This window comes from Nicotiana sylvestris, chromosome 9 (assembly GCF_000393655.2).
Source record: "Nicotiana sylvestris chromosome 9, ASM39365v2, whole genome shotgun sequence".
In the NCBI taxonomy this organism is placed as follows: Eukaryota; Viridiplantae; Streptophyta; class Magnoliopsida; order Solanales; family Solanaceae; genus Nicotiana; species Nicotiana sylvestris.
This window is the reverse complement of record NC_091065.1, coordinates 115,756,584-115,828,672: the sequence shown is the minus strand read 5'-3', so window position 1 is coordinate 115,828,672 and position 72,089 is coordinate 115,756,584. Positions and strand designations below refer to the sequence as shown.

The 72,089-nt window shown below is 39.1% G+C and overlaps 4 protein-coding genes across 5 annotated transcripts in view; all 4 read left to right on the top strand.

Annotated features, from left to right (window-relative positions):
- Positions 1-30,064: 30,064 nt before the first annotated feature.
- Positions 30,065-30,469, top strand: LOC138878088 (uncharacterized). The gene has a single exon (XM_070157745.1). It carries the CDS (start codon positions 30,065-30,067, stop codon positions 30,467-30,469), a length of 405 nt encoding a protein of 134 aa, XP_070013846.1.
- Positions 30,470-41,980: 11,511 nt separating this feature from the next.
- LOC138878087 (uncharacterized) lies at positions 41,981-43,562 on the top strand. Its single transcript, XM_070157744.1, has 2 exons — positions 41,981-42,535; positions 43,233-43,562. The coding sequence occupies exons 1-2, from the start codon at positions 41,981-41,983 to the stop codon at positions 43,560-43,562; spliced, it is 885 nt and encodes a 294-aa protein (XP_070013845.1).
- A 3,480-nt stretch (positions 43,563-47,042) lies between these two features.
- LOC138878086 (uncharacterized) lies at positions 47,043-47,564 on the top strand. Its single transcript, XM_070157743.1, has one exon. It carries the CDS (start codon positions 47,043-47,045, stop codon positions 47,562-47,564), a length of 522 nt encoding a protein of 173 aa, XP_070013844.1.
- Positions 47,565-67,639: 20,075 nt separating this feature from the next.
- Positions 67,640-72,089, top strand: part of LOC104226130 (putative zinc transporter At3g08650) — a 7,284-nt gene continuing 2,834 nt past the window's right edge. Inside the window, exons 1-3 of one of the 2 annotated variants that reach the window (XM_009778021.2) lie at positions 67,640-67,773; positions 68,720-69,441; positions 71,581-71,865. In XM_009778021.2, coding sequence (XP_009776323.1) covers positions 68,971-69,441; positions 71,581-71,865 — 756 coding nt within the window. In that variant the 5' untranslated portion in view covers positions 67,640-67,773; positions 68,720-68,970. The remainder of the gene's footprint in view (positions 67,774-68,719; positions 69,442-71,580; positions 71,866-72,089) is intronic. The other variant, XM_009778020.2, reaches the window with a different exon arrangement.

Here is a 72,089-nt window from a genome sequence, read left to right as displayed (position 1 = left end):
ATTTTGGGGTTGAGAATTTGCTAGCTCGACAAAAAACCTCTTCCAAGTGAATAGGTGAAAGCTTCATATCTCATCATCCTTCCATTAATTTTTACCTTCCTTCTCCCCTATGAAATGATAATTGGTATACGTTGTATTTGATTTTCCAAATATATTATAGAATATGAGTTGTATAAGTTGTATCTGATTTTTGATGAGGAGTTTTCTGGAATTGAAGGTTTTAGAAGGGAGAGGTCGATTTTATGATCCATTACAAATAATTTTTTTAGGTATGACATTTTATATGGAACCAGACATGCAAAAGACATCAATTCTTTTTTTTTTTTTTTTTAAAAAAAATCAATTTGAATTTGTTAAGATAAAGATTCTCCTAGAGCGTGCCATGTAAATATTGAATAAGAAATGCCGAAGTATTATGCTATGTCGTTCTACCTTTCCAATTTATTCATTCCTACTACAAGGAATCGAAATCCAAGCTGGAGCCTCCCGTATCAAGACCCGAACAAAACACCTTTCCTCGGAGCCATCGAGATCATGCCCTCCGGACTCGGTTCGAGCTCCGAGACCTCGAAAAGCATTGCCAAACGACCGCACACGATTAACAAAGGGTAGTGATATCCGTGCCCAACCGGATATCACGATGTAGATCTCGACCTGTATCGGCAACAGATCAGTGATTAGCGAAGAAGAAGATTTTTACCTTTCTTAGAATTGTACTTAGGGTAAAATTCTTCTACTATATAAAGGGGAAATCTATTATTCAATAAACACACTGTAACACGCATATCAAGGCAATACAAAACTTGTTTTCTCTATTTCTAAGCTATTCAAAGGTTCTGATTCTTGTCCATAACTTTTCATATATATTTTGGCTACGAATCGAAGGCAGATAAATTATTAAGCCCACAACTGAGTTCGGATTCAATAATTGTGTTGGTTTGGCTATCTATTCTGTCTTTCATTTGCTTATCTAACATTATTAATCGCTCGTATTGGATTAATCCACATATCCTTAAAATCACGTATAAATTCAGTTGTTATCCATTTTAAGGGTAAACAGTTTGACGCCCACCGTAGGGCTAAGGATAATAATGACAGTTTGATACAAATTTCCATAACAAACTATATTTTACGCTTGTTCTTTGAGATTTTGATTTCAGATCTACCTAAGAATGTCAAACTCTCAGTCTACTCACTTGAACATCGATGCCGAGTTTGCCCATCATGGCGAAAACAACAATATAATACCTAGAAACGAGGTGCTCCATGTTGATCCCAACAGAGTCCCAGTTGTAGACCCAATCGATGCCAACTCATATGTGTCCATCAACGGCAACCTGCCGGTCGACCCTAATAACAGAGTTCGCAGAGGAGCCCGACCAACAACTCAAGGTACTCCCAAAGGTGAAGGTGACTGGATCAATCTACGAGTGATCTTCGAAAAGTTACAGGCCCAACAGGCGGCGATAGCATAGCTGCAGAATCAAAGTCATGCCCCCAGTAGATTTGAGCTCGAACCATCTTGGGAAAACACCCGAAGAAACGAGCAAATTACAAAACGACCAGGTAAAGCTGAGCCCGAGACCAACCCCGAAATAATAAAAATGCTTGAGGAACTAACAAAGCGGATGGAATCGGTGGAGAAGAAAATGGAGGCCAACGACAAAAAAGTGGAGACCTATAATTCTAGAGTTGATCAAATCCCAGGAGCGCCCCCGGTATTGAAAGGCATGGACTCCAAGAAATTTGTCCAAAAGTCTTTTCCTCCGAGCGCGGCACCGAAGCCAATCCGGAAGAAGTTTCATATGCCCGATATTCCAAAGTATAACGGAACCACGGATCCAAATAAGCACGTGACCTCGTACACGTGTGACATCAAGGGTAACAACTTAGAAGATGATGAGATCGAGTCGTTTCTATTAAAAAAGTTCGGAGAAACCCGGTCAAAGGGGGCAATGATATGGTATCACAACTTACCCCGAAATTCTATTGATTCGTTTCCTATGCTTGCAGATGCCTTTATGAAAGCACATGCCGGGGCCATCAAGGTCGAGACCAGAATGTCGGACCTCTTCAAGGTAAAGCAAAGAGATAACGAAATGCTCAGGAAATTTGTATCGAGGTTTCAAATGGAACGGATGGACTTGCCTCCATTTGCGGATGATTGGGCAATTCAGGCATTCACTCAAGGACTCAACCCCCGAAGCTCATTAGCTTCACAACAGTTGAAACACAATTTTATAGTGTACCCAATGGTAACTTGGGTCGATGTACATAACAGGTACCCTTCAAAAATCAAAGTCGAGGATGATCAGCTCGGGGCCTCCTCTGGGTCTGTTTATCCCATCAGAACTAATGACAGGTCTAAGAGAGTAGTCGATCATGAACCAAGATCAAACAGAGACTGGTATCAACCGTATAGAGGAGATCGAAGGGGTAATGAATCTGGGCGTAACTATGTGAGAAACGAAAAGAGGAACGATCAAGACCACAGTAGTCGGGGACTCATGAGCAAAAAATGGTTTCGACAGGCCACTCGAGGCCAGGGAGGCACCAAGGTTATCAGAATATAAATTCAACGTCGATGTTGCCAGTATCGTATCTGCCATCGGTCGCATTAAAGATACCAGGTGGCCTCGATCATTGTAGTCCGACTCTACCTAGAGAAACCCTAACTTGATGTGTAAGTATCATGGCACTCATGGTCATAGAACTGAGGACTGCCGACAGTTAAGGGAAGAAGTGGCCCAGTTATTCAATAACGGGCATCTTGGGGAATTTCAGAGTGATCGAGCAGAGAATCACTTCAGGAACAGGGACTTCAACAAACAGATCTTCAGCACGTCATCAACATGATCATTAGAGGCATCAATGTCCTCCAAGGACCAATGCTAAAGTGCACTAAGGTGTCCATCAAAAGGGAGAAACAAACCCGAGATTATATCCCGGAGGGAACCATTTCATTCAATGATGAGGACGCCGAAGGCATCGTACAACCACATAATGATGACCGGTAATACTTGTACTTATAAATAAATCTTGAGTTAAGCGTGTGTTGATTGATCTAGGTAGCTCGGTCAACATTAGCAGATCAAGGGTCGTAGACCAGTTGTGTCTACAAGACCAAATAGTGCCACCAGTCCGGGTTTTAAACAGATTCAACATGGCATGCGAAACTACCAAAGGAGAAATAACATTGGCCGTAAATACCGCCAGGAGAATTCAAGATACCAAATACGTGATGGGGGGACATGAGGTATAATGCCTTATTCGGAAGGCCTTGGGTTCACAATATGAGGGCAGTACCCTCGAAACTACACCAAGCACTAAAGTTTCCCACACCGGGAGGAATTAAGACGGTTTACGGAGAGTAGCCGACCGCAAAAGAAATGTTCGTAATCGATAAAGTGATGCCGATGTACGAACTCTCGACATCAAAGAACACGGAGCCGGTTAGGAGGAAAGAAACTAAATAGCAATCACCGATACAGGCGCCAACCGACTAGAAAGCAAGGTGCAGGCGAAAATGATGATTACAAAGTCCATAGGTCGTTCATCGCCCATGATGATTCCGATGCCACCAAGTCAATGGTCGAGGAGCTGGAGCAAGTCATATTGATCAAACACTTGCCTAATCAGAAGGTATACCTGGGCACGGGTTAACTCCCGAGCTAAAGAAAAAACTCATTAAATTCCTTATAGCTAAGATAGATTGTTTTGCTTGGTACCATCTTGATATGGCAGGGATCCTAACACTCATAAGTTGAGCTTGGATTCGAAGTTCCACTCGATTAAACAGAAGAGGAGACATCAGTCTGAAATCAAGCACATATTCGTCAAAGATGATGTATCCAAACTCCTTAAAATAGGTTACATTCGGGAAGTTATATACCCGGATTGGTTAGTTAACGTAGTGGTAGTGCCTAAAAAGGAAATAAATTAAGAATGTGCATAGATTACAAAGATTTGAACAAGGCATGCCCAAAGGACTCTTTTCCTTTGCCTAAACCTGATCGCATGATCGATGCGATGGTCGGGCACGAGATACTCAGCTTTCTCGACGCCTATTCTGGGTACAACCAAATCCAGATAGACCCGAGCGATCAAGAAAAAACTTCCTTTCACTAAATTCGGCACCTATTGTTATAACGTAATGTCGTTCGGACTAAAGCACGCCAGTGCCACTTATCAATGCCTAGTAAATTAGACGTTCGAAGAATAGATATAAAAATCATTAGAAGTTTATATTGACGACATTTTAGTTAAGTCCTTGCGAGCAAAGGACTATTTGAAACATTTTCAAGAAACCTTTGACATATTGAAAAGATACAATATGAAGCTGAACCCGGAAAAATGCGAATTTGGGGTTAGATCCGGAAAATTCATTGGGTTCCAATCGAGGGATTGAGATCACCCGATAAAATCAAAACTATAGAAGAAATCACCATGGTGGACAGTGTCAAGGCCCTTCAGAGGCTAACTGGGCGCATAGCCACCCCGGGCCGGTTCATATCGAGGTCTTCAGACAAAAGCCATCGATTCTTCTCATTATCGAAGAAGAAGAATAACTTTTCTTGAACCCCGGAGTGCCAACAAGCTTTGGAAGAACTCAAACGGTACCTTTCGAGTCCACCCTTGCTCCATACTCTGAAGGCGACGAGCAGTTGTACCTTTTCTTGGCGGTGTCCGAGGTAGCGGTAAGTGGATTTCTAGTCCGGGAAGAGGAAAGTACACAAATTCCTATTTGCTATGTTAGTAAAACTCTAGGCGAGGCTGAAACAAGCTATCTTCACCTGGAAAAATTGGCGCTCGCTTTGTTAAGCACCTCTAGGAAGTTAAAACTGTATTTTCAATGCCACCCCCCTCTTACCTACTAAGGAACTGTCACGACCCAAACCGATGGGCCGCGACAGGTGCCCGAGTCCTACTTGTCAAACACCCCTAAGCGTACGTCTAAGATATAAACCTGAATATCATCTGCTGAATAAGAGAATAATATACATGAAGGAAACCTGCCCAAAAAGGCATATGTACATATACTTGCAACATATGTAGAGCGAGCCGACAAGGCTGCTATAGACAACTATGTACATCAAAACTAGAAGTCGGCAAGGCCACATACTATCCAACTAGACATATTGTCTACAAACCTCTAATAGAAATATAACTGTACAAAAACGGGACTGAGCCACATCATACCCATATATATACAAACATATGGTACCAAAATCAAAAACAGCTCCGGATCAATTGGATCACACCAACTCTCGCTGATCAAGGAACCTAAGAAGGGGGACTGTCAGCTTGCCTACATGCACCTACAAGCATGAAATGCAGGCCCCGTAAAATAGGGTATCAGTACGAAAAATGTACTGAGTATGTAAGGCATGAAAATCGGTACGTCAGAGACATAGATGAAACATGGAATAAAGAAATCCATCTGTAAATCTGAATAACTTTGTAAATTCTGAAACATTTATAATATCATGCACATGCATATAAATGTCGTGTCATGCATGGGTATAGGTGTACATAATATCATCAAGCCTCTGAGGGCATCCTATCATATAGTCTCAGCCACTGTGGGCAACATCATCAACATATACCAACTGATTAGGTGGTGGTGAGCATATAACGCCGTAACCTTTTTCCCATATCCCATATACATAAATATATACATATAAATACGTGTATATAACGTCGTCTGGTCATGGGTCAATGTACATGCATAAATGAATAAAATGCATGAAAATATGTTAAAAATCTTAATATTCTTTTCAGATAAACTTTATCAACTGCGTATTATTTTGAGACCCATGAACAGAAGATATAATAATATGTCACATGGGGAATCAAGAACACAGAGACCCCTAATATTTCTATGAATAGAGTCATTTATGATAACTGTGCATTTGCTCATTTCTTCTGTATAACTTGGACCATGCCAAAAAGAAAGAATGGATGTCCTTAATATACCTGGAGCAGGGAAAACTCCGTATAATATTCTTGGCGAAGATTGCACCGTACTCTTTTAGAACCGCAAAATTTGGATGGAATTAAGCATCTGTTCTTTGAAGTATTTTGAACGAACTAAGCTTCTGTCCTTTGAAATATTTTGAACAAACTAAGCTTCTATTCTTGTAGTATTGAACTAGGAAAGATATATGTTCCTTGCTTTTAAGATTTTGGACATTTTTGGTTCTTTTGTATAAAATGAAATGGAACAAGATTGTAGTAAGCCTTTACTTATTAAATTCTCATTATTCTTAGTTATCCACCTAGGCATAGAATGACTAAGAGTCATTCTCTTAGTCTTGTGGCTTTGTGCCACGTTTCAGGTAGTATCACTCGACCCGTATTTTATCCCAAATTGGCCACTTTCAACGAAATTCATTTTTTTAAATTTGTGTACCCTTTATCGTTCATAACACTTATTTATCGCTTGTTATAAATAGTGTAAATACATTAACCTCAAGATAATTTTATCCCCGAGTCTACGTCGATTAACTGAAGACGAAACTTTTAACGTACGAAATGCGAGATGTAACATCCTTCCCCCTTAGAAACATTCGTCCTTGAATGTTTAACTCTCTGGGATCTATATAACCTTGGTAGAGTCGCCTATGTAATAACACTACTACAAATTCTCCATGTAGAAGCTTAATAACTCAACGCCACATAGGACTATAATCATCAATAACGACAATGACCTCACAAGACTAATGACAATAACCAACACAAGAATTTATACGCGTACCTTACGGTTGTGATGTCTTAGTCGGACCCTTCTCTGGAGGAGGAAATAAGTAAGGATATCTTGACTTCATGTCTTCTTCGACCTCCCAAGTCGTTTCTTCCACATTGTTGTTTCTCCAAAGTACTTTCACTGAGGCTACCTCCTTATTCTATAGCTTGCGGATTTGTCGGTCTAGGGAAGCAACCGGAATTTTCTCGTATGACAAGTCCTCTGTAATTTGTACATCATCCGTGGGCACCACTCAGGTAGGATCGCCAATGCACTTCCGTAACATAGATACGTGAAAAACCGGATGGACAGATTCTAATTTCGAGGGCAATTCTAACTCATATACTACCTGGCCTACCTTGCGTATGATCCTATATTGTCCAATGTACAAGTTTTCCCTTTTTTAGAACCTCATAATGCCTTTCATCGATGATACCTTTAGGAATACTCAATTGTCAACCTTATATTCCAAGTCTCACCGTCGATTATCCACATAAGACTTCTGACGGCTTTGAGCTGCTACTAGCCTTTCCTCTATAATCTTAATTTTCTCGATTGCCTGCTGTACCAATTTTGGTCCTACTAGCATCTCTTACCCAACATTGAACCACCCTATAGGCGATCTACACTTTCTTCCCTAAAGAACTTTGTATGGAGCCATCTGAATAATGGAATGGTAGCTATTATTATATGCGAACTCAATAAGCGGCAGATGATCATCCCAGCTACCTTTGAAGTCTATCACAAAAGCTCGTAACATATCCTCCAATGTCTGAATAGTACACTCATCCTGTCCATCTGTCTGGGGATGAGAATAGTGAGTTTCTCCCATAACTTGCCGACGCAGCCCTGCAACATTAGGGACACATAATTGTCCTCGATATCTGAGGACTCCATCTTCTGTAACCTCAAACGGTGTCTTCTCTTTCTGAGGGGTGGTATCTCTATAATGAACGAACACAAGATCCTCGTATTGGCATTCCTTTACTTCAGTTACTAAAGAGGATGTTTCCATATCCTAAATAGTAATTCCAATATCACCTGAGTCCAGTAATCAAACTCCAAGACTAGTTAGTTGGTGAACCTCATGGGCTATTCCCCTTTTTTCTGGTTGTAAGTATGACAGGCTACCCATAGATCTACGGCTGAGGGCATCGGCCACTATGTTTTCCTTCCCCGGATGGTGTAAAATATCAACATCATAGTCTTTATGTAGCTCCAACCATCTCCTTAGGCGTAAATTTAATTCCTTTTACTTGAAGATATACTAGAGGCTCTTATGATCCGTATAGATATCAACATGAATGCCATACAAGTAGTGCCTCCACATCTTTAGTTCATGAATCACCGCGGCTAACTCTAAATCATGGGTCAGATAGTTCTTCTCGTGCTTTCTTAGTTGTCTAGAAGCATAAACTACAACCTTACCATGCTGCATCAACACACAACCTAATCCAACGCCTGAAGCGTCACAATAGATCACATAACCATCGGTCCCTTCTGGGAGCATTAGAACCGGTGCTGAAGTTAATCTGTCCTTTAATGCCTGGAAACTCTATTCGCAAGCATCAGTCCATTGAAACTTTACTCCCTTCTGAGTCAACTTTGTCAAAGGTGCTGAAAGGAAAGAAAATCCCTCTACAAATCTCATGTAATAACCTACCAAATCGAGAAAGCTATGAACCTCCGTCAGTGTTGTGGGTCTAGGCCAAGTCTTCACTGCCTCAATCTTTTGTGTATCCACCCAGATGCCTTCACCCGAAATGATATGCCCAAGGAAAGCTACAGAGTTCAACTAGAATTCACATTTAGAGAATTTTGAATACAACTTCCCTTCTTGTAGAACTCTGAGCACAGTACGCAAGTGATATGCATGCTTAGCCTCTGAACGAGAATATACCAATATATCGTCGATAAATATTATTACAAACAGATCTAAAAAGGGCCTGAACACACGGTGATCAAATCCATGAATACTGATGGGGCATTGGTCAAACCGAACGACATAACACGAAACTCAAAGTGCCCATATCTGGTACTGAATGTTATTTTCGGAATATCTTCCTCCTTAACCCTTACCTGATGGTACCCGAACCTCAAGTCTATTTTTGAAAAATACTTGGTAGCTTAAAACTGATCAAATAAATTGTTAATCCTCAGGAGTGAGTACTTATTCTTAATCGTCACCTTATTCAACTGTCTATAATCAATACACATCCGTAATGAACCATCTTTCTTCCTCACAAATAACATAGGTGCTCCCCACGGTGATGTACTGGATCTAATAAAGCCTTTTTCAAGCAAGTCCTTTAGTTGTTCTTTTAACTCTTTTAGCTTTGAGAGGGCCATTCTATAGGAAGGAATAGATATTGGATGAGTATCTGGTAGTAGATCAATAGCAAACTCAATTTCTCACTCTGGCGGAAGGCCAGGAAGCTCATCGGGAAAAACATTAGAAAACTCATTAACCACAGGGATGGACTGAATGGTTGGTGACTCCATTTCCATATCCTGAACCCGAACTAAGTGATAAATACAGCCCTTTCTGATCAACTTCCTTGCCTTGAGATAGGAAATAAATCTACCTCTCAGCGACGCCGTATTACCTTTCCACTCCAAAACAGGCTCCCCTGGAAATTGAAATCGAACTATCTTTGATCTACAATCAACGTTGGCATGACAAGAAGCCAACCAATCCATACCTATTATAACATCAAATTCACCATATCTAACTCAATTAGGTCCGCTACGGTAGATTGATTATGAACTACTATTATATAGCCCCTATATACTTACTTAGCTATCACTGAGTCCCTAACATGTGTAGACACCTCAAAAGGTTTAACCTATTTAGGTTTTATTCCAAACTTACTAGCAACCAACAGAGTAACATATGATAAGGTGCAACCTGGGTCAATTAGTGCATATACATCATATGAGGAGACTGATAATATACCTGTAACAACATCAGGCGATGACTCCTGATCATGTCGCCCTGCCAACGCATAAATGCGGTTATGAGGACTGTTCAAGCTAGATGCTCCGCCTCTACCTCTACCATGACTCATTGGTGCTTGTGGACCTTGCTTAGGGGGGCATACTGATGATGACGAACCAGCTACAGATCCTGCTAGCTAAGCTATGCTTGCATCACCTCTTGTCGGACAGTCCCTCATAACTTGGCCCGAATAACCACATGTATAACAAACACCTAATCATATACGACACTGCCCGGTATGCTGCTTACCACATTGAGCACATCGTGGCAAGGGCGGCCTCATCTGACTTAACTCACCCCTATACTGAGAACCTGAGGCCTTGAAATTCTGACCAGACCCTAAATATGTAGAACTATCAAATTTCTTATCGCCAAACTGAGAGGGTGCGCTAGCCAATGGCTGGGCTGGATAACTCGGGTACTGTTGCCTCTGACCACCTCGAAACTCACTAGAAGGACCCGAAGACCTTGCTCTCTTATTCTGGGCCCTATCATACTCACGATCGGCCCTCTATTTCTGCTTACGCTCCTCTATACCCTAAGCGAATGCCTGAATACGAGAAATATCCATGTCTGGCTGAAGTGAGACCGACATACAATCATTAAGCAAGTGAGGCTCTAATCCCATCATGAATCGGTGAACCCGATCCTCTATCTTAGATACAATAGTGGGAGCATACCTAGCCAATGAATCAAACTGAAGATTGTACTCCCGAACACTCATGTTACCTTGCCGAAGGGTCAAGAACCTATTAACTCTAGCCCGTCTAAGCTCTGGTGGCAAATAATGATGAAGAAAAGCTTCTATAAACTCCTGCCATATTGTTGGAAGGGCATCCTCACCTCTGAACAATTCCCAAGACTCGTACTAATTAACTGCAACATCTCGGAGTCTATAGGAAACTAGCTCAACTGACTCAGTCGTAGTAGCCTTCACTACCCTTAACGTCCTCTACACTCTATCAATAAATACTTGAGGGTCCTCGTTTGGATCTCCTCTAGTGAATACCGAAGGGTCTAAATAATAAAGTCACGAACCCTCGCACTGACGGACCTATCTTCATAACCAATACCTACTTCCTGACGCTGAGCCTGCACGGCTACTAATCGGGTCAATAGCTGAATAACATCTTTTATCTTCTGACCCAGTGTATCTGGATAAGGTGTTGAATGTACAGGGGAAGGCACTGGAGCTGGTGCCCCTCGAAGCTCTTCTGGAAAGGGCGGGGTATGTGAAGTCTGAGATGGAATCTCACTATGACACTCTCCCTAAGCCGTGGTAACTCGTGGCGCTCGACTAGTAGTATCTCTAGCCACGGACTTTCCTTTTTGGGATGTTGTAGTCTTTGGATCCATCGCTGAAAATATAACCTATCATTAGGAACATGAATTCTTGTATTGCACGATCTAAGATAAAAAGAGAGGATAACATCATATATGTCCTGTAGCCTCCTGTCTATAAGTGTGGTGCACAACACACACATAAACAAAGACTCTACTAGACACGGTCTGTAGATAACCCTAGGACAGAACTGCTCCGAAACCACTTTTGTCACAACCCAAACCGATGGGCTGCGACGGGTGCTTGAGTCCTACTTGTCAAACACCCTTAAGCATGCATCTAATATATAAACCTGAATAACATCTGCTGAATTACTAGAATAATATACATGAAGGAAACCTGCCCAAAAAGGCATATGTACATATATGTGCAAGATATGTAGGGCGAGCCGACAAGGCTGCTATAGACAACTATGTACCTCAAAATTGGAAGTCGGCAAGGCCACATACTATCCAACTAGACATACTATCTATAGACCTCTAATAGAAATATAATTGTACAAATACGAGACTGAGCCACGTCATACCGATATATATATACAAACATATCGTACCAAAATCAAAAGCAGCTCCGGATCAAGTGGAGCACGTCAACTCTCACTGATTAATGATCCTAATAAGGGGGACCGTCAGCATGCCTACCTGCACCTGCGAGCATGAAACTCATGCCCCGTGAAATAGGGTGTCAGTACGAAAAATGTACTGAGTATGTAAGGCATGAAAATCAGTACGTAAAACACATAGATGAAACATGGAATAAAGAAATTCATCTGTAAATCTGAATAACTTTGTAAATTTTGAAAATTTATAATATCATGCACGTGCATATAAATGTCGTGTCATGCATGGGTATAGGTGTACATAATATCATCAAGCCTCTGAGGGCATCTCATCATATAGTCTCAACCACTGTGGGCAACATCATCAACATATACCAACTGATCAGGTGGTGGTGCGTATATAACGTCGTAACCTTTTTCACATATCCCATATACATAAATATATACATATAAATACGCGTATACAACGCTGTTTGGTCATGGGTCAATGTAAATGCATAAATAAATAAAATGCATGAAAATATGTTAAAAATCTCAATATTATTTTTGGATAAGCTTTATCAATTGTATATTATTTTGAGATCCATGAACAGAAGATGTAATAATATGTCATATGGGAATCAAGAACATAGAGACCCCCAATATTTCTATGAATAGAGCCATTTATAAAAACTGTCCATTTGCTCGTTTCTTTTGTATAACTTGAACCATGCCAAAAAGAAAGAAGGGATGTCTTTAACATATCTGGAGTAGGGAAAACTCCCTATAATATTCTTGGCGAAGATTACATCGTACTCTTTTAGAACCGCAAAAATTGGATGGAATTAAGCTTCTGTTCTTTGAAGTATTTTGAACGAACTAAGCTTATGTTCTTGTAGTATTGAACTAGGAAAGAATATGTTCCTTGCTTTTAGGATTTTGGACATTTTTGGTTCTTTTGTCTAAAATAAAATGGAACAAGATTGTAGTAAGCCTTTACTTGTTAAATTCTTATTATTCTTAGTTAGCCACCTAGGCATAGAATTACTAAGAGTCATTCTCTTAGTTTTGTGGCTTTGTGCCACGTTTGGGGGGGGGGGGTTTAATCTTATCCACTAATTTTATTAATTAACTAGGTAATGTCCTGTTACCCGGTAATTAATCAATTATCCGTATAATTAAGAATTATCTCAAATTACCTAAAATACTACGCATTTTTAATATACTTTATACATCATACTATCACGGCCATATGATACCTTGTATGGTACTAGTCCATAAATATCAGGTAGTATTGCTCGATCTATATTTTATCTCAAATTGGCCACTTTCAACGAAACTCATTTTCTTTAATTTGTGTACCCTTTATCCTTCATGACATTTATTTATCGCTTGTTATAAATAGCATAAATACATTGACCCCAAGATAATCTCATTCCCGAGTCTACGTCGATTAACTGAAGACGAAACTTTTAACATATGAAAACGCGAGATATAACAGAAACATTATGCACAAACCTGAGTTCTAGGGCCGGTTGGCTAAATGGGCCGTAGAGATTAGCGGGTACGATATCGAATATGGACCCCGAACCGCCATCAAATCACAAATTTTTGCAGACTTCGTTGCCGACTTTACACCGTCCTTACTACCCGAAGTCGAAATTGTTGTTAAACTTGGGGACTTTCTCAAGAATCTGGACCCTCTTTACGGACGTTGCCTCGAATGTAAAGGGATCCGGACTCGGCATCGTGTTGAAACCGCCTACGAGTAGTAACGTAGTTAGGCAGTCTATTAGAACTGTGAAATTGACTGACAATGAGGCCGAATATGAGGCCATGATTGTAGGTCTCAAATTAGCTAAAAGCCTTGGGGCCGACATGGTCAAAGCTAAGTGCGATTCCCTCCTTGTGGTAAATCAAGTCAATGGGACGTTCGAAGTAAAAGAGGAACGAATGAAAAGGTATTTAGACAAATTGCAGGTAACACTGCATCAATTCAAGGAATGGACCTTACAGCACATGACCAAAGATCAAAATAGCGAGGCCGATGCTCTGGCTAACTTGGGGTCATCGGTTGATAATGATGAATTCAGCTTAGGAACTGTCGCACAACTCATGAAATCGGGAGTAGAAGTAGGTCATGCCAAAATAAACTCAACAAGTTTAACTTGGGATTGGAGAAACAAGTGCATAGACTATTTGAAGACTGGGAAGTTGCCCTCGGATCTTAAAGAATCGAGAGTTCTACGCATGAAGGCGGCCAGGTTTAGCCTGTCCGAAGGGACTTTGTTCAGAAGAACATTCGACTGCCCGCTCGCCATACGTTTGGGGCTGGTAGATACCGAATATGTCTTGAGAGAAGTTCACGAAGACACCTATAAAAACCATTCGGGGCGGAATCTTTGGTTCGGAAGATGCGACGGTTGTCAAAGGCACGTATCGATGATCCATCAACCCGGAGAGCTACTCCATTCGGTCTTGTCCCCATGTCTATTCATGAAATGGGGAATGGACATCGTCAGTCCCCTACCATGGGCACCTAGTAAGGCTCAATTTGTATTGTTTATGACCAATTATTTTTCTAAATAAGTCGAAGCTCAAACGTTCGAAAAAGTCTGGGAAAAAGAAGTTATTGACTTCATTTGGGACCACATAATATGCCAGTTCGGGATATCGGCCGAGATCGTGTGTGATAACGGGAAGCAATCCATCACAGCAAGGTAAACAAGTTTTTCAAAGACCACGAGATTAGAAAGATACTATCCACACCCTATCACTTAGTGGGAATGGACAAGAGGAATCTACAAACAAGACATACTCCAAAACTTGAAAAAGAGGTTGACCGATGACAAAGGGAAGTGGAAGGAAATTTTGCCCGAAGTCTTGTGGGTATACCATACAACTTCGAAATCTAGTACCAAGGCCACCCTATTTTTATTGGTCTATGACTCCGAAGCACTAATACTGGTCGAAGTGGGAGAACCGGGCCTTAGGTTCTGATATGCGGCCGAAGAATCGAACGGTATGGTAATAAGCACGAGCCTGGAACTATTGGATGAAAGACGTGAGGCCTCCCTAGTCCGGTTGACCGCCCAAAAACAGTGGATAGAAAGGTATTACAACCGAAGAGCCAACCTCTGACACTTCAAGATTGGGGACTTGGTGTTAAGAAAAGTAACACTGCACACCCGAAACCCGAACGAGGGAAAGCCGGGGCTAAATTGGGAAGGACCATATCTAGTCATCAGAATTACGAGCAAAGGCTCGAACAAACTCAAATCAGGAAATGGTGCACAACTACTGAACAACGGGAACGTGATGCACTTAAAGTGGTACTACTGCTAAGGTACGATCTCATTTACCTCTTTATAATATTATTAATCGGGCTAACACTTGCAGACAACATCCAAAGGAGAATGTGACTATTAGGTCAGAAAGCACGCGTTGCACTCTTTTTCCCTTGAACCGTTTTTATCCCAAATGGGTTTTTCGGCAAGGTTTTTAACAAGGCAACAGTAAATTATGCTAACTTAGATTCGAAGACTGGTTTTAAATCGGAGTCAATGGTCGCATCAACAATATCCGAGCCCTCTCAAGATTGACCTCAAATACTAGGGGCCATCACCCTCGGCTTAAGGTTTCTTAGCAAAGAAAGAACGAAACTTTGTACTTGAACGGCTTTGGTTCGGTGGTTAGGATTCATTGTAAGGGCCAAACGGTCAAGCGAATCGTACCCGCATAGGCCACCTTAGCCATAATACAAGCTTCTACACGTTTTTGATCATGTACTTTACACACAAAAATGAAAGAAAGTTTTCACCTTGCTATTACGTATTTTTGCCTCTTAAAGCATCGAGCCTAAGGGCTATCCCCATTCGTGGACTATTGATCCTAAGGGATACCCCTATTTAGGGATTATCGAGCCCTACCCCTATTCGGGGATTATCGAGCCTAAGGGATATCCCTATTCGGAGACTATCGAGCCCAAGGCAACCCCTATTTAGGGATTATCGAGCCTAAGGGATATCCCTATTCGGGGACTATCGAGCGCATGGGCTACCCCTACTCGGGGACTGTCATCCAAAATAAGTTTGGACAACTCAGGATTCCAAATCCCGAAGGCACAAAACCTATTAGGTAGTGCCTAAACACAAAAGGTTGCAACCACCGTAAAAAATAGTTTGGAGACGTCCGAAGCCCGTAATCAAAACATAAGGCCTTCATAAAAATTCAAAACCTGCTAAAAGGTTACCCTTGGCAAAAACATCATCTAAAATCACTTAAACATCTTGGGAAAACTTCTGGTCACCTAGAGTTTTCAAAGCTTCGAGCAAATAAAGTTGCATCGAAGTCAGGCTCTGTTCGGACCTCCGAACAACAAGTGACTTAATACTACATTTGATTTTATCCTAAGGCATTAGAAATATTTACAAGAATAGAATTTATGAAAAGATGCTAAACAAGTAGAGACTCGAAATTGCCAAAAAAGAAAATTTTTATATATTCCGGAATGTATTAACAAAGGCCCAACAAAAACTGCCCCAAAATAAACAAAATAATATACACAATACAAAAACTAAAAAAGTTCTAAGGCATTCATGCCTAATCTTCACCGGGGCCCGATTTGTCATTGATAAGTTGGTATTTTACCAACTTATCTTGTCTTTAAGCCTATATTTTTGCTATGATTGATGTGATAAAATCACGTGTTTAATGTCATTTACTTCTATATTACAGGTTTTATGTGATTTAGAAGTGATGTTGAAGAAACCAAGTAAAACAAGTCAAAAAGAGGCTAAAAAGAGGAAAATATGGTCAATGCCCTCAGTGGTCGCAATTGCGACATAATCTTGAGAATTGTGAAGATTACAGACTTGGGTATTGCGAGAAAATTATGGAAATTGCGAAGGAATATGATCTAGCCAGTCATCGCAAATGCGAAAAAGACTTCGCAAATGCGAAGTCAACCAGGGGAATCAAACTTTGCAAATGCGAAGTCCTCTTCACAAATGCGAAAGTGCACAGTATAGCCATACTTCGCAATTGCAAACCTTTGTTCGCAAATGCGAAAATCGAGCTTCAGACCTGGGCAATTCTGGAATTTTACATTTTTGGCCCCAAACCATTTAATACCCGACTAGGCTCATTTGTAAAATATCTTTGGCATATTTCTAGTTCTTAGGGCTTGAGAGAACAAGGTTGGAAGCTAGGGCTTTGCACACACACTTTGGTCTTGAAGATTTGAAGCTTTTGGTTGAGAATTTCTTACCAATTTATGTTGCTTTCTTCATTTCCTTGCTTTGTATTGTATATCTAAGTGTGTAGTATTTTATTCAACACTTAAATCTTGTTTATGGAAATATTCATGTTTAAAGTGTGGATTAAATACCTTGTTGTGCTTATGTGTTGAATAATTTTTACGCTTTTATGAAGTAAGTTATCGTTACTTTAATTATTCTTGTTCATTAATATTTTCAAAGGGATTAGCTAACCCTAGGACTCGCCCAAAAACTCCGAATTAATTTTGGAAAAGATAATTTGGGGTTGGGAAAGATTAATTAACAAGAACTTGAGGTTTTAACCCTCATTTTATAGATTTTACCTAGGGATAGGATTGAACTACTTATAGCTATATTCGGTTGTGCTTATTCTCTTAATTGGGTTAGGAATAATTCAATTAGGAAGTTTGTTAGTCTTCGGAAGAAGCTAATTAAGAAATAATTATCCGTGGCTAATTAACATAAACTCGCTCATATTTGTAAAATCGTGAAATACATTGAATCGTTACTTGAGTGTAATTCCCGATGCATTCATCCTTGTAGCCATTGATCATTTTACTTGCTTTCTAGGTTAGTTTACATTTCGGTATTTAGATATAAAATATTTTCTCAAATCAATTCTTAGTGTTTGGCATTGCATGATAAGTGATAATTCTCTTACATTCCTAATCGCCTACATATTGTTTTCTGTGGGATTCGACCCCGACTTATAGTTGGGTAGATTATATTGCGTGTGACCATGTCCATTTACTTTTTAGTAGTGGATTTGGACGTCATCAAAATTGGCGCCGTTGCCGGGGAACAATTTGGCGTAATTGAAGTTATTTGAGAAATAAGTGTAAGTGCTTTGGTCCAAACTTGTGAATATTTGTGTAATTATTTTTCTTACCTTGGTCTATTTTTCTTGTTTGTTTCTTATTTATTTTCTTATTTTTTTGAAAAAATGGCATCATATAATGAAAATTGGTCAGATGGTAGTTGTTCATACTTTGATGACCCTTGTCCTTATTGTGGAGGACCACACTTGTGGCAAAATTGTTTAAATTCTCCAGGGGGTGGATTGTGCGCACAATCTCAAACCCATGAGTGGAGTATTTGTGATAAGTGTGGTTTTTAAAATGGTCATTGGGATGATTATGCTTATTTGTCCTTCCCTTCTTCAAGCCCCTGCTATGATGATTCTACTTTTTTGATGAAAATTATAGGGCTATGGAAGTGGAAGAAGTTGAGCATGGCCGAAATGGAGAGTTCAAGCTCATGTTGGAGTGCCTACTTGAAGGAGGAAACAAAGAACAAAGTGCCTTGGAGGAGCTTTTGGAGAATAGTCTCCAAAATGACTTGGCACTTGAAAGGTTGCACTCATAAATGGGAGAAATGCGTGAAGCTTTAGAGGTCCAAAAATCCTCAGAAGTTAATGATATACAAAAAATTTCCTTAGATGTGGAATACGGAAATCCTTCCTTGGCACTCGATCAAAACCAAGAAGAACTCTCAAATGCTCAAGATGAGAAGATGATGCTCATATTGGAGACCATTCTTGAAAATGAGGAGAAGCACAACTTTGCACTCGAGGACTTGAAACAAGGCTTGGCTTACAATGATGAACATATCCGCAATTTGGAAGATCAAATGAAAATATTGGTTGAGGCTCACTATGCCCACCAACTTGAAAGTGTGGAAGGAAGTCAAGAAGAGTCCGATTTCGAGGAAGAAAGTGAGCTCTACTTTGATGAATCAAGAATTGAACATCTGCCAACCGACTCCATGAGTGTTAATGATGCCAAGAAATATGGAATTAGAGTCAACCGGTATAAATGAAAATGTGGTTGAGATTGACTCTAATCCGAGGGAAAAAGAGGATGTCAAAATTCGAGAAAAATTGCAAGTTGGAGGTTTGAAGTCACATTCCAAGCATTTTTCAATATTGGAATTGTGTGGTGATATGGAAGTTGAACTACACGAATCAATGAAGGACTGCGAGGAGGAAAAACTCATACCATACATCCTACAATTTGAGGGAACAAGAAAGCAAAATGACATTCCTCACATGAGAGCCAAGAAGTGCAAAATGAAGAATTTAAGGCTTGGCTTGATCATCGACTTACCACCCCTCATCGTTTGTGGTCACAAGCTTGATTCCAAGCTAGGTGCCCAATTCATATCGTCCAAGTGGAGAGAAAAGTGGTAAAGCTGTTTTGCGTTGTGCCACAACATTAAAAGCAGCGCTTGGTGGGAGGCAACCCATCGTTTTTCAAAGTTTGTAGTCATTTTTGAAATTTTCTTTTGTATAATAGCTTATTATACTTTTACTAACTAATATGCCAAGTTTCATTATTTTTGGAGTTAATTTGAGTAGGTCGGAGAGGCGGAGAGCATGAAAGGCAGTAGCCATTGAAAAATGCAGGGGCAGTTTTCGCATTTGCGAAACTTTCCCATCGCAATTCCCCAAGTTTTGTCGCAATTGTGACAACAACATGTTTCATTGACCTTCGCAATTGTGAAGGCTACGTCGCAATTGCGACATCAGAGAGGTAAAAGCAGACACTCACTCATTTTGAACAAAAAATGAAGAAAAAAGACCCTAAGGCTCTCAAACTCTTGTCTTCCTCACCCTCACCACTGTAAAACTCCATCAACGCTCACTCCTAATTGCATGGATCCAAGTATGAAAGTTTAATCACTCTTTCTTCTTTTTCTTCATCTTCTTCTTCTTCTTTATTCTTCTTTGATTCTATGCCACCCTAAAGTCCAAATGGGTATCATTCTCTGCCTGGAATTGTTCAAATATTTGTCAAAACTTATATCAATTTCTGGGTGAGGTTGGTTGAGAGTGTGTGATTATGCTCTTTGCTAAAAATTTGGGGAAGTTTGAGTACCCAAAGCTTGTCTAATAGAAGTGAAGTTTTTGTGCTTTTTATGTGATCGATGAAAGGCCCGAATGAAATTCTTGGCCGAAACATCGATATTTTTTGATTCATGGTTGTCTATGAAGTTTAATGCATGATTTATGTTTAAACGATGATTGGATTCACTGAAAATGACTTTGATTCCAAAACATTAGGGCTTAAAAAAACTGTCCTCTGAAAAAGGTGAGGCTGGGGACGATGAAATTGCAATTTCGAAGGCCTTTTCGCATTTGCGAAAAAGTGGTCGCAATTGCGAAAAACCCAAGTCCCAGCAACCTTCGCAATTGCGAAACTTTCATCGCAAATGCGAGCTTATCAGAGGCCAGTGTTCTTCGCAATTGCGAAGAATATTTCGCAAATGCCACCTTTGATAACATCGCAATTGCGATGATTTCTTGGGAATTGCGATATCAGAGAGCAGACAATTGAAAATTTGAAAATCCTAAAAAAAATTCTAAGGCTGGGTTTCAACTGTCCGATCATTCCTTTGGCATATTTGATTCATTTTGCACTATTCTCCATAGCCATACCATGTTTTCACTCTTATCATTTGTTGACAGGCGCTATAATTGGAAAATGAGCTCCAACTCTGAAGGATCCGCAAGTGACAACCCCTTTGGAACTGAGCAGAACTTTGACCAACACTGGTTCTTGTCATTGGAATGTCAAGAACGGTAATTTGAAAACCTGATCTCGAAGAAAGTGCTCCCGGAAAGTGGTATACTGCTAGACAACGTCCAGGAACGTCTTCCCGAGTTCTATCAAAGGCTAATGGCCATGGGATGGAACTGTTTTGCCCCTCAACCTTGCCGAGCAAATGAGCAATGGGTGAGGGAATTTTTTGCCAACCTCCCAGCTATCAGGCTAAAAAAGCCCAAGATGAGAATTCGAGGCAAAATGGTGCACTTTGGGGCTAAAACTGTGAATCACTTCTATCATTTGCCAGACCACGACATGGCCCCATTCAGGGCAAAAGATTGTGCTTTAGGGGAGTGATTGGTGTCCAAATTATGCCCGGGGGCAGATGTTCCATGGGCAGCTGAGAAGAGAGGGATCACATCCAAAGAATTCACTGCCGAAGCAAAGATATGGTTGGCCATCATATGCAGTCGTATCTCCCCTGTGTCGAACATATGGAACATCCCGGTCACGAAAGCTTAGATGATAGCCTGCATCCTTGATTGTATTCAGCTGAATGTTGGTGAAATCTTCATCAATGAACTAAGAGAGTATCAGATGCAGAATAGTCCATCATTGATATTCCATCTCTTATCACTGAGCTGTGCCAGCTTGCTGGGGTGGAAGAGGCTCCGGGGGACAATTGGATAGAGCCGGGAAAGCCTCTAAATCCATTAAAGAAGAGAGGAGAGGGTGGCGTAGTGAAGAGAAAAAAAAGAAAGATGGGTTCTTCTTCTCAAGTTGATTCGAGTAGTCAGCCATCATCCTCTGCAGGAGGACCATTGTTGTGCTTAGTGAGGAGATGCGAGTGATTCGTGAGCTAGTAGCTGGCCTCCCACAGGGACCTAGGGAGACATCTGAGGGACCCGCTTACACTTCAAAGAAAGATTCCCAAAAATACCTTGGGGATCATAGGAAGCAGGGGGATCACCTTACGGCGCTAGAGAAGGCATACTCTGATCTGGCCAAGAAGCATGGTGAGTTGAGTAGTTCCCATGGCAATCTAGAAAAGGCACACACTCAAATGAAGAAAAGGGAGAAGAAAAGAGACAAATTCTTTACTCGCATGTGGAAGGGTGTAAAGGGGTTGTGGAAAGTCCTAAAGCCTCAAGACCCAATGCCATCGACCAGGCCGGTAGATGATGATAATGTTCCTGTTCATTGGTCCGAGGAAGAAGGTGAGGAGGATGATTCTGACTCAGACAACGAGGAGAGAACTTGATGCAGTATTCAGGGAGCACTTTCCACCATTTTACTCTATCATGTTTTGTTGCATTGGGGATATTGCAACATCTTTAGTTGGGGGGTGACTTCTTGTATAACTGTTGTTCTGGCGGATTGATACTATAGTTGCTTTCATTTTGTTGTTAGTATATTTTCATATGATGTGTGATATTATTATGTTTAGTAGCTTCTTAATTTCTTGTCGTTATATATATATATATATATATATATATATATATATATATATATTATGTTTTAGTCACTTGATGTTTATTAACTTCTTAATTTTGGTTATTAGCTTCTTAAATTTTTTTATATAGAATGTTTTATGTTAGTGGCGATATCCTTGGTTTTCTTTATACCACGGTTCTTTTTCTAAGGATGCCAATTTTCATTTTGAACCGGGTAAATGTTAGTAAATTTTTGTCGACTTTTCCCGATAATGGATGGATAGACAACTTTCTTAAGGGATTTAGCCTTGTAGCTTAGATATAGCTATGTTAATATTAGGAAGAATAAATTGTTTGGGTTGGAGTTTGTGCCCATTGAACAAGTTGTGGCTTGCTTGGTACCAACATGATTTTAACCTTGGCATATGAATTTTTGGTTGTTGAAAAAGAAAAATAATTAAAGTAGAGATGTCATGACTTTTAGACTCAAATTTTGGCTCTTTAATTCACTAAATAGCTTCCTATGCTATATGTAACCTCTTTGAGTCATTGGTTTCAATTAGATTTTGGATTTGTATTCCACTTGAGTGTTCATGTGCCATGTGTGATGAGATTTATTGTGAGTTCTTTTGCATTACTTGTAGTTTAGAACTTGCCCGGAATGTGCTTCAAGACGAAATTATAGACTAACTTGGTTTGAATAATGATATTAGGACCGCTATTGTGCCTTAAATTTCCTACCCTTGAATAGTTTCCCTAGTCTTTGGCAACCATGTTACAAGCTTTAATCCTTTGTTCTATATTGATCTAGCTTTTGGCACCCTACTTCCCTAAGTACTTTGAAAGTGTAAACATGGAAAGTTGTGATGTGGAAGTTGTTTAAAAAGGTGGAAGGTAGAAAAAAAAGTGAAACCTTCTTTGATTTTGAAAAGGAAAGAAAAACAATGGAATAAAATGATAAAAAGTTGTGAATAAAGGGAAGACTAGGTGTGGAATAAAAAGTGAAGAAAGGATGGAGAATGTTTTCGAAAGAAGTGGATTTTGAGTGTAAATTTTGTAGTGCTTGGAGATGTTTTGAGTCATTCTAACCAAAATTGTACCCCACCTTAACCAAAAGCCTAGACTACAACCCTTTAAGTCTTAATTGATTTTGAACCAAGTTGTCTACATTAGTGGAGGAATACATGAAGGGCAAGCCTATGGTACTACTTGTAAGCATTTGAACATCTTTTTGAGAGAGAGTTAATTCTTTCCACTTGATATCCTATTTGTGTTTTGAATTAAGATTTATGAGTGTGGGATCCTCTCTTAAATGTGAGGGCACATGAAATTTGAGTTGTGAATTGAATCCCATTTTCAATTGGAAGAAATGACCAAAGAATGATAATTATGATAGAGAAGCAAATTTTGAAGCTTTAGTGTCATGACTTGATTTGCTACTTTGATTTGCATAGTGTTTGGGCATTTGAAATGTAATGAAGTTCATGAAAAGTGTTCGGCAATTCATATGCATTGGTTTAATTGTTGGTACCAATCGAAGCCATGCATTTGTGCTTATAGTAGACCTTTTTGGCTTAGCATGGTAAAGATGTAGTTGAGTTAAATACTTGAGAGGAGATTTTGTGGTTTTCATTGCTTGAGGACAAGCAATAGTTTAAGTTTGGGGGTTTAATAAGTTGGTATTTTACCAACTTATCTTGTCTTTAAGCCTATATTTTTGCTATGATTGATGTGATAAAATCACGTGTTTAATGTCATTTACTTCTATATTACAGGTTCTATGTGATTTAGAAGTGATGTTGAAGAAACCAAGTGAAACAAGTCAAAAAGAAGCTAAAAAGAGGAAAATCTGGGCAATGCCCTCAATGGTCGCAATTGTGACATAATCTTGGGAATTGCGAAGATTACAGACTTGGGTATTGCGAGGAAAGTATGGGAATTGCGAAGGAATGTGATCTAGGCAGTTATCGCAAATGCGAAAAAAACTTCGCAAATGCGAAGTCAACCAGGGGAGTCAAACTTCGCAAATGCGAAGTCCTCTTCGCAAATGCAAAAGTGCACAGTATATCCATACTTCACAATTGCGAACCTTTGTTCGCAAATGCGAAAATCGAGCTTCAGACCCGGGCAATTCTGGAATTTTACATTTTTGGCCCCAAACCATTTAATACCCGACTAGGCTCATTTGTAAAATATCTTTGGCATATTTTCAGTCTTAGGGCTTGAGAGAACAAGGTTGGAAGCTAGGGCTTTGCACACACACTTTGGTCTTGAAGATTTGAAGCTTTTGGTTGAGAATTTCTTACCCATTTATGTTGCTTTCTTAATTTTCTTGCTTTGTATTGTATATCTAAGTGTGTAGTTTTTTATTCAAAACTTGAATCTTGTTTATGAAAATATTTATGTTTAAAGTGTGGATTAAATACCTTGTTGTGCTTATGTATTGAATGATTTTTATGCTTTTATGAAGTGAGTTATTGTTACTTTAATTATTCTTGTTCTTTAATTTTTCTAAAGGGATTAGCTAACCCTAGGACTCGCCCATTAACTCCGAATTAATTTTGGAAAAGATAATTTGGGGTTGGAAAAGATTAATTAACAAGAACTTGAGGTTTTAACCCTCATTTTATAGATTCTAACTATGGATAGGATTGAATTACTTGTAACCATATTCGGTTGTGCTTATTCTCTTAATTGGGTTAGGAATAATTCAATTAGGAAGTCTTGTTAGTCTTCGGAAGAAGCTAATTAAGAATAATTATCCGTGGCTAATTAACATAAACTCGCTCATATTTGTAAAATCGTAAAATACATTGGATCATTACTTGAGTGTAATTCCCGATGCATTCATCCTTGTAGCCATTGATCGTTTTACTTTCTTTCTAGGTTAGTTTACATTTCCGCATTTAGATATAAAACATTTTCTCAAATCAATTCTTAGTGTTTGACATTGCGCGACAAGTGATAATTCTCTTACATTCCTAATCGCCTACATATTGTTCTCTGTAGGATTCGACCCCGACTCATAGTTGGGTAAATTATATCGCATGCGACCTTGTCCATTTACGTTTTAGTAGTGGATTTGGACGTCATCAGTCGCCAGAACCGTCGGAGCCTTTGGATCCTTCGGAACCCTTGGAGCCCTACACACCTTCAGGCTAAAAAAGTTTCTTCGCCTCGGCCTCAAGCTTTTTTGCCTCCACGATCTCGGCCAATAGGTCAAAGCCTCAAGCATGGATCTCTTCGAGGGTCTCCCTTCGAGAAAATCACCTCATATATTCAGTATTAGTCTTCAGGAGAGCCTCGGCTGCTTCGACATCGGCCTTGTACTGGGCCACCATCTCTTCGGCATCGGCGGAGGTTGTGTCCAACTTGGACTTTATTACTTCGTATTCCTTACCGAGGGCGTCCCGTTCTGCTAGAGCCGAGCTCAATTATGCTCGGAGATCATCATTCAGCTGGGACCGCTTATCGGCTTTCTTCTTTGCCACCCGAAGTTGAACCTCAGCCGATGCCAGCTTTACTTGGGGGGTTTCCTTCTCCGAAGCTAGCCGGTCCATTTTGATTTTTCACCCATCAGCCATGGCTTTGACCTCGTTCATTTCAACTCGGAGTTGGGCGATCAAGTCGATCTTCTACTGGACCTACGAGGTTTGGTCGTTAGTCGCCATGAATAGTTCCTAGTTTCTAACTTCAAAGACCTTTACCTTTTCGACTAGGTCGGCATGTTCCCGCCTCAGGGTCGAAGCTTCCTTCTGAGCCCTATCTAGCTTGGCCTGAAGGTCCTTGATGGCCCCGTTTTTTTGCTCGCCGAGAAGCTTGTACATATCCCTTTTTAAGACTGCTTCTTGAGCTCGAGCTCGAGCTGATTAGCCTCAACCCGGTACCGGAGAAAGCTCTCATGATGAAGTACCGAGGCCTGTAAAACAATGAAAGACGTGAGAGATATCAAAACCTAAGTAAAATTCAAAAATACTAATGATGCCTTACCCGGTTCAACGCTTGCTGCGCCTCATTGAAACGACACGCACGTTCACCACGTTCATTTTTACTTGGTCTTCCTCGGTCACCAAGAATCGGAGATAGCTGGGTATTCTCATGGGAGCAGATAGAACCTGGGCATCCTCCGGACAGTAAGAATAACCGATCCCTTGCAACCGAGGTCCACACTCGGAGCGGGAAATTGATTAATCAATTTTGGGCTCGAATTCGGCCCGCCAGCTTCCGAAGATGTATCCTTCTTACGGACTTCCAAGTCGCCCAACCCGGAAAAATCTTTCAAAGTGGACGAGTCCATACCATCAAAGAAAGAATGAAGGGGTCACCCGCGCCGTGAACTCCTTCATTGGAATTCTCTTTTCCTTCTTGGGCCTCCTCGAGCATGGACTCGGTGTAGGAGGCCATCCCCATAATTTCTATTATATCAGGAGATTCCTTTGGAGCGGAGCCGACGTCTCGGGGGGTCTCAAATCCCGTCTCCATCTCGACCTCTTGACTTAGAGGGAGATCGGTCTCACGGCCCGCCCCCTCGACTGTGGCCTTCTCCCCGGTGAGGGTCGATCCGTGGGTAATAAAAATATCATCTTCTTCGGACTCATCCCTGAGCAGAAGATGCAAATCAGAATCCGGCGCCCGAGAGTTGGAGCTCTTCTTGGGTTTACTAGCCACTCTTTCTTTGGCTTCACCTCGGAGCTCCGGGAGCCCGAAGCCTTTCTTTTCTTCTTCTTATTTCCCCCAGCAGCCCCAGGATGTCCCATGATGGAAGGATCCACGGATAAGGACACGTCCTCGTCCCCTACCAAAGGCCTAAGTTCGATAGTCTTAGGCAAACCTACAAAAGAAAGAAGAAAGGTCAGCATGATGTGAATTAAAAGCACAGTAATAACTATTCGGATGAGGACCTTACCATGAGAACGAGCCTCCCATCGGCCCTTCTAAAGCTTGAGCCATGAGTTCTCAGAGTATGACGTGTGTTTACAGATGCCTTCGATCCACCCCTTGAGCTGGGGGACAACATTTGGAACCCGGGCAATAGTTGCATCACCACAAATGCAAACGGTGAGAAAGGAAATGAAGAAAAATTGGCACTTAAGGAAATATTGCACGTACGAGATGCATTCTACATCTCGGGGAATGGCATGAACTCGGGAGGGATCAAGTCTTCGATCTTTACCCGAATAAAGTGTCATTGCCAATCTCGGTCTCGATATTCATCAATACTCAAAAAATAGGCCTTGCTGGCCCGGCGAGTAAGTTGATTAGTCCCCCTCGAAAAATTCGGGGATTGTACAGACGGAGTAGGTGGTCGATGGTGAACCGATGAGACTCAGTGTTATTCACAAAGTAACGGAGGAGGATCACAATCCTCCTAAGAGACGGGTGGATTTTGCCCGAGGCATACCTCGTACCTCTTGCAAAAATTCAGAACAACCGAATCTATCGGACCTAGTGTGAAGGGGTAAGTGTAAACACTTAAATACCCCTCCACATGGGTAGTAATAGAATCCTCGGGCCCTGGGACTACTATGCCTTTGCCTTCTTATTTACAGTCCTCTCGGACCATGGGAAGGACCTCTTCGGTGACGGAGCATATATACATTGATGATCCTTCACCCCTGTCCTGTATGGATGAGGGTTTCTCAACCTTGAAGTCGTATGCAATTGAGCAGCCCCCGGGAATAAACATTTTCAAGGGGGCTCGGGAGCCGGTTCGGTGGCAGCCACTTCAAGAGCAGCCGTTTTGAGGAAAACTATTTCGGGAGGAACCACCTTAGTATCGACGGCCGGTTGGGAATATAAAGAAGCAACCTTTTGAGGAACTGATTTAGACGTTTTGGCCATTGTTATCTAGAAAAGTTTGGAAATTTAAAGAAAGAACAAGTTTGAAATATGAAGATATAAAGGTATGAAAGAAGTTGATAACAGCTAGGGAATTCAGAGGCGGAAAGCTTGATCGAAAAGTGGAAAAAGAGCAAGGGATAGAAGCTTTTATAGGGGAAGTTCGCAACACTTCGCATTCGGAGGCAACCAGTCGATGGTTGACACGTGTCTGAAGTCAGGACGACACGACTGATGGGACATTTTAACTTCCTCGTCGCTTCTGTTATAATATACGGAGGAAGGAACCGGATAACAACTATTGTTTCTCATCATTTCGGCAAACCTACTCTCTGAGAAACGAGGGGACTATCTGTATATGGGTAAAAACGGGGCTAATGAGCACCCCGATTTTTCGGTTGTGCAAACGAAGCAAAGACGTAACTACAAGGAATCAAAATCGAAGCTAGGAGCCTCCCGTATCAAGGCCCAAATAAAACACCTGACCTTGGAGCCATCAAGACCATGCCCCCAGATCCGGTTCGAGCTCCGAGACCTCGGAAAGCATTGCCAAATGACCGCACACGATTTACAAAGGGCTGTGATATCCGTGCTCAATCGGATATCACGATGTAGATCTTGACCCGTATCGGCAGCAGATCAATGATTAGCGAAGATGAAGATTTTTACCTTTCTTAGAGTTGTACTTAGGGTAAAACTCCTCTACTATATAAAGGAGAAGTCTATTATTCAATAGACACACTGTAACATGCATATCAAGGTAATATAAACTTATTTTCTCTGTTTCTAAGCTATTCAAAAGTTCTGATTCTTGTTCATAACTTTTTATATATTTTTTGGCTACGAATCGAAGGCGGGCAAATTTTTAAGCCCATAACCGAGCTTGGATTCAATATTGGTGTTGGTTTGGCTATCTATTCTATCTTTCATTTGTTTATTTAACATTATTAATCATTTGTATCGGATTAATTCACATATCCTTACAATTACATATAAATTCAATTGTTATCCATTTTAAAGGTAAACAAGATTAATCTAACCGTCATATACTGAACATCGTCCGGCCAAAACAAAGAAGCTAAACAAGTAATCAGTTTTCATTTGCAGAACTACGTAAATAAAACATTAATTTATTCTGACGTTTCCGATGATGTGACTATATAGCGTAACTGTCACGCACATGTACAAAAACTCTTCGGAATAGATTGGTTGCATGTTGACTTTGCCAACACATTCACATTTCGTTGATGCAATTGGCAACAATATCGTAGTGGTATGTTTTAATAAATATTTTAGTCTTGCTGACTTGGTCACAAATTATAAAACATTTTTTTTAAGGCATGTGTACTAAGCTGATCCCAACTCAATTTTGATTAGGCCAATGACGTACATAGACTATTGGTGAAAATACAATTAATTACTATTGAAAAATAAAATAAGAGAAATGAATAAATATTCTTCAGGCCGAAGCGCGGATATCTCACTCTCTTTACGGAAGCCCACTGCGGAGTATCTTCACCGGTCCAGCAGTAATACTCTTGACTTGTCCCCTCCAGGATACAACAGCCCGACAACGTCGAATGACTTGAACAAACTCTGGACAAGTTGTTGAGTCCAAAGCTCCATCAAAATTAATACCTTCCTTCAACAAAAATAATATTCTCTTTTGTAGAGAATAAGTTGGAGACTTAGATTTTCTCCTTTTCTTAACTCTCTTTTTCACTAACATCAACCACACTTTTTACATGTATCCTACAACATTTTTCTCATACCAAACGCAAGGAAGAAACTATTGGAACCATGAACCCTACTCTTAATTTGAGATCAGACGAGAAGAAGGGGAAAGAGCTCAATGAGCTTAATTTAGACCACATAGGTCTTAAGCAAGTTTTTGGTCGACCCGGTCCAGAGGCCTAATTTCTCATAACAAATGGACCATCTGATTTAAAGACAAGAATAAAGCCCAACACAAATAATTCTGGGCCCAATCAATATGACAATAGCACTCCATCTAGAAACCTTCTAGTAAATTCTATATCAAATACATGTAAATAAAGTAGTGTATTTGTTTTCTTTATTTTTCCATTATCCACAAGTTTGTTAGGCAAGAGCCAATCAAGTAGGATACATGTGTAGGTAGTTATAGAATAAGAATTTTACATTTTTGCTCAAAGGGCTTGTATAAATATACAGTGTACAGAATACTGTTTTGGCAGGAAATAAGATAGAAAATTTCCGAATCTCTGACATGGTATCAGAGCCCACTTTTTCAGCCTAGGAATATTCTCTTTGTTTTCATCAGCCTTCTCTTTTATCAGCTTTTCCATTCTTTAATATTCTTCTTCCATGGCACCTTCAACTGAAGAAACAACCCCAATTGTTGCTGCTCCAAAAATTACACTCAATGATGCTTCACATCATTTTTACCTTCATCCATCAGATTCTCCAAGGATGGTCTTGGTGAACTCCATTTCTTATGGAAAGAGTTATGGAGGCTGGCGTACGGCCATTGTTATTGCTTTATCAGCTAAGAACAAGATTGGTTTCATTGATGGAAGCATCAAAGAACCAGATCTGAATTCAGACACTCACAAGGCTTGGAATAGATATAACGATATGGTTATATCTTGGTTGTTGAACTCCCTCTCAAAGGACATAGCAGACAGTGTGCTCTACTCCAAGACTGCAAAGGACATCAGGATAGAATTGGAGGCCAAGTTTAGCCAATGCAATGGAGCTCAGCTGTATTAATTGCAGAAAGAACTATCAGAACTTGTTCAAGGTAACTCTGATGTTGCAGGTTATTATACTAAGCTTAAGAAGATATGAGATGAACTAGATACTCTTAATACATGTGTTGTTTGTTCTTGTGATTGTTCTTGTGGAGGCAATGAGAATACTCTTAAGTCTCTTCAGGATGGTAGATTGATTCAGTTTCTGATGGGTCTCAATGACACCTATGGTGGTGTAAAGAGCAGCATACTTATGATTTCTCCACTTCCTAATGTGAACCAAGCTTACTCTCTGCTCATTCAAGATGAGAAGCAGAGAGAAATTCATGTTGGTGTTCATCCTGCTGAATCAGCTTTTCTGGCATATAAGCAACAATTTAACAATCAGAAATTTGGGGATGGAAAGTACAAAGGAAACTTTGCTGGGAAGAAATCTAATTTGTTTTGTAATTACTGCAAAAAACCAGGGCATACGCTAGATAAGTGTTATAGGATTGTTGGATATCACCCGGATTTCAAATTCACTAAGCCTAGGAAGTTCCAAGGGAATGCTCACAGCAATGCAACAATTTCAGAAGACTTTTCTGTTAACATAACCAATGGAGCAGAAGGCACTTCTTCAGGAAAGGGACTGACACAGGAGCAATACAGTCAGCTGTTTCAGCTGCTTCAACAAGTGAAAATTAGTCCACGGAGTGAGGAAAATTCTGAAGCTATTGTTAATGCTAACTGTGCAAGTATAAATTTGCCTAATCTAAAACACATCATTTGTTTCTCCCATATTTATCCTAACACATGAATTATAGACTCAGGTGCTTCAAAGCATATGACCTCTAATATTTCTATTTTGTTCAACATCATATCTTTGTCTATACCTCTTTACATCAACTTGCCTAATTCACATAAAATTAAAGTCAGTCAAAAAGGGAGTGTGCATATTCTGCCAAGTTTAACCATTTATAATGGATTGTATGTCCCTGCTTTCAAGCTTAATCTACTTTCAGTTCATAAACTCACCAAGTATCTTAGATGTAACTTGTTGTTCACCTCTATTGGAACTATCTTGCAGGGCCCTTCAATGAAGAGGCCAGTGGTAGTTGGTGAAGTCATGGAAGGTCTCTACATCCTCAATCCAAAGTCCATCTCCACTAGTTTGCAGTTTCAGCATCAGTTTAGTTTCCAGCCTACTATTCAGTCTGTTTCAGTTTGTAATAATCTTAGTAAAACCAATGTTTCAGATTTTATTTCCTGTTTAGTTAATTTATCCAAAGATGTAAGCCTGTGGCACAAACGATTAGGGCATATGCCTCTTTCTAGTATGGGAAATCTATCTATGTTTCAACATCAATCTCTATCCGAATTAAAATCTCCTTGTGATGTTTGTTCAAAGGGAAGGCAATCTAAGCTTCCTTTTCATCCTAGCAGTATTTCTTCTACTTCTATATTTGAGCTTATTCATATTGACACCTGGGCCCCCTACAAAGCCCAAACTCATGATGGTTTCAAGTATTTTCTCACTATTGTTGATGATTTTAGCAGAGGAACATGGACATACCTCTTGAAAACTAAGAGTAATGCTTTTTCAGTCCTAAAATCCTTTTTTGCCATGGTGGAAAGGCAATTTAATACTTAGGTAAAGATTGTAAGATCTGATAATGCTATGGGGATAGGTACCAGTTCCATTTTCTCAGAATATTTTCTCCCAAGGGAATTTTACACCAAACTTCATGTGTTTCCACACCTCAACAGAATCGTGTGGTAGAGCGCAAGCACAAACACCTATTGGAAACTAGTAGGGCCTTACTATTTCAGTCTAATATTCCTATTATGTATTGGGAAAATGTGTTTTGATAGCCACTTTTCTAATTAATCGTTTCCCTCAAAGGTTTTGGGACTCAAATCTCCTTACGAGATCTTGTTTGGATCCAGTACTTCTCTTAATCACCTAAGGCCATTTGGCTGTTTATTTTATGTTGCAACTCTATCCTCTCATCGAACTGAATTTGATCCTATGGCTGTCAAGTGCATTTTTCTGGGATATCCCTTTGGGAAGAAGGGGTATAAGCTTTTAGATCTTTCTACCAAGAAAATTTTTGTTTCTAGAGATGTTATATTTTATGAAGATCATTTTCCTTTTTAAACAAATTCTTCTATTCCTGAAGTCTTTCCAATTTTACCTTTAACAGTTGATCCAGACACTCTTTCCTCTGAATTCACCCCTCCATCTCCTCATCTTATTACTTCATCTCTTAAATCAGTGTCTTCAGCCCCTCAGTCACCATCTCTTGTTCTTTCTCATGGCTTGGATTCCAATCAATCTAGTTTTTCTCCTTCTCCTTCCAGATCTGCACCACCTTCTCATATCAGATCTTCTTCTCCCCTTTCAAGATAGGTACCTCCTGCTCCTCAAGTATCTTCTCAACCTGCACTAAGACAATCTCTTATAATACATAAAACACCCTCATATCTGGCAGATTATGTGTGTAACGCTGTTTATTTGACTGATCTAACATCTACTTGTTTTACAGCTAGCATTAAACCTAATGTTCTTCCCTTTTCAACCCTTTCTTCAACCAATCAAAGTTTACTAAATTCTACTTCCCATATATCATAACCTACTACCTTTACACAGGCAATGTTACACCCTGGTTGGCAAGAAGCAATGGCTAATGAATTTGCTGCTTTGGAGGCTCATAAAACTTGGAAAGTTGTGGAACTACCTAAAGGAATGAAAGTTTTATCTAGTAAATGGGTCTACAAAGTGAAACATAGATCAGATGGTAGTGTGGAAAGGCTCAAAGCTCGATTAGTAATAAGAGGAGACACACAGAGAGAAGGGATAAACTACAATGAGACTTTTTCTCCCGTAGTTAAAATGACTACAATCAGATACCTTATGGCAATTGCAGTTAAGAAAGGGTGGCCTTTATTTTAATTGGATTTTAACAACGCTTTTCTTCATGGTAATTTGCTGGAAGAATTTTATATGAAAATCCCTGCCGGTATGACTGTGTCGGGGCCTAACCTTGTTTGCAGGTTAAAGAAATCACTCTATGGGTTGAAGCAAGCATCTAGGCAATGGTATGCTAGGCTTACTGCAGCCCTCAACTTTAAAGGATACACTCACTCCTCAATGATTATTCACTATTTTTCCAAATCACAGATTCTGGTGTTTCAATAGTTGTAGTTTATGTCGATGATATTCTACTTACAGGTGATGACCCTACTGAATTACAGCTGCTAAAGACTTTTCTTGACTTAGAATTTAAGATTAAAGACCTTGGTGAGGCACATTTTTTTCTTGGTATGGAAATTATCAGAGAACAACAGGGGTTAATATTAAGTCAAAGAAAGTTTACCGTTGAACTTCTTGCTGAATTTGACTGTCTTAATTCTAAGATTGCTTCCTCTCCTTTGGACCCTTATTGCAAGTTGATGGCAGATTCTGGTAATCTACTATCTGGCCCCACGGTCTATAGACATCTGTGAGCACGTGATTTTTGCTTCACATGAAGTACTCCTACATATTTCCAAAATTAGATTTTTCCTTTTAATTAGTTATTATTTTAGGAATTATTATAGAATTTTCTTGATTGTTCGCATTTTGTGTGTATGTTTAATTTTATTTAAATCATAAGAAACACAAAAATATGTTGCATTTGCATTTAGGATTTAATTTTATATTTTTAGATTAATTAGTAAATTAGTGTTTCATAAAATTGGAAAATCACCAAAAATAACTACTTTTGCATTTTTATTGTTTAATCTCGAATTTGGGTAGTTTTCTTTAAATTTGGTTTTTAATTGGTCGTGTTAGTTATTATTTAGAAAAAAAGGAAAAAGACTTGAAGAAATCAGAATTTTGGGCCAAAATTCAAAATTTCCTAGCCCAAATCAATTTTCCCCCTTTGAAACCCGGTTAACCCAAGCCCATATCCGCCCATACCTGGTCTCCCCCCACTTAAAACTAAACGACCACGTTTTGATGGTGTCCAATCTGAGTCGTTGATTTCCACTTAATCGAACTGCTGGGAACTGGGGGTCCTTTAGTATAAAGCTGTCCGAACTCTAACCCTCCCAGTTTCGTCTCTCTCATGCTCTCCATATTCAGAGATGCACCCTCAAGAATCCTAATTCGCCGCCCCATTTTCCACCATGTCCAGCTGACGGCGCCACCCCCAAATCGCCCCAAATAAACACCTCAAAAACCTCACACTCTCCTCTTCGCTAATCTCCAACTTTCTTCGGAACTTGCCAAAACCTTTCGAATCTTAAATCCGACCTAAGCCCTAAATATTCCAAAACCCCCTAAGTCGAGATTTCATTAAAATTTAAGGTCTATTTTGATTTTATTCATGTGTTCTTAACAAGAACACATGAGTTAATTCAAAATCGGCCGAAGATTTGAAGAATTGGAGACCCGTTTCAAATCCCTACTGTCCATGACCACTTCTTAGGTATTTGTTTTTATCTTATGTTATTTAATTTTTATTTTTATAGTTCTCTTCTCATCTTCTTCTATTTCTTTCTTTTATTTTCTAATTTTTATTTTACATTTTTTCATCTCTTCAAACCATTCGTATTTGCATGTTAGTTTTAGGTTTTTTTAATTAGTATTTGTTTTCTGGTTTTAAGTTTGGATGTGTTTGATTTTTGTTTCTGTTTGGGCCCAAATTTATCGAGTCTTTAAGACTTTGTAATTGAGTATTCGTGAGTTTTGAGATTTCAATGTTGATTTGGGTTCTGAAAATCAAAAAGCCCAAAGAAGAAAGGATTCGAATTGGGTTTTGCAAGCCCAGGCTGGGTTTGAACAATTGGATCAATCTGACCCATGACCCATGGGTTCTTGGAGGTAAAAACAGGGATCCTAAGGGGTAGTTTAGGCATTTAGGTTAGGGAATATTTATGTAACTGACTGAGGGAAACTTCCTAGAAGCTGTCATTGAGACTTAAGTGAAAACTAATTTTTTTTAAACTTAGGGATACTTAAGCAAAAATAAAAATTAGAAAAGATTTTAGATGCAAAACTTAGCTCATTTCTGCAGCCCTAAAGCTTGCCTATAAAGACACCTTTTCTTCTTTAACAAGACAGATTTTGGAGATGAAAAAAATTCTGGAAAATTGAAAATGGTTGAGCTAAGAAAAGAACTTGAAAAACTCTTGTATTTTCGGTGGAAAAGTGGTCCAATTCTGCATTTAGTCTCTATATTCCAAACCTTCAAAAAATTTCTACCTTCTTCTGGGGTTAAAAAATGATTTGAGGGCTGTAGATCACTGTTCCATTGCTGATCTTGAGCTGAATTCTGCTATCATTTCCTGTTTTGTCAGGCTTACTGCTACTGCTGCTTCCTCATAGTTTCAGACTAAATTTCTGGTCTATTTTGCTGTTATTCAGGTACACACTTCTGCATTTTACCTAATGTAAGACCTAATTTGAAGTTGAAATGGAAATCTAGAGCTTTGAGTATAGTCACAATTTGTTTTGTTCATAGCTTAGTTCATTTTGTTTACTTGCTTTGTTCTGAGTTCTATGATACATTGCATTTTGTTGGTTATTGACAAATACTCTTCTGAGAGTTGGATTTGGTTTGTAATTAGTGGAGGAACTCAATCTTCTATTGAATATCTCATAGTTAGTTGTTGGTAATTTGAATAGGGATAGTGAATTTGTGAGTTTAACCTTATAAAATAGTGTAATGACAAGTTAACTCATTAAGACTGTTGTGACACATTTTTTTTAGTTAATAGTGCTTTGTTTGTGAAATGGATGGTGGAATGGATCTTAAGCTGTGGTTGATATACAGTCATTGTGAATAAAGAAAGAAAAGGGGCCTAAGAGTAAAGGGTGCACTGATTTACTCTTAGTATGTTTTTGAGCATGTTCAAGTTGGAAAGGGTGTTTTAAACTTTCAGAATGTTCAGCTAATTGATGCATGTTTAAACAGTCAGAATTCAGAAATGAAATAGAATATTAGTTCAATTTCGTGTCTCATGTAGTTTGTTGGTTGATTTGCATTCAATTGATTATGTATAATTACTGGTTCTGAAGAATGGGGCCTAAAGATGGTTGTAATTTAGTTTGAACTTTAAAATGAAATGGCACATCGCGCAATTGTTGTTATTGGAATAACTGGACTTAAGCAATTTTTTATATTTCAAAATAATATTATGGTTTAGTGATGCTTCACCCTTTGTTGTTTATTTGATTAAAATCTGACATGGGTCAGCTAGTGATTTTGAATCCAAATTCACGTTGTTTGAGTCCCGAGTTTGGCAACACTGCCTTTATCCTTAGGATTGGGCTTCCCTCCTTGGGCCTGAGCTAAACTATTGTGAAACCTATTATTTGGCAGCCTTGTAACGTTATTAGGCTATTGTGCCTCACGTTAGGCCCAAGCCTCAGAATAAAGATTGGACCTCATAAAAAAGTTAGTTCTTCTGTTTACTGAACCAAGTTTGAGCTTTTAAGTTTGAAGTAATTTCAATCCCTTCAAAACTGTTCTTAGTTAATTAGTTGGGTTTTTTAAAAGTAAATTGGAGGCATGCCATATTAGGTAAGACATAGTCTATGGCCCTCAAAAGCTTAGCTTGAATTTCCTTTAAAAATTGAAATCGAGGTGTGTCGTGCCAAACAAAATCTCAAAATGCATGGCCCTCCTTTTAATCTTTAGAAATCGAGGTGTGCCATTTAGTTGAATTTTCTATGGCCCTCGCAAACTCGAAATTGCGTAGTTGCTTTAGGCGCGCTATTGTAAAAATTACTTTCCTAAACTCGGGTGTGCATTTCATGTGACCCAAATACAAATCTCATCAATGTTAAATAAAATGTATCTCGGACTGCGGGTGCATTTCATGTGGTGTGGTCCAAAGACGTGTTTTAGATGGCGTTGAAATCCTCCTTAAAAATAATTAAAAGGTTAATAAGTTAAAATACACCATAGGCTAAAACATGTTTTAAAATCATATAATAGGCCGATTATAATAGTTTAAGCGACCGTGCTAGAACCAAGGAATCCGGAGGTGCCTACCATCTTCCCTCGGGTTAATAGAATTCCTTACTTAGAATTTCTAGTTCGCAGACTTCAAAAGGAAAGTCGAAATTTCCTCGATTTGGGATTTAAAATAAACCGGTGACTTGGGACACCAAATAAACTATCCCAAATGGCGACTCTGAATTGAATAATTAATCCCATTTCGAATAATGTCACTTAAATTGGAAAAACTCCCTTGTATACCTCTCGGGGTGTAAAAAGGAGGTGTAACAGCTCTGGCGACTCTGCTGGGGAGCCAAACCCAGAACTTTGGTTCAGGGTTTAAGAATTCGAGCTTAGAATAACTGTTGTAGTTGGCTTTATCTATTATCTGATTTTTGTATATGTTTGAGCCTAATATGCTAAGTGCCGCTTTTATCACTTTGGTATTCTATAAACTATTACGAAACTCTTCTTCTCTCTGAGTCTTCTAAATCATTTGGGGAGTGTGCACTTCGTGTGATTTCTCTTCTCTCTAGAGTCTTATCCAATTTTAGAATGAGGTTCAGACAAGTTGTAAAGCCGGTGAAGCTTCTGTATTCCTGGTACGCTGCCCCCCTCGGCTCGAGTTGTCCGCTCGGGTAAGCCAGGTCTAGAACAATAAACCCATATTTTAAACCTAGTATAACAAAACCTCATGCCGGATCCCTAGTAGGAACGTTTGTTTGCATCAAGTGCATTTGACTTTGGAGACTCAACATAGGGGTTGGGTCTGTCTAGGACAGGTGTACCTAAAATGAAAAGACCATCCTGATGCATCCTACTTGCTACTTGTGCATTTATTTGCCTCAGATTTGCATGTCGACCGGTTTATGAATAATAAGAGGAAAGTTGGAAAAGAAAAGTCAATGTGAGGGCTAAGAGAGATAATTACTTGTTTTTGAAAAATCAGTGTCCAAAAATATACTGAAACTCTGCCAAAATTCTGGAAAAAAAAGGAAGAAAATTTTGTTTTTTTTTAAAAAAAAAATAGTTAGTTTTTATTTTTTTCAAATCTGCCCGAACTACGCCAGTATGATTCTCACCGGATGTGGGATACGTAGGCAACCCCCGTCGGGTCCAACTTTCCTTTTTTCAAAAATAGCCCAAAAAGAACAAAAAATTTATTTTTTAATATAAATAAGCAGGGTGAGGCCATTCTTGTCAAGCCGAATGTCCCCAAAAGTGCGTCGGAAGACCGTTTTTGCAAGACCATCCACCTTTGGTCGCTTTTTCAAGGTTTTGGCCTGTTAGCAAATACAACCTTAAAATCCTCTTCCACGAAGTGCTGAAAGGCCGTATTTGCAAAGCCGGATTTTTTATGAAAATTTTGAAAAAAATAGTGATAACTTTTTCTTGAGTCAAAATGAGTCATAATTTTTCTTTTAATTAAATTACCCTAATAAATGTGCAGGATGAGCACAAATGAAAATGAACCCTTTGCAGCTCTTAAAGAGATCCCCTTACAGCTCCACATGTGGTGAAACGATTTAGGGAAAGGTAGTAGAGGAACCATGGTAAAGGTTTTGGGTGGTCTTATCGGACTTTTGAACATCAAGCCAAGATTGGACGTGATTGAAGCATTGGTACCTTTTTGGGATCCGACTCGCAATGTGTTCCACTTTTCTGATTTTGAGCTCACACGCACGCTAGAGGAAATTGCAGGTTACGCTGGCCTTAACGGAAACTTTAGAAGTCGGTACCCGGTGTCACCAAGACCGTTATCTCCCCACAAATTTCTGGATATGATGAGTATTAGCCGGGATATTCAGGATGGGAATTTGTCTGAAGGGTATTGCCTTTTCTAGTTCTTATATCAGCGTTATGGTAACCCCCAAGGTTTTGAAGCACCGAATACTGGTCTGACCCATGCCGGAAATAAAGATAAGTGGGAGTCAAGGCGGGGTTTAGTTTTTATAGTAGCATTCTTGGGTGTTGTAATCTGTCCGCGAGAAGACGGAACATAAAATTAGGGCTCGTGAGAATGGTTGATGTCGCAATCAAGAAAGCTAATGGCACTTTGGTCCCCCTGATTTTATTTGAGATTTACCGAGCTTTGACCATTTGTCGAGAAGGTGGAAAGTTCTTCGAAGGTTGTAACCTACTACTACAATTGTGGATACAGGAACACCTCTGCCACCGTGTCGGGTATATGAACTATGGTATGACCTATTTGAATTGCATCGAAGGATTTGAAAGTCGAGTGGCGGGTGTTGAGTTTCCTAAGGGTACCAAAGCTTGGTTTGCACACTTAAGTTTCTAATAAAATTGAGTGGGCGTTCGGATGGCTCCCTATCACCGAAGCCGTATACATGTCAGCCGAAGTGTGTTATCTTCTAATGATGGGCATCCGGAGCATCCAGTCGTATGCTCCTCACAGGGTTTTGCGCCAACTGGGTAAATTTCAAACCGTTCCCCATGATGAAGATTTGAGTGGACATGTCGTCGAATTGGGCCCAAAGGCCGTATTTTCGGAAGGAAGAGTTCGCCAGGTGTGGAATGAGTGTAGATTTCTTGAGTCTAAGACTATGGTGTGGGATCTAGCTAGAGGTGAGCTAGACCCCAAGTACCTTATTTGGTTCGGTAAAAGATTTCAGATTCCTGAGAGACCTGCTAAGCGACCACATGTTCAACAATTCACTATCGACTCACATGAGCAGTGGGGTTGGTTGGCAAAAGAAGAAAGCTATAGGGCCAAAATAAGTAAATTAGAGGGACAAATCAGGGACCTCAAATTTGGCAATAGTATTCAGGCTATCGCAGATGAAGGGGAAAAGAAAAGGCTAACTCAGGAAAATGAAGCCCTCAAAGCTCAAGTCCAGAAAATGAGAACAGCTGCTAGAAACCCAGAAAGAAGCCGAGCGGATGGAAGGCTTATAAGTAGTCTGAGAAAGAAAGTACTTGAGTATCAAGATGACCTAGAAAAATCTGAGGTCAGCCTAGCAAAAGTCCTAGCACAATTGGCAAAGAATGCAGAAGGGCGGGCACAGTTTGTGCAACAATGGAAAAGAAATTATGAGGGGACAATCACCAATTTGAAGAGAAAGCTAACCACCCTTGAAAATGAGGCAGACAAACAGGCTAGGAACTTTAAAGCCGATAGGGAACATTGTTATGCTTTGATGTCCCAGATGGAGGAAGATATGCAACAATTGAAGAATTAAAGCCAGCATGACACTCAGGTGCTAGAAGCCCGGAATCAGCAAATCGGGCACTTGCTTCCGGAAAAGGGTATTGTTTGAGAGAGGGTTAGAGTCATAGCTGACTACATCGTCATGAAATGCCAAGCATGTGAAGACATGACTCGAACCACTTTCTTTGCTGCAGTGATGATATTTGTCCGCCAGATAATGAATGATTTGGAGCGGCTTCAAGGGGATCTCGCACGTAGGCCCGTGGCGAGACCGAATGATGTCCCACGGGCCCTAGGAATCGAAGCCTTGATGTATTCCTGATTTTTCATTTATCGAGTCTGTATTTCGGTCTATTTTGAGTCTGTTCGTAGTTTTATATTCCAAGAAAATGAGTATTTTGAAGTCTTTTGTAATAGAAAGTTTAGGAGTTTTTATTAATGAAAATCGAAAATTCCCCAAAAAAATTATTTCTTTATTTTCCGCATTTATTTCCTTGAACTGCGTAATGATCTGATTCATGCAGCATCGTGATACGTAGGCAATCCTCACTGGATCCGGTCATGATTTTGTAAATAACCCAAATAAGAGAATGATGTGAAAATAAAAACCTAAAAAGAAAGAAAAGAGAGCCGAAGAAAAGTCAAAAGAAAAATGAGAAAAAAAAAGAGCAAGAAAAGAGATGGAAAGAAAAGAGTGGAAAATTGTAAAGTGGAAAGTAGAGAAAAACGGGAAAAAATAAGTAAAGCCGGGATGAAACATGCAACCGTTGCAAAACACGTAGAAACACATTTAACTGTATAGGTGCATCACACCCCCAACGTGCGATTATCTATGTGTTATTTGCTTCAAACTGACTGGTTTGTTGTCTACTGTTAAGTCCAGGTTTTATAGTAATGTGGTTGGTTTTGTAGTAGTCTAGCTTCGCATCCATACTTCACGAGGTCGAAAGGAAGCGTTGAAATGTCTTCGGAAATGACTTTGCCAACAGTTCCTATTGCGGATGAGAGTTCGATCTCAGGCATCCCAATTTCAGAATCGGCAGCTGCCGAGGAAAATAGATTTTTGCGTCTCCACATGATGGAAATGTGGGACGCCTAGGCAAACAGAAAAGAACCACCAAGTGCAATCCCTGGATTTCCTGAGCTTTTTCCCAGGGCAAGTGGGACCTCCAACATTCCCATAAGTTATCCACACACCCCACTGGGATATCCTACCATTTTTGCCAACTTTGTGGGAACACTTTCTGAGGCTCTCCCCTAGGTGTTAACTTTAGGTGCAGCTTCAAACATATTCACTGCGCCACTTTGCTCAGCTACGGCACAGCCTACCCTACTTAGGCCTAGCTTCGATCCATCCTCTTTCACCATTCAAGCACCATCTTTCCCAATGGAACCAACCCAGTTTGCTACTAGTGCTTATCCTCAGCCTCCTCGGTACGAGTTTACCGTAGAGCAGGAGAAAATTGCAAAAACCCCTGAACAAGAGAAGATTACAAGAAAAATGAGAAGCATAGAGCAGAGCATCAAGAATATACAAAGTCTAAGTAGGCAAAAGAGCGTATCTTATGCTGACCTATGCATGTTCCCACATGTACATCTACCCTTAGGTTTCAAAACCCCAAAGTTTGAGAAATATGATGGGCATGGGGATCCCCTTGCCCACCTCAAAAGGTATTGCAACCAGTTGCGGGGAGTGGGCAGAAAAGAAGAGTTCCTCATGGCCTACTTCAGAGAGAGTTTGGTCGGCATCGCGTCAGAATGGTATATGGACCAAGATATATCCCGTTGGCATATCTGGGATGACCTAGCTCGGGACTTTGTCAGGCAGTTTCAATACAACATCGACATTGACCCGGACAGAAACTCATTGACAAATATAAAGAAGAAGTCCTCTGAAAGCTTCCGAGAGTACGCTGTCAAGTGGCGTGAGCAAGCCTCCAGGGTAAAGCCTCCCATGGACGAAATTTAAATGGTTACGGTCTTCCTTCAAGCCCAAGAGGCCGATTATTATCAAAACATGATGTCTGTGATGGGTAAGCTATTTGCCAAAGCCATCAAAATCGGTAAAATGGTTGATAATGGGTTGAAAACAGGGTGAATCTTGAGTCAGTCTGCTATAAGGGCTACCTCCCAAGCCATCTAGGGTGAGTTTGGAGGAGTAGCAAATCGAAAGAAAAAGGAAGAAACATCAACGGCAACTTCGAGTGCAAGAAAACCCCATCCACCCACATCTCTTTTCTCTGAAAGAATCCCGCAACACTACTATCCCTACCAAGATGTAGCTTATGTTCCTCAGCCATACACAGTGATGAATGCCCAACCCTATGTCAGGCCACAACAACAATTTAACCAGAACAGAGATCCACTTCCTAGAAATAAACCTCCTTACCAAGCTCACTATAATCCCCGACCTCCACAAAAAAACTTCCGTGCCCGGGAGCCTCTAAGGAAAACAAACTTCACACCCATTGGTGAGTCTTATTCTAGCCTATTCCCAAAATTGGTCCAAATGGGTTTGCTGCAACCTGTACCCCCGAATAAGCAAAACCTAGAATCACCCTCTTAACAACATTGCACCCGGTGTGCCTATCATTCAGGGTTAGAGGGGGCATGATATAGAAAATTGTTGGACCTTAAAGAGGGCTGTGGAAGATCTGATAGAACAAAAGATAATAGTGCTAAGGGACGAAGATATTCCTAATGTAACCAATAATCCACTACCGGCTCACAATAACGGACCGGTTATTGGAATGATTTATGAAGATAAGGAGTTTGACCAAGCCTTGAAAGCCATCATTGCCATAGCCGATATGGAAAAGAAGCCAAAAGTTGTTGCAAAACAAGACAAGGGCGAGAAAAAGAGCAAAACCACCCCTCAGAAGACGGAAAAGAAAGTGGAAGTTGAAATTGGGGCAGCGCCCTCCCAGGATGTCGTTCTCTATGTCCCTCGAGGCCGCAAGAAAGAATAGATGTTGTTGAGTCCTCCTAGAAGGTTTGAGGTAAACAAGAGAGCTTAAATGTATGTGCCCAAGGGGGCCTACGTGACGCGGGGGCCAATAATTCCACCAAGGCTGAGTAAGCCCGCAGTTATTGACCGCGCGCCACAAAGGCCTATGACGGATCCCACCGTTGTGCCATGGAACTATAACAAATCAGTAGTGACCTACAAAGGCAAAGAGATATCGGTAGAAGTTCAGGAAAATAGTCAGGTCGAGAAGTACTTCAATTTGGAGGAGGTGAATAACGCCACGAAAAAGCATTTCCCACCTAAGAAGCCGGTGAGTGCTGAAGAAGCAGAGGCGTTCTTTCAAAAAATGAGAATGGAAGATTACGAAATAATCGACCAGCTTCGAAAGTCTCCTGCTCAAGTCTCTCTGTTATCTTTGTTGATGAACTCCACTGAACATCAAAAGGTATTGATCAAAACTCTTAACGAAGCATATGTACCCATTGAAACCACTGTAGAACAGTTGGAGAGGATGGCAGAAAGGTTTTATGAAATCAATCAAATATCTTTCAGCAAGAGTGATCTGCCCCCGGAAGGGACCGCACACAACAAAGCCCTTCACCTGACAGTCAAATGCGAAGGGTATTATGTGAAAAGGGTCATGTTAGATAGTGGTTCTAGGGTAGATATTTGCCCACTCTCAACTCTGCAGCGTATGGAAATCGGTACTGAGAGAATCAGACCCAACAACATCTGTTTGCGTGCCTTTGATGGCATAAAGAGGGATACAATATGAGAGATTGATCTGATCCTGACTATCGGCTCGGTAGACTTCGAAGTGAACTTCCAGGTTTTGGACATGGATACTTCCTACAATTTTCTCTTGGGAAGGCCGTGGATTCACGCAACGGGGACTGTGCCTTCTACTCTCCACCAGATGCTGAAGTTCGAACATAAGGATCAGGAGATTTTGGTTCATGGGGAAGATGAGCAATCGATTTATCAGGACCCATCAGTCCCGTGTCTTGAAGCAAGAGAGGGGAGTGAACACATAGTCTATCAGGCTTTCGAGATTGTGGTCGTAGACCAGTGTGAAGAAGGAAGCCCTTGCCCTCAACCCTTCCTTTCAAATGCATCAATCATGGTTGCTAAAGAAATGATCAGGCATGGTTACAAACCTGGGAAGGGGCTCGGGAAATCAATGCAAGGAATAGCTGAACCTATCACCCTGACTGCCAGTGAGAAGTTCTTTGGGGTAGGCTTCCTACCCACGCTAGCTGATGTAAAATGGGCAGATGAAAGAAAGAATGATGTTTGGGTCTTACCTCAGCCGATTCCGCATCTGTATAGAATATTTGTCAAGCCTAAATACAATGAGGAAGAGGAAGATGAGGCCTTTACAGTCGAAGAAATTGAAGAAATCTGTGGGGCTATGAGGAAGATACTGTATGAAACCCACATGGTCCAACCAGGGGAAGGCTCAAGCACCACTGAGGTGCTATACATGGGACCAAATGCCAAGCTACAAAATTGGAAGGCTATGCCATTCCCAATCAGGCGGGAGTCCCGGTAGACCTGTCTTGCCATTTTTTCTGCATCATGAGTTATTCCAGGGTGTAACTCGGATGTTTTCTTTAGTTTTCCGTCTTTTAATTTCCAACGTAAACCCTGTTATCTTCAAGTTCAATGAAATGAAATCAATATTTCATCGTTCATCTCTCTATTCTTTCTGATTTTGTTACTTTTTTTCTTATTTTCTTCTTTTCAGTTCTAATAATGCGGCTTTAAATAACATGACATGCTTGTGGACTTCCTGCCCAGATTCAAACACGTTGTCTAATTGTGAAATAATGAACCAAGATCCGTAATATGATGAAGAAGAAGCTTTTAGGGAAATAAATCGAGAATTGGAACAATTTGAGAATAAACCTAAGCCAAACTTAAATGATACTGAGCCGGTTAATTTGGGTAGTTCTGAAGAAATCAGGGAATCCAAGATAAGCATTCACACAGATGGAAAAACTCGGGATGCATTAATCCAATTCTTGTTTGAGTACAAAGATGTGTTTGCTTGGTCATATGATGACATGCTAGGCCTAAGTGTTGATTTGGTGGTTCATAAGTTGCCGACTTACCCCGATTATCCCCCTGTCCAGCAAAAGCAAAGAAAGTTTAAAATTGATATCAGTGATAAGATCAAAGAAGAAGTCACGAAACAGTTGAAAGCGGGGGTGATCCGAGTGGTTCGATATACCACATGGCTAGCCAATGTCATTCTAGTGCCAAAGAAAGACAAAAAACCCGAGTGTGTGTGGATTACAGAGATTTGAACAAAGCAAGTCCTAAGGATAACTTCCCTTTGCGGAACATCCACATCCTTGTTGATAACTACGCCAAACATGAGATACAGTCCTTTGTGGATTGTTACGCAGGATATCACCATGAGTTGATGGATGAAGAGGATGCAGAAAAGACAGCTTTTACCACACCCTGGGGCACATACTGTTACAGGGTTATGTTGTTCGGTCTGAAGAATACTGGGGCAACTTACATGAGGGACATGACTGCCATTTTTCATGATATGATGCATCAAGAGATAGAGGTGTATGTGGACAACGTGATCATCAAGTCCAGGACCCAGGATGACCATGTTTAGGATTTGAGAAAATTCTTTGAGCGGCTACGTAAATATGATCTAAAGCTGAACCCAGCCAAGTGCGCATTTGGGGTACCGTCCGACAAACTCTTGGGATTCATAGTCAATCGGAGAGGCATCGAGTTAGACCCAACAAAGATAAAGTCTATTCGGGATTTGCCTCCTCCAAGAACCAAGAAAGATGCTATGAGCTTGTTGAGAAGATTGAACTACATCAGCCGATTCATTGCCCAGCTGACATCTACATGTGAACCCATTTTCAAGATGTTAAAGAAAGATGCAGCAATTAAATGGACAGACGAATGTCAAGAAGCTGTTGACAAAATCAAGGAATATTTGTCAAATTCGCTAGTCTTGGTCCCACCTAAGCCAGGGAGGCCTCTGTTCTTGTATCTGACAGTCTTGGAAAATTCTTTTGGTTGTGTCCTCAAGCAACATGATGTGACCGAAAAGAAAGAGCAGGCCATTTACTATCTGAGCAAGAAGTTTACCAGTTATGAAGCCAAGTACACTTTATTGGAAAGAACTTGTTGCACTTTAACTTGGGTCGCTCAGAAGCTGAGGCATTATCTGCAAGCCTACACCACTTACCTCTCATACCATATTGGATCCCTTAAAATACATATTCCAGAAGCCAATACCCACTGGAAGGTTAGCAAAGTGGTAGATCCTACTCACTGAATTTGACATAGTCTATGTCACTCGCACAGCAATGAAAGCCCAGGCGTTAGCAGATCACCTGGCTAAAACCCGATTGATGATGAATACCAACCTTTGAGCACCTACTTCCCGGACGAAGAGGTAAATTCAGTTGAGGCAATATCCGAAGACACCAATGCTTGGAAAATGTTCTTTGATGGGGCAGTAAACGCAAAAGGTGTTGTAATTGGAGCAATCTTGATCTCACCCACTGGTCAGCATTATCCAGCCACAACCCGACTTTGGTTCTTCTACACGAACAACACTGTCGAGTACGAAGCCTGCATTATAGGTATGAACATGGAAATCGACCAAGATGTCGAAGAACTGTTAATCATGGGAGACTCGGATCTAATTATCCTACAAGCTCAAGGAGAATGGGAAACCCGAGATGTCAATAATCCTTATAGGCAACATGTGGAAGATCTTGGCAAGCGATTCAAATCAATAGAGTTCAGGTACATCCCTCGTTGCCACAATGAACTAGCTTATGCCCTTGCCCCTTTAGCCTCGATGTTTCCATACCCAGGTAATGCCCGCATTAATCCCTTGGAAATCCAAATTAGGGAAAGGCACGACTACTGTAATACGGTTGAGGCAGAACCAAATGTTCAAACATGGTATCATGACATCAAAAGATTTTTGAAAACTAAAGAATACCCCCAGTAAGCCAGTGGAGACCAAACGAGAACCATTAGACGGCACACAAGTGGTTTCTTCTTGAGTGGTAATGTCTTGTACAAAAGGACCCCGGACCTCAATTTGTTAAGATGTGTGGACGCCGAAGAAGCCGGAAGAATCATGTATGAAGTGCACGCAGGAGTGTGCGGACCCCACATGAACGGGTATGTTTTAGCAAAGAAAATCCTTCGAGCGGGTTATTATTGGATGATTATGGAAAAAGACTGCTTCAGTTTCGTTCGGAAATGTCATCAATGCCAGGTGCACGGTGATTTGATTCATGCACCACCTATAGAACTACATCCCATGTCAGCACCTTGGTCATTCGTTGCTTGGGGCATGGATGTCATTGGGCCGATTGAGCCGAAAGCTTCAAATGGACACAGATTCATACTGGTCGCCATCGACTATTTCACAATGTAGGTTGAAGCAATCACACTCAAATCTGTTACCAAGAAAGTTGTGGTAGATTTCGTGCACTCCAATCTTATCTGCCATTTCGGTATCCCTGCGACCATCATCACAGATAATGCTGCAAACTTGAATAGTCATTTGATGGGAGAGATATGCGAACAATTCAAAATAACGCATCGGAACTCTACTCCTTATCGGCCTAAAGCCAATGGTGCTGTCGAAGCAGCAAATAAGAACATCAAAAAGATTTTGAGGAAGATGATTCAAAGTTCCATGCAGTGGCATGAAAAGTTGCCTTTTGCATTGTTGGGGTATCGCACTATTGTGCGCACATCGGTCAGAGCAACCCCATAACTTTTGGTTTATGGCACTGAAGCCGTAATACCCGCGAAAGTTGAAATCCCTTCTCTTCGGATCATTATTGAGGCTGAAATTGAAGACAGTGAGTGGGTCAAAACCCGTTTGGAACAGTTGACCTTGATCGATGAAAAACAAATGGCCGCAGTCTGCCACGGGTAGTTGTATCAACAAAGAATGGCCCGTGCCTACAACAAAAAAGTGCGGCCTAGAAATTTTGAAGTGGGACAACTCGTTTTGAGGCGTATTCTCCCCCATCATTAGGAAGCCAAAGGAAAATTTGCTCCCAACCAGTAAAGGTCCATACATTATCCGAAAGTTGTTTCCAAAAGGGACATTGTATCTGGAAGACATTGAAGGGAATGACCTTAAAACAGCTATGAATGCGGATGCAGTCAAAAGATATTACGTCTAAACCTTCTGCAGCAATAACATTGTCTGATTAGAATGACGAAGCCTTTTATTCTCGCTACCCTAAACATTCCAATCATTTGCAAACCTTTTGAGCCTGTTACTTTTCTTTCGTTACCCTATTTGGAACTTGAAGATGCTTGTAATCTCAAAAAAAATGTTTTCCTTGAACTACGTTCGACTTGATTCCGAAAGGATACATAGACAGCCTCTCTCTGGGGTTCAGTCACAACAAAATAAAAATCTAGTTTTCCCCAAAAGTGAAACTGGGGCAGATGTTATAATGGTCGGTGATGATCCCACCTGAAAGGTTCCAAAGTTGTAATTCGATCAAATTCTTTTTACCCAAACCTTGTTCAAGTCCTTCCGATCAATCTGCAAAAGGTTTTCAAAATTAGAGAACGCAGTTGTTTGGATCCCATGCAACCAAGATGAGAGAAATAAAATGAGAGAGTCTTATTGGTGAAAACCCACGGGCACCATAAGTCGGTGGTGAGTAGAGAAATTGAAATGAGAGAGTCTTGTTAGTGAAAACTCGTGAAAGAGCACTATAAGGCAATGGTAAGAAGAGAAACGAGAGATGTCGATTGGCAAAAACCCGCAAAGGGCGTCGTTGATCGAAAAGAAAAAATCCCTCACCACCATTAGTATTGAATGAGTCCTGGCAAGGTTTCTCGATTTTGAAACACGGGTCGCAATGTGGTTTATGAGAAGTCGAGATAGTGTGTGCGGATCGGGCACCCAGTCCAAGAAAAATGTCATGTCTATGAAGTCTGCATGCACCCCCAGATAAGTCCTTCTTTCCTCCCTGAAAGGGACACCTCTCTTTAAATCCATTTTTTTGTCCTTTGTTTATTTTTCCTTGAATCCCTTTCGGTCTAACTTTGTTTCCAAAACTAATACAAAGAAAAGGTGGAAAGATTGGTTTTACAGGGTCCCGCTTAATAAAAGCCAGGTCCAAAGAAAGTGCCCAGCCTCAGCGAGTGCATCAAGTCGACCCCGACTGGCCATGACGGCGGATGCTCTGAAACCTAAGTTATTGAAAATGAAAGGAAGCCAAGGCAAAACCCCTAAAGGAAAAATAAAGTGAAAGGACCAAAGCCCCATACGGGAAAGCCATCACGATAAATTTTTGAAAAGTTGAGTCCCTCAGTTTAGGAAAGAGATCAATCTTCAGAAAAACCAGCAAACAACATGGGTTCTAACCAAGAATGTTGGGCCGAGATCAAGTAATCAAAACAATCAAGGCCGCAAAACCAACCACCATTTCAAACTAACAATTGCTTAACAGGAAACTGGTGCAATCCAAAGCAACCTTGCAAGAAGCAGGTGCAACCAAAAGGAAACTGCACAAGGGCTAGAAATAGCTTTGCAGCAATAATCGATCTGAAAGGGAAGTCTCTTCCAAAATCTTTCCTGCATTTTTATTCGTTTTTATGAAATAAAAAAAGAAGAAGAAGAGGAGGAAGAAGAAGAAGAAGAAGAAGAAGAAGAAGAAGAAGAAGAAGAAGAAAAATTTAAAATCATGGTAGCATGGAGCCTCCAATCTCTAGCTGCATCCTTTCCAACATAGGTCCCCATTCCTAGTTGATCCCCGGCATAACCCGTGGACCTCCCCAGCATAATCCGTGGACCTCCCCAGCATAATCCGTGGACCTCCCTGGCATAACCCAAGGACCTTTTTTCTTTTTATCCTGGCATAACCCGTGGACCTCCCTGGCATAACCCAAGGACCTTTTTTTTTCTTCTTTTCCCCGGCATAACCCGTGGACCTCCCCGGCATAACTCGAGGATCTTTTTCCTTTTCTCCTTGCCATAACCCAAAGACCTTTTTTTTATCCTGGCATAACTCGTGGACCTCCCTGGCATAACCCAAGGACCTTTTTTCTTTTATCCCGGCATAACCCGTGGACCTCCCTGACATAACCCAAAGACCTTTTTTCTTTTATCCCGGCATAACCCGTGGACCTCCTTGGCATAACCCGCGGACCTTTTTCTTTTCTCCTGACATAACCCGTGGCCCTCCCTGGCATAACCCAGGGACCTTTTTTCTCTTCTCATTGGCATAACCCTTTTTCTTTTCTGGCATAACCCGAGGACCCTTTTTCTTTTCTGGCATAACCCGGTCAGCTTTCCAGCATAACCTGGCAATCCTCCCAATTTAGGGCTTCACTCCCTATTCCCAGATACACAATCCCGATTTTTATTGCTTTCAATAAATAAATAGCTTAGATTTGTGTTACAATAACTCACGAAATTTTCCTAGTGAAAACTGGGGCAGAAAAGTTTGTTCGTTTGTTCGTTTTGGTGCCTAAACAGGTTTTTCACCGTGAGGCACAAGATTTGAGATGACCAAAGGAAGAAGTCTCAACCCAAATAAAAGAAAAGAAGAAACAAGAAAAAAGAAGTTGAACTCAAGGTGCAGAAGCAGAGAAAAGATGTGGACTACTCAAAATGTAATTGAAGTCACAAGCTTCGCATGTCTCGCCTTTATCCGAAAAGCTGAAGAAGAATGAACTAGCAGTTGTAGCTAATGAGCATCAAGATTCAAATCGGAGTCTACAGCAAGATCTAGTTAACACTCAAGATCAAGCTCCAAGAGATTTATAGATAGGAATCTTGTAACTCGTAGTTGATAAGAATTAGCTGGTTTAGATTTTTATTTTCCATTTTGGTGTAATAAAGAGTTCGACAAGCAGTAGCAGCAACAACAATAGTGAAATCGCAGCTTCCCAGTAGCCCCAACTACCAAAACTTCCAGAACTACACTGACCTGATTCCTTTATAGCCAAGGATATGTAGGCAACCTTTGAAGCAAGGTTCGGTCAGACTCTTTTCAAAAGTGCTTCCCAAGGAGTGTCAAACGGGCAAAAATCCCTCATAATTGCTCATTTTATCTTTGCCTGAAAATCCTTCGTGTCTCCGAGCAAAGAGGGGCAGCTGTGAGCACGTGATTTTTGCCTCACATGAAGTACTCCTACAGATTTCCAAAATTAGATTTTTCCTTTTAATTAGTTGTTATTTTAGGAATTATTGTAGAATTTTCTTGATTGTTTGCATTTTGTGTGCATGTTTAATTTTATTTAAATAATAAAAAAATACAAAAATATGTTGCATTTGCATTTAGGATTTAATTTTATATTTATAGATTAATTAATAAATTAGTGTTTCATAAAATTGGAAAATCACTAAAAATAACTACTTTTGCATTTTTATTGTTTAATCTCGAATTTGGGTAGTTTTCTTTAAATTTGGTTTTTAATTGGTCGTGTTAGTTATTATTTAAAATTAGTTAGTATTTTTGATAGATTAATTTAGTTTTAGGATTTAATTTAGGTTTTAATTTTAATTTTGGAAAAAGAAAAAGAATTTTGAAGAAAAAATGAATTGAAAAAAAAGAGGGAAAAGACTTGAAGAAATCAGAATTTTAGGCCAAAATTCGAAATTTCCCAGCCCAAAACAATTTTCCCCCTTTGAAACCCGGTTAACCCAAGCCCAGATCCGCCCATACCCAGTCTCCCCCCACTTAAAACCAAACGACCACGTTTTGATGGTGTCCAATCTGAGCCGTTGATTTTCACTTAATCGAACGGCTAGGAACTAGGGGGTCCTTTAGTATAAAGATGTCCGAACTCTAACCCCCCAGTTCCGTCTCTCTTATGCTCTCCATATTCAGAGATTCACCCTAATCCGCCGCCCCATTTTCCACCATGTCCAGCGGATGGCGCTGCCCCCAAATCAACACCTCAAAAACCTCACACTCTCCTCTTCCCTAATCTCCAACTCTTTTCCTTCGGAACTTGCCAAAACCTTTCGAATCATAAATCCGACCTAAGTCCTAAAAATCCCAAAACCCCCCTGAGTCGAGATTTCATTAAAATTTAAGGTCTATTTTGATTTTATTTGTGTGTTCTTGACAAGAACACACGATTAATGTCAAAATCGGCCGAAGAATTGGAGACCCGTTTCAAATTCCTACTATCCATGACCACTTCTTAGGTATTTGTTTTTATCTTATATTATTTAATATTTATTTTTATAGTTCTCTTCTCATCTTCTTCTGTTTCTTTCTTTTATTTTCTAATTTTTGTTTTCCATTTTTTTATCTCTTCAAACCATCCGTATTTGCATGTTAGTTTTAGGTTTGTTTAATTAGTATTTGTTTCTGGTTCTAAGTTTGGATGTGTTTGATTTTTGTTTATGTTTGGGCCCAAATTTTTTGAGTCTTAAAGACTTTGTAATTGAGTATTCGTGAGTTTTGAGATTTCATTGTTGATTTGGGTTCTGAAAATCAAAAAGCCCAATTGGATTTTGCAAGCCCAGGCTGGGTTTGAACAATTGGATCAATCCGACCCATGACCCATGGGTTCTTGGAGGTAAAAATAGGGATCCTAAGGGGTAGTTTAGGCATTTAGGTTAGGGAATATTTTTGTAACTGACTGAGGAAAGCTTCCTTGAAGCTGTCATTGGGACTTAAGTGAAAACTGATTTTTTTTAACTTAGGGATACTTAAGCAAAAATAAAAATTAGAAAAGGTTTTAAATGCAAAACTTAACACATTTCTGCAGCCCTAAAGCTTGCCTATAAAGACACCCTTTCTTCTTTAACAAAGCAGATTTTGGAGATGAAAAAAATTCTGAAAAATTGAAAACGGTTGAGCTAAGAAAAGAATTTGAAAAACTCTTGTATTTTCGGTGGAAAAGTGGTCCAATCCTGCATTTAGTCTCTACATTCCAAATCTTCAAAAAGTTTCTACCTTCTTCTGGGGTTAAAAGATGATTTGAGGGCTATAGATTACTGTTTCATTGTTGATCTTGAGCTGATTTCTGCTATAATTTCCTGTTTCGTCTGGCTTACTGCTACTGCTGCTTCCTTATAGTTTCAGACTAAATTTCTGGTCTATTTTGTTGTTATTCAAGTACACACTTCTGCATTTCACCTAATGTAAGGCCTGATTTGAAGTTGAAATGGAAATCTGGAGCTTTGAGTATAGTCACAATTTGTTTTGTTCATAGCTTAGTTTATTTTGTTTACTTGCTTTGTTCTGAGTTCTATGATACATTGCATTCAGTTGGCTGTTGACAAATACTCTTCTGAGAGCTAGATTTGGTTTGTAATTAGTGGAGGAACTCAATCTTCTATTGAATATCTCATATCTAGTTGTTGGTAATTTGAATAGGGATAGTGAATTTGTAAGTTTAACCTTATAAAACAGTGTAATGACAATGTGCTGCATTTGAACTTTTCTGCCTGTTAACTCATTAAGACTGTTGTGACACGTTTTTTTTAGTTAATAGTGCTTTGTTTGTGAAATAGATGGTGGAATGGATCTTAAGTTGTGGTTGATATACAGTCATTGTGAATAAAGAAAGAAAAAGGGCCTAAGAGTAAAGGGTGCACTGATTTACTCTTAGTATGTTTTTGAGCATGTTCAAGTTGGAAATGGTGTTTTAAACTTTCAGAATGTTCAGCTAATTGATGCATGCTTAAACAGTCAGAATTCAGAAATGAAATAGAATATTAGTTCAATTTCGTGTCTCATGTAGTTTGTTGGTTGATTTGTATTCAATCGATTATGTATAATTACTGGTTCTGAAGAATGGGGCCTAAAGCTGGTTGTAATTTAGTTTGAGCTTTAAAATGAAATGGCACACCGTGCAATTGTTGTTATTGGAATAACTGGACTTAAGCAATTTTTTTTTATTTCAAAATGATGCTATGGTTTAGTGATGCACCCTTTGTTGTTTATTTGATTAAAATCTGACATGGGGCAGCTAGTGATTTTGAATCCAAATGCACGTTGTTTAATGCTATAAAGGGATTCGTTCTTGTGTCCCGAGTTTGGCAACACTGCCTTTATCCTTAGGATTGGGCTTCCCTCCTTGGGCCTGAGCTAAACTATTGTGCAACCTATCATTTGGCAGCCTTGTAACGTTATTAGACTATTGGGCCTCACGTCAGGCCCAAGCCTCGGAATAAAGATTGGACCTCATAAAAATGTTAGTTCTTCTATTTACTAAACCAAGTTTGAGCTTTTAAGTTTGAAGTAATTTCAATCCCTTCAAAACCGTCCTTAGTTAATTAGTTGGGTTTTTTAAAAGTAAATTGGAGGCGTGCCATATTAGGTAAGACATAGTCTATGGCCCTCAAAAGCTTAGCTTGAATTTCCTTTAAAAATTAAAATTGAGGTGTGTCGTACCAAACAAAATCTCAAAATGCATGGCCCTCCTTTTAATCTTTAGAAATCGAGGTGTTCCATTTAGTTGAATTTTCCATGGCCCTCGCAAACTCGAAATTGCGTAGTTGCTTTAGGAGCACTATTGTAAAAATTACTTTCCTAAACTCGGGTGTGCATTTCATGTGACCCAAATCCAAATTTCAACAACGTTAAATAAAATGTGTCTCGGACTGTGGGTGCATTTCATGTGGCATGGTCTAAAGACGTGTTTTAGATGGTATTGAAATCTTCCTTAAAAATAATTAAAAGCGGTTTAATAAGTTAAAATACACCATAGGCTAAAACATGCTTTAAAATCAGATAATAAGCCGATTATAATAGTTTAAGCGACCGTGCTAGAACCAAGGAATCCGGTGGTGCCTAACACCTTCCCTCGGGTTAACAGAATTCCTTACTTAGAATTTCTGGTTCGCAGACTTCAAAAGGAAAGTCGAAGTTTCCTCGATTTGGGATTTAAAATAAACCGGTGACTTGGGACACCAAATAAACTATCCCAAGTGACGACTCTGAATTGAATAATTAATCCCATTTCGAATAATGTCACTTAAATTGAAAAAACTCCCTTGTATACCTCTCGGGGTGTAAAAAGGAAGTGTAACAACGTCTGATTGGAAAGCTAAATTTTTTGACACATATGCGGCCGAATATCTCTTATTCCGTTCAACGACTCAGCCAGTTCATGCAAACCCCTCGTCAATCTCATTTTGATGCTGCTATGCACTGACTCCGCTATCTCTTGGGCAATACGGGTCTTGGCTTGTATTTTAACTCCAATTCTTCTTTCAAGCTCCTCGCCTTTTGCTACTCAGATTGGGGATCTTGTCCAGACACTCGTCGTTCAGTCAGTGGGTATTTTATCAGTCTTGGTGGCTCGTTAGTTTCATGGAAATCCAAAAAGCAACCCCTCATCTCTGTCTCATCGGCTGAAGCAGAATATCACTCCATGAGTCGAGTAGTCTCCCAAATCACTTGGCTTGTTCGCCAAGCAGCTATTCATATCGCCAAAGTTCCAGTCTTTCACGAACACACCAAACATTTCGAACTGGATTGTCATTTTGTGCGCCAACAGTTCTTGGCCGGCTTAATCTCTCTCACGTTCGTTCCCTCGACCTCTCACTGGCCAACGTTTTCACAAAGGCACTCCCAGGATCTCTTCATCACTCCATTCTTCACAAGTTAGGCGTGTGTTACCACCCTTCCAACTTGAGGGGGGGTGTTGGAACCATGAACCCTACTCTTGTTTGAGATCAGACGAGAAGAAGGGAAAGAGCTCAATGAGCTTAATTCAGACCACATAGGTCTTAAGCAGGTTTTTGGTCGACCCGGTCCAGCGGCCCAATTTCTCATAACAAATGGACCATCTGATTTAAAGACAAGAATAAAGCCCAACACAAATAATTCTGGGCCCAATCAATATGACAATAACACTCCATCTAGAAACCTTCTAGTAAATTCTATATCAAATACGTGTAAATAAAGTAGTGTATTTGTTTTCTTTATTTTTTCATTATCCACAAGTTTGTTAGGCAAGAGCCAATCAAGTAGGATACATGTGTAGGTAGTTATAGAATAAGAATTTTACATTTTTGCCCAAAGGGCTTGTATAAATATACATTGTACAGATTACTGTTTTGGCAGGAAATAAGATAGAAAATTTCCTAATCTCTGACAGAAACACTACTATTTATAGGTGTAGATTCTCTTCCATGAAATAAATAATAAAGCAGCGGGATAATAAAATTGTAGAACATGGTTGGTGGTTACAAAATTTAATCTTTAGTAGGTAATTAGTGGTAGATTATGGCATTAGTGGTTTCATGAGTTACACCAAAATAATTCCCACTTTCTTGCCAATTTATAACCACTATCTCACAAGAAATAATGCATTTTAATATTAAACTGCACTAACATGAGCATTTCCCACTCATTTTAATATTAAAATAAGAGAGTTTACCAGTTGAAGGGAGACTATTATGCATAATGAAGGTGTGCTCTGCATTGAACCTCCACTTAGTAAAACAACATTCTCTACTCCAGAGTCAGTAGTGGTGTCAGACTTGAACTATGGCTGCTTTAGGAAAATAAAGTATTACCGCTTACACATAATAATCAAGGTGTTGACATGAACTTTATTAGCCAGCACACTACGGCTTTGTGCTATCCCGATTTTCATGAGTATTTTTTAGAATAAGCCCAATTCTCATAGGAAGCACCCTACTTCCACACTCACATAGGTGAAATTTATTAAGGGTGCTCCTGTAAATCTAACACCCCACTCATACGAGCTACATATTTTCATTAAGATTTAATAAAAAATCATCCTCGCAAATCGTTGCAGGATAAATGCACTCACATCATAGGAATGGAACAATAACAAATATAAGTGTGCATTTCAAACCAAGCCATCATATGATTCGTTCTTCCTGTTAAACTTGGTTATAGGATCCTTAGTCCGCAGGTTGTGTTTCCTCATATATGACTTATAAATTTATGGGCTTCAATCCCATCCCCATCGATGTACTTCCGACCATTTCTCTTGCCAAGGCTTTAGTTAGTGGATCTGCAAAATTATCACATAATCAATATTACACATTTCAAATATCACACAATATTGTGTTTTCTCCTTATAGGTCTGGATGTACTATTGTAATAACGGTTTTGTACTCTACCAATAGCAGCTGTGCTAACATAATGAATTAAAATAGGAAGAATTGGTTTTTCAAAATAAGGAATTTGAAATAATAAATCTCTCAACCAATTCACTTCCTCACTAGCTGAAGTTAAAGCAATTAATTCAGCCTCTGTGGTAAAGTTAGCAATTATTGTTTATTTTTTTTAATTTCCAACAAATAGCACCACATCTCAAAGTAAAAATATAACCTCATAACTCTTGTTATGGCATGCCAATGTTCATTATCTGGCTTGCTTGTAAACCTGCTAAGTACTTCTACTGCGTATGCAATATTAGGCCGAGTACAATCAATCAAATATCTCAAGCTTCCAATTAAGGTAGCATATTCTTTTTGATTTATCACATCATTGTCACTTTGTACCGGAAATAAGCGAACACTTAAATCAAAAAGGGTTACAACATGCTTGCAATCAATAAAATTATATTTTTTGCAAACTCTCAACATAATGTGACTGGTCAAGAAAAATTCCATTACATGTTCTAGTAATTTTTATTCCAAGAATGAAATTTGCCTTTCTCAAATCTTTCATATCAAAATGGCTACTAAGCATGCTTTTAGTTTCTCCAATAACATTCATGTTAACCAAATATTAATAGATCATCAATTAGGGGCAAATAATAACACATGAATTATTCCAAGACTTATGATAGATGCACTTATCACACTTCTTGATTTAATCAACTTTCGCTCATGCATGAATACTCAAATTATTCATGAAAGAATTTATTTCGTTTTACCTCCACTATTTTTAGCATTATATAATTTATTTTTCATGGAAAAATATATCATATATTCATGAAAAATATAAGGTAAAAAGTTTATACCTTTCCTACGCTTGAGTTTTTTTGAACATAACACACGAATATTATATATATATATATATATATATATATATATATATATATATATATATATATATATATAGTCATGGTAGAAAGTTTGAGGGCACTAACGTTACCCATGGATGCCAAATAGTTACAGACATTGCTAGATAAAGTTCTAATGCCATTACAAACTTCATGTTTGTCCTTTGTAATTTCTTGCTCAACAAAAAAAGGTGAACGTGCATGGTAATAACATTTAGAGGTTGAAACATTTTTGGTGGATTGCTTGGCTAGTGTATGGACCACCATATTTCCTTCTCTAAAATTATGCTTCAGCGTTTGGATCTTCAGCTGGTGCATTAGCCATCTGCATTCACAAACAACATTAGAATAGTTAGAGTTATTTTCGTAATGAGCTTAATAACCTCAGTGGAATCAGTTTCAATTTCTATCCTTGTGAAGTTCATGTCTCTTGCTATTTTTAACCCTTCTAGTATTGCTTGTAGCTCTGCATGGATGGGAGAAATTGCTTTGCATGTTTTATGGAAGCCTACAATCCAGTCACTTTTGTTGTTTCGAAAGACTCTTCCAAGTCCTGCCCTGCTAATCTTGTTATCAGAAGCACCATCACAGTTTAATTTAATAAAGCCTTTGTCAGGCTTTATCTAATTAATTTCTACCTTGATTGTTCTTTCCACAAAAGGATTTCTTTCGGTGAAGAAAGTAAATTCCCAAGATGCATGTATGACCTTTCTTATGTCCAGGTTGTTATTTAAGTTGTTGATGTTATTATTGTTCCTGTTTTTCCATAGTTCCCATATAAAATAGGGAAATATAGTAGTCCACTTTCCGGAATAATTGCAATTCTTAATGAAGAAATCTCTTAAGTTTGCTAGCCAGTTTTTATTATTCTCAATATCCAGAGGTGGTAAGCCCATTTTATCTCAAAAGTGCATTGAGATAGAACAACTAGTAAAGATGTGATGTATGTCTTCAACTCCTGCTCTACAGATTGTACAGTTGGGATCAATATTGATACCTATTTTAGCTAAGTAGGCCCGACAAGGAATACAATTATGCATGCATTGCCATAAAAAGAATTTAATTTTAACCGGGCAATGAAGCTCCCAAATCCATTTAAAGGGTCTTGTGGTAGGGTCATATTCATGGATTAGTTTATAGCAAGACTTAGCCGAAAAGTTACCTGAAGAATTAGGATGCCAACTTATTTTATCAGTTGTTGAACCTTTGCCAAGAGTAGGAGTGGAGAGGATGTTGTTGAGGATATTGTCAGGTAGTTCAAAAGAGATGACCTTGCTATTCCATTCATTCCTCTGAATGAGGTTTTTTAAATAAAGGTCCTGATCATTTATGTTGAGGGGACCTTCAATTAGGCTTCTAAGTGGTTTATAATTGTAAATCCAAATGTTGTTCCAAATGTTAATATTGGAGTTGGTATAAGGGTGCCATAGAATCCCCTTATTGCAAACTTTCCAACCTTGCAAAATAGATTTCCAGATGAATGAGGAGTTATGTATGGTATTCCTAGTGCCATATTTGGATAGCAAAATTTGACTCCAGGGAGATGAAGTATTATTAAGGAGTCTCCAAACAAGATTAGAAAGAAGGGCTAGATTTTTTGACTTTGCTTGATGAATCCCTAATCTTCCCTCAGTTTTATCCCTAGTAACAACTTTCCAATTGATTAGGTGTAGTTTTTGTTGGAATTAGAGGAACCCCAGATAAAGTCCCTTTGGACCTTGTCAATCTTTTTTAGGATTTTAGGAGGTAGAAGAGTGTATTGCATGGAGTGAGTAGGGATAGGACTCAACGTGCTTGAGGCCAGAGTGGTTCTTCCTGCCATGTTCAAGAAGGAACACTTCCAGTGTGACAATTTGGATTGCATTTTGTCAATTAAAAACTGGAAGTCTTTAGCTCTAGGAGAGTGGCTAAGAATTGGAAAGCCTAGGTAATTGCCAAATTCCTTCGTTGATTTAATACAAAAGAGGTCCGTTAAAAAAATTAATTCAAGGGGGAAGTGGTTAGGCAACACAATTTTGGACTTTGTTTTGTTAATGGCAAATCCAGATTATGTGCAAAAGAAATCAAGATAGGATTTGATACAAAAACTCGTTTTTTTGTTAGCCTTGCCCACTAGGGTAATATCATCCGCAAAGAAGATATGAGAGAAGTTAGGATTTTTATGTTTAAAATAGATGGGGTCCCATTGCAATGTATCTACTTAATAATTTATTAGTCGAGATAATAACTCAAGGCAATGAATGAAAATATAGGAGGAAAGCGGGTCACCTTGACGAATTCCTCGACTTGGTTGAAAGAAACTAGTTCTCACACCATTTACTATGATACTCATGGATCTTGTACAAATGCAATGCATTATTAGACGGGATAGTTTAGGGGGAAATTTTAAAAAACTAAGAGTTTTATAAACAAAAGACCATTCCAACTGATCAAAGGCTTTTTCTAAGTGTAATTTAATGATCATGTCAAAATTAGACTTCTTATTTTTGCTAAATTGTTCATAATCTCTTGGATTATTATAGCATTGTCATACGCTCTCCTATTTTTAATGAAGCTAGCTTGCATTGGGCTTATTAAATAAGGGAGATAAGGTTTTATCCTATTAGCAATAATTTTAATGATGATTTTATATGAGGTGTTGCAAAAGCCGATTGGTCGGAAATTTTTGAGGTTATTTGCGTTGGGAAATTTTTAGACAAATAAAAGTATCATTGAATCCATTAGGAAGTGATTGAGATTCAAAAACTTTGTGACAATAGTTAGTAATGGAGAGGCCAATAGTATGCCAATATTTTTGATAGAAAAATGGATGAATGCCATCCGGACCCGTGGCCTTAAAAGTAGGGGTGGGCATATATCGGGTAAAACCGATAACCCGAACCATTAATTCTTTATTGGGTTATCGGTATTGGGTTATTGGGTTAACGGTTCGGTAACGGGTTAAAATTTTTTTTATTGGGTTATCGGTTCGGGCTCGGTTTGCATTTTTGTTATTGGGTAAAAATCGATAACCCAATAAGAATGATATAATTTACCCTTAAGTATATGCTAGGGTTATTTATTTTCCTAATTCCCTCTTCAGTCTTCAGTCGTTTATCTCTCAGTTCTCATTCTTTGTTTCCGTCGCAGCCCCCAAGAGTCAAGACGCAAGACTCACCACCAGTTCTTCGCCAGACATCAGTAGATACTACACAGAAGTGGGAGCGTGCTTTTGTTAAGAAACAACAAAAGTTGGCAGTTTGCACGTTCTGGCAGTTTGATTTCTTTGTTTTATATATTGCAATTTTTTTTAGTTGTTTTATGTTATCGGGTAAACCGATAACCGAACCGATAACGATATATAACCGATTAACCGATAACCGCTAACCAATATCTTATCGGTTTGGTTATCGGGTTATGATATTTGTAAACCGATAACCGATAGGCAAAACCGATAATGTTCAAAACCGAACCGAACCGACCGATGCCCACCCCTACTTAAAAGGTTTGAAGGAGAATAGGGCATTAGTAATTTCAGAATTATTAAGAGGGTTGTTGAGGCTGCTTAAATCAATTGTTTTAGTGAAGGAGGTCTCATCAGGGGTAATGTTATTAGGGGAGGATATTTTTGAGGTCCTAAAAGCACTTTTAAAGACGTTTAGGGCATGGTCTAGAATTAAATTGGAATCCAAAATCCTTTGACCATTATCGTCAGTAAAATACATAATTGCATTACGGCGCTTTTGATTTGAGGCCGTTATATGAAAGAACTTGATATTAGCCTCACCTTCGTTAATCCAGCTTATTATAGATCTAAGTTTCCAGAAATCATGTTATATTGATAAAATGGAGTTATACTCATATTGTAAATTGGATTCCAGGTCTTGTAAGAAGTGGCTCTTATGATAATTATGAGAGTATTGGATGCCACTTAGTCTAGCTAGGATCCTTTTTTTCTTTTTGAAAATGTCACCAAAAGTTTCATTTTTTCAATTAATGACTTCATTTCTAAAAGTGTCTTGAGCATTGACAAGGTTATCATTAATCCAACAATGCTTAACTAGATTAATGAAATCCGGATGCCTACACATAGTTTCTAGACGAAAGGGTTTATTAAAGTGGTTAACATTTTTAGGGCAAAGAGTCAGTAGTAAGGGGTTGTGATCCGAGTTGTTTTAGGGAGGTGAACTACCATAGCTTTGGGGTATAAGGATAGCCATTCCTCATTAACAAAAATTCTATCTAACCTTTCTAAAATAAGTCCTTTAGATTTTTTCCTTAGGTTAGACCATGTATATTTCGGGCCTTTATAACCTAGGTCTAATAGACGACACTTATTAATACTGTTCCAAATAGAGTTGCTGCATCTACGATTAATAGGATTAACCTCTAGTTTGTTATTTGAACTAATCACGTCATTAAAATCCCCCTACCAACCAAGGGCCTTTGTAATTAGCACTAATATTTTCTATATTATTTCAAAGGATATTTCTTTGGTCTATTTTTGTACTAGCGTAAATAGAAGAGAATAACCAAGTGGAGTGGGAGGGAGTTACCTCAATCAGTGCATGGATCTCTTGATTCCTCCTAACAAAGTTGTGCACCTTAACAAGACTAGCATCCATAGAATAACCATACCTACAGATTGGCTATCACTTGGAACTTCGATCATTTCAGAGAAGGCATAGTCACTTAGGAGAGAAAAGTGACTTTCTACTCTAGTTTCTAATAAGGTAACCATGCATGGCCTATGAGTGTCTATCATCTCTCTAACGTTAACCCTAAAAATTTTATTGTTACCCCCACGAATGTTCCATATAATAATGTTTGTGGGCCTAAATATCATGGCTTGATTGTTGGTTGGACCATTGTCCGTTTGAGTTTGAAATATTGGGTTCCTCCTTAGGCTGGGGACTAGGATCATTGCATGACTCCCTACTGTAGAATTCTGGGGTGGCCTCACATCCATTAAGCATTTTTATAGAGCTAGGGGGCAACTGAGCACATATCTCTTCTCTAGGAGGTCCCTGAAGAGATAGACTTTTACCTCGTTGAGGCTTGAAAATTCTAGGAATGAACCTGACCCTAGTAGGTTTATCTCCTCTTCCTCTTCCATTAGAACATTTTCTGGTTCTGGAGCATTGGGAGGGGCTTGGACTAGTGGATCTAGGTTTGCTATTGGGGGTGGGACAACTTGAGGTATTTGGAGTGGTGCAACTTGTGGATTTTCCAGTTGTACTGGGATTGCATGGCGGGAGTTTGCATGTTGTGGCTGCCCTAGGCTTGTGGGTTGTTCGATGATATGGACCATGGAATGAAGATGGGATTCATGTTTGAGATTTCTCCTGGTGGAAAGAAGGGTAGGTCCAGTTAGGAGGAGTGGTTTTGGATGGGATTGAAATGAGGAGGTAGGTTCCATTGGTGCCTCATGGCTTGGACTTGATCCAAGTTCATCGATGTTGCAAGTGGATGAAGTATGTTGTTTATCCATACGTGATTGAGGTAGTTGTTCATTGCCATGTGCATTTCCTCTGATACTAGTTGGGCTAGAAAGTGAGAGTTTTGAAGGACTATCACTGTCTTGTGGCCATCAAGTATCATGTTGAAGGTTATAGCATGACCCATTAGAGCTTGTTCCACCCATGAGAGTGGTTGATGGTCATGGGGTAGTGGTTGTTGGATGTAGAAGATTTGGTTGGTTGTTTGATGGTTTGGAGGAATTGGAGGGTTCGACATGGTTATGGCTCTTTGATGTCTCACTATTTGATCTAATCGGAACCTTCTTCTTTGGGAGATTGGAATTCTTGGCATCTTTATAGGGAGGTTGGTCGTTTATATTATGAAGAAAAGGAGTATTGTCTTCTACTGTTTTTGAATTCTCCAATGAAGTAGAGCTAGTAATTATAGTTGAGTCTAAATGCATATCTTGGATATTGCTTGATGGAGTGGTATTTGTAAGATTTTGTTCAGATTTGGAGTGGAGATTGTAGTTGATAGGTTCATCCATTTGTGCAAATTCTACAGTTTGCATGGGCACGTGTAAGCTAGGGTGAAGATGAGGGTTATTTTCCATGCAAGTTGAATTACCATTTTTAGAGGAAATTAGGGGCTTGTTTAGGGGAAGCCGTGGGGGGGGGGGGGTTATTTAAGCTCTTGATGGAGTAAGTGAGGTCTTCATTATCCTTGGGTAGGGAATGATTATTTTGCATGTAATTTAATTGGTCCTTTGCATTGGGTGCCATTTGGACGTCCATTTCATGGACTCCTTCCACGTCAGTAGCCATGCAAGTAGTATTAGTGCTAATAGAGTTATTATCAATGTTATTATAATTAAAGTTGATTAACTTTGGCGGAGGAACCAATAGTTCAAGCATGTTGCCCGTTGCAATGCATTTTTTTGTGGTTTGATATTTCCCACTGGTTTTAGGTTGTGTAGGAGTAATGGCATTGCCATTATCAATAGATTTTCCTGTAGTAGTTTCATTTAATAAGGGAGATTGAGACATACCTGGAGGGAATGTGATTGTGTGTTGCAACTTACAAGAAGTGTGAGGCATCACCTTTAGGCTTTGATTGAATTTTTTCTTCTTGGGAAACATAACCGTTTGCCAATTACTTTCATTTGTCTGGGCAGTCGAACCTTTCATTTTGTCTTGAGGATCACCTAATTTCCTTGATTGGCTGTTGGCTGGAGTTTCTTGGGTAGTTGTAGTAGAGCATTTAGGAAAAGTGTAGAGATAATTTACCATTGAGTGGCCTAGTCTGCCACATTTTTTGCATAAAAAAATTGCACCTTCATAATGAATTTCTTGTTTGTGTTGTCTTATGAAGACGTAGGAGGGAACAGGTACATCAAGGGGGATTTCAATACAAAGCCTAGCATACCTTCCTCTTAGTATTGATGATGTGCAAACATCAATTTTAAGTAACCTACCGATTTTGTTACCAACTTTTGTTAAGATGAGACCATCATAGAATTCAGTAGGTAATTGAGGAAGACGGATTCAAATAGCCGTGTTTGCAATTTTAGCTTCTGAAGCAATAAAATTTGGAACCCATTTCTGGACTGAAAGAAAATGACCAAAGATAAACCAAGGGCCATTTTGGAGAGCTTTAAGCATACTATCTTCATTATTAAACTTGGTGATGTAGAAATCCGATCCCAAATCAATCAGAGGAAAATTTTCTTTAGTTTTCCACATTTCTTGAATTTTTCTTTTAAGAATGTGGTGTTGAGCTTTTTTTCCTTGAAGCTTGATTATGGTAGAGAATCTCCATGGGTGGTAGATTCGTCTAAGGTCTTTCGGGGATAGATGGATCCCTTGTCCTTGATCATTCGTAGGATTGCTTGCATGGGTGGTATTAGTTTCATTATGGAACTCTTGGAACTTATCTATAGTGGGATCAATTATCATATGTATTTGATCTTCATGTATTCCATCCAAAAATTTTGTTTGAAACTTATGTTAGGAGGTTCAGGCGTTGTGGTAGGTTGTGTTGTATCAATGTCCGGTGGTTTGGGAGGGATTTTTGATGATTTTGATTAAGAAATTTCATTGTGAAAGTTTTGAGGTAGCTAGAGAGAGAATTTTTAAGTCAAGCTGTTTACTAATGTGATTCCTACGCTTGAGTTAAGCAAGTAGAAAAAATACTTTACCTTTCTATCTCTTAAAGAGAGTGAACTTCTACCTTAATATCCGCTATTTTTTCCAACTGCATAAAAAAATGGAATCTCTTTAAAATTAGTGGTGAAAATACAATTAATTACAGTTAAAAAATAAGATGAGAGAAATGAATAAATATTCTTCAGGCCGAGGCATAGTTATCTCGCTCTGTTTAAGGAGATTCAATCCTGTTGCGGTAGTATCTTCACCGGTCCAGCAGTAATACTCTTGACTTGTCCTCTCCAGGATACAACAGCCCAACAACGTCGTATGGCTCGAACAAACTCTGGACAAGTTGTTGATTCCAAAGCTCCACGAAAATGAACACTTTCCTTCAATAAAAATGATATTCTCTTTTGTAGAGAATAAGTTGGAGACATAGAGCCCGTTTGGACATAAAAAAAAATTCATTTTTTTTGATTTCTTTTTTTACTTTTTCTCGAATTTTTTTTACTTTTTTTGAAATTAGTGTTTGACCATAAAATTTTCAATTTTCACTTGAAGATGAATTTTAAAATTTTTCAAAAATTTTAAAAACTCTAAAAAGTTATTTTTCAAAATTTTCACTTAGATCACTCACAAAACTTTAAAAACCCAAAATTATATTCATGTCCAAACACAACTCTAACTTTCAAATACTATTTTCACTCGAATTTTTTTTCATTTTTTTTTTGGAATTTTACAATTCTTATGTCCAAACGCCCACTTAGATTTTCTCTTTCTCTTAATTCTCTTTTTCACTAATATCAACCACACTTTTTACATGCACCCTACAATATTTTTCTCATACCAAACATAAGGAAGAAACACCACTATTTATAGGTGTAGAATCTCTTCCATGAAATAAATAATAAAGTAGCGAGATAATAAAATTGTAGAACATGGTTGGTGGTTACAAAATTTAATCTTTAGTAGGTAATTAGTTATACATCATGGTATTAGTGGTTTCATGAGTTATACCAAAATAATAATCACTTTCTTACCAATTTATAATCACTATCTCACAAAAAATAATGCACTTTAATATTATAATTTTAATATTAAAATGTACTAACACCGTGAATATTAATGTTGACGTAAATTTAGTATTTTCTCTCCAAGCGTTTCATTTCGATGATAAATTTTTATTAAGTGCAGAAACTTATCCCTAAACCTTTTTCAACAGTTGTCATCGAGTTTTTACAGGGTATAATGATTTATTTATTTCAACAAGAAAAAGATAAAAAAAAAGGGAGAAAAAGATTTTTAAAAAAAAGGAAAAGAAAACCATGGACGGAACGTTGTATTTTGTCAAATACCCAAAGAAAAACAGAATGCGGATATTCCATAATGGTAAATTGGTAGTCAACTGATTCAGAATTCAGATCCATTATCTATTGGGCAAAAATATACAATTACACACAAGATTACTTACCTACCTTAATAGAGAAAAGATCGATCCTTTTCTTTTTTGTCCCTTTTGTTCACCGTTTTCCTATCTTTGAAGTCAGTTCAATAATTCTTGTCACAAACCCTAAATTCTGTACACTTTTTGATTGCAATTCAACTATCTGTTGGTCCCGATCCTTCAAATAGGTAAAAATCTTTGCATTCTTTGCTGTATTCCCATGAGTTTTTTCATGATTAATGGTTTTCTGTAAAGATTGTTCTTTTTTGGTTGCTAATGAATACCATGATTGGATTTTTGATTTGGAGGTAAAATCTAATGTTTTCTCTATTTCTTCTGTGGGTTTTGGCTTGTTGGGATTGTTCAGGTGGTTGTTTGGCGGCGCGGGGTAGGTAGGTAGGTAGGTAGGGTGGTTTGTTTATGAAGTCTTATTGATGCCTTTTGTTACTTTTGGCTAAAAATTTGAACATGGGTTTTTGAAACGTGCAATGTATTAGTATAACAGATAGTCAACTTATTTTTGATGGAAATATTTGGTAATTAATAGTACTAACTCTGATGATAGACGGGTAGAAAAAGAACAGAGCTTGACAATGAGATATGTTGCTAAGAAAGCTCAAATTTTGTTAGCTCCAAGAGAGGGCTAAGTTTAATGTCTTTTGTTCATATTCAAGGATTAAGAGTGCTGTAAGTGCTGTTTGGGATATCATATCATCACAGGCCAAGTCTCGCTTGTAGTAAAACTCTTGACTACTGAGGAGAGACTGTTTCTCCGACTTTAGTACAATCGGGAGTTATGATTTCCTGTTAATTTGTTAGACTCTTCTTTCTTGTTCCTATTGTCTCGCTCTTATACTTCGTCTTCCTTCATCTCAAACCATTCTTCATTTTTATATTAACTTACACACTCTCTAAACAAGTGTATCATGTGTAAATTATTCGGTGGGTTAAATCATCATGACAAAGTTATAGGTCGAATAAAGAAGATGTGTCGATGTGGAAACTAGGTGCAACAAGTTGCTACTTTGTTCTGTTTGCTGTCGGTCTTCTTATGATTGCTCTATTTGTCTCTTTGAGTTTGTATGCAGTACTGTTGAATTGATTGAGATCTAACTTTGTTTTGAATGATTCTAGTGCAGAAGGGACCAGTTACACCCTTGACAACACTACTAGGAATGGTATTTTTTAGATTGCCCGGGAATTCAGTATGCCGTGGCTTTTGATAGTTAGAAGAAGCTTACCACAAAGTTAGTTGTTTCAAAGGAAGTTAGTCTGGCGAAGACTGCAGCTCTATGATGATGACTTCCCAATGACCCTCTTGATGGATTATTCTGGACTTCTAGTTTTGAGGAATTTCAGTGCTATAATGATTTGGTGATGTAATCATGATGAGTATTGGGTCGAGATTTGGGCAACTTTTTTTATTGTTTCTGTTTGTATCAGCTTTGATTTTTTATGTCACAGCTGCATTTGAAGAAGTGAGTGTACAAAGGGTAGTAACCGCTCCTTTAAGGAATGCCAGAACCAATATAATTGATGGTTCTGGTAAAGAATTTGATGTAGATTCTGTCAGTGTAGATGGAAAAGGTGAAAGGACAGGTGATAACACCAGAGTTTCTGTTTCAACAGTTGCATTGTTCACCTTGGCAATGGCTGCAGCTAGCGGTTTGGGTGCAATACCATTTTTCTTCGTGGAGTTGGATCCTCAATGGTCAGGAATATGCAATGGAATGGCTGCTGGAGTGATGTTGGCAGCGAGCTTTGACCTTATACAGGAAGGACAGGATCATGGAAGTGGTGGATGGGTTGTGTTTGGTATTTTGGCTGGTGGAGTCTTCATCCTGCTTTGTAAGAAGGTGAAAGCCCTAGTTTCCCAAATTTCTTGTTATCCATTTTTCTTCCTTTCATTAGCTTTGTATTTTATCTGATATTGAATAAAATTAAATGGCTTTATTGATTACATTTAATAGTTTTATTATCATCACTAATATCTTGTATTTGTTGTCACTACTAAGCTAGATAAAAAAGGAAAATGTTCCATGGGTAATGTAAAGCTTAATATACGGTATGCAGTGCTGCTCCTTCAGTATCTTTGGTCTGTTATTTTTCAAATTTTATGGGGCTGTAACATATATTTGCTTTCCCGCTATTTCCTAAATGTCTCTCATTTCGATCATAAGTACTCTAAAGTTGACAACCTCAAAGTACTTATGATCGAAACAAGAGATATTTCCCTATGTTTTTCTCTTGATCAATAGGAAGTTGTGGGATCCTACTTTCAAACTTCTTCTTGATGTCCTGTTTCCAAACTGTCTTGCAAGTCAGTGTCTTGAAACATTTACTGTCTTTGAAGGAAATCGATGATGTCCACCTTTATTTTCATTTTACTCCTTTTTCATTCTAACAAACACATGCAAGAATATTTTTTTTTCCATTGCTCTCTGCCCACTGTGAGGACTTTCCTGACTCATACTGTTCCATCTCCAGGCCACTGTTGTGTCTCCATGATTACATGTAGGTTTTGTTGTGTCATGAAAGTTCTATCATGTGGGAGCATTCAGTGCATTTATAATGTTTTCTTGGCAATATTGATGCCCCCACAAATAACTTTCACTGAAATTTTAAGAATGGCAACCCTGTATTTTTAAATGTTTCGGATCATCCCTATATTGGTAGATATAAAAAAAGGTGTAAATATGCAACTTTGTTAAAAAAACATTGTAAATGTGCAATAATTTTCTTTTCTTTTCTTTAAGTTTTTATTCTCAATCACTGGCCTTCAAAAGCATATATACCAGCTTTCTACATATTTCTTTGCTTTTAAGGACTAGGGTTTAAGTTTTGTCTTGAGTTTTAGTTTATTAATGAAGAGAGTCACTATGCATCCCTTGGGGGTTTGCTGAGTGGTTGAGGTATACGAGTAACTCCAGTCCAACACAATACTCAGTGTGAGCCATCTGTTCCAGCTTTGCTGGACATATACCTTTGCTTGTAGGTAGAGGTGGCAAAATGGTTAAAAGAAAACAGTTATCCACCCGTATTATCCATCAAAAAATGGGTTGGATAATGAACCATTTAAAAACGGATCGAATATGGATAAAGAACCATATTATCCACTTAGAAAATGGTTAACCAAATAGATAACCAATGGATAACTAATGTGTTTAACTTTTACATTTGTAAAGCCTTAAATTGGAGTTTCTCAAGTTTGGAAGACTAGGAATTCTCTCATAAGTGATCATATTTAAGAAGCCATGGATAATATGGATATCCATATTATCCGCCGGATAAACCCGTTTTTATATGTCTCAAATACGGGTCGGGTCGGATAATTTATCCGTTTTTAAATTACCCGTTTTGACCCGCCCATATCCGACCCGACCTGCCAGTTTGTCACCCCTACTTGTGGGGCATAGCAGGCTGTTTGTGCATTAGTTGAGGTGCACGTGAGCTGGCCCAAACAGTACCTTTATAAAAAAACTTAAAAAGAAGAGAATCACTGTATTCTAGCTGCAATTGTTAACATTTAACAGAATATATAATTGAAGCTAATATTCCCTTCATATATTCTATCTATTGAGTGGGCTGGAATTCGCAAATTAAACTTTTACAACTAAATGCTGACATCCATCTTTGGAAATTGGAGCTGTTGGTAATTGGTATTGTGGAGTTAAGTAGAAAAGCTACTGCTTTTCAGTTCCAAGTCGTTCTGTAGAGTGGATATCAGATATAGTGTGTTATATTCTTCTTTCTGAATTCTGTTGACTGAAGGACATACAAAAGCCTTGCCATATTACTAGCTAGTGCATGTTATATAAGCTTGACCTGCAGGCTGAGTTTAGGATTCATCGTCTCTTTTGCGTTTGAAGTAAACATAATTCTATTAAACAATTTATCTTTTGTGTATGAACTCTTGTTACTCTTGCATAGCTTGACAAATATCTTCATTCCCATCTTGCAATTCCTCATGTTCTATGTTTGTGTTCGTTATTCAGTTTCTTGAACAATATGGTGAAGTGAGTATGCTGGACATTAAGGGAGCAGATGCAGCAAAAGTAATCCTTGTTGTTGGGATTATGACTCTTCACTCATTTGGGGAGGGTGCTGGTGTTGGAGTATCCTTTGCTGGCTCCAAAGGTCTTTCTCAGGGCATCTTGGTAACTCTAGCTATTGCCGTGCACAACATACCAGAGGGTTTAGCTGTGAGCATGGTTCTTGCATCAAGAGGAGTTTCTCCGCAGAATGCCATGTTGTGGAGTATATTAACTTCCTTACCGCAGGTGATTGAACATATACCATCTTTTACAAATTCGGATTTGGGGATTTCTTAGTAGACAACTGAAAGTTGGGATATATTTACGTTGTTCTCACTGATTCCTATAACTATTACCTGATTGTTATACAAGTTAAACCAGATTCTTTCAGAGCAGGAAACCTTCTTTTTGTTTTTGTACAGAGGGGTTTCTGAAATTTGTACTGTCTTAGCACCATCATAGTGCTAAGC

Coding starts and splice junctions, on each gene's coding strand:
- LOC138878088 (XM_070157745.1), top strand. CDS start 30,065: ATGGCACCTTCAACTGAAGAAACAACCCCAATTGTTGCTGCTCCAAAA.
- LOC138878087 (XM_070157744.1), top strand. CDS start 41,981: ATGGAACCAACCCAGTTTGCTACTAGTGCTTATCCTCAGCCTCCTCGG. Junction 42,536..43,232: donor GGCGTGAGCAAGCCTCCAGG/GTAAAGCCTCCC, acceptor TGGACCTTAAAG/AGGGCTGTGGAAGATCTGAT.
- LOC138878086 (XM_070157743.1), top strand. CDS start 47,043: ATGTTCTTTGATGGGGCAGTAAACGCAAAAGGTGTTGTAATTGGAGCA.